We start from the raw sequence: 60,948 nt of genomic DNA, 5'->3' as shown, positions 1-60,948 counted from the left end.
CATTTAAGAATTCAGTCTATTAAACTCTGTCCGGGAGCACGTACCTACATGTACATGTAAGCATACATTTTTGACGACATGGATAGTTGGAAATTACCTTTTTACTATATTTTGGTGCGTAATCGAGTTGTTGGATTGTTATGTCACCCTGGATTTGACGTCAAGGATTGCGGAATAGGCCCTGTTATTATATTTGGGTACGTACTTATTATTTGGTGATCATATCACTCTGTAGCGAGAGGGGGCACGGACAAAAGCCCCCGTGGACATTAGCCTCTAGGACATAAGCCCCTTCACACTAATCAAAAAGTAGACAAAAGCCCCTTTATAAAAATAAATATTTTTTATTGATTTGAAAAAAAAATTCAATGTCTGTTTTTAGCAATGGTTATATTGAGTTAAATTAAATGCTATATATACAAATATGTAAAAGTGACTTCAGTCACCAGTGGCTTCTGCAATATAAACAACCGCTTCAAACAACAACTTATTGAACTGTTGTATTAATTTATTTTTATATTATTTCTATGATTTCCTAAAATTACAATAATTATATTATAATTTGAGACACAGATACTGAAAAAGGAGATGTTTTAGGAACCTGCTGGCACCATGTAATCGGCGATTATTGATGAAATACTACTTGTATTATAACATCACTATTTACTATTAAAAATACAGATTTACTAATAGTATATAAAGTATACCAACTAAATTTATATAGACGGGGCTTTTGTCCGTGGGTGGGGGGCTAAAGTCCGGTGGTTGGGGTCGGGGTGTTTTGTCCTACACTGTAGCACGGCTTCGGGGTTGATAATAATATTTGTGCAAAGTGAGAATGTTTAGAATTGGCTAATCGGGAAAGGGGGAATATCACAGTCATATCATAGCCTAATACGCGTTAGTTTCGCGTAATTACGCGAAAGTTTCGCGATATAACGCGTTAGTTTCGCGTAATTACGCGAAAGTTTCGCGATATATCGCGTTAGTTTCGCGTAATAACGCGTTAGTTTCGCGTTATTACGCGATAGTTTCGCGTTATTACGCGATAGTTTCGCGATATAACGCGTTAGTTTCGCGTAATAACGCGTTAGTTTCGCGTAATTTCGCAAAAGTTTCGCGATATAACGCGTTAGTTACGCGTAATAACGCGAATTTTTTTTTATTTTCTTCTACGAAAATGGTCCCAACCGGCTTTCGTACTATATGTCACGTGGTTTGGTAGTCCTATACACAGAAGTCTAGGCTAATCGAATGTATACTATATGTCACGTGGTTTGGTAGTCCTATACGGAAGTCTAGACTATTCGAATATATACTATATGTCACGTGGTTTGGTAGTCCTATACAAGGAAGTCTAGACTATTCGAATATATACTATATGTCACGTGGTTTGGTAGTCCTATACACGGAAGTCTAGACTATTCTAATGTATACTATATGTCACGTGGTTTGGTAGTCCTATACACAGAAGTCGAATGCATACTATATGTCACGTGGTTTGGTAATCCTATACACGGAAGTCTAGACTAATCGAATGTATACTATATGTCACGTGGTTTGGTAGTCCTATACACGGAAGTCTAGACTATTCTAATGCATACTATATGTCACGTGGTTTGGTAGGCCTATACACGGAAGTCTAGGCTAATCGAATGTATACTATATGTCACGTGGTTTGGTAGTCCTATACACGGAAGTCTAGACTAATCGAATGTATACTATATGTCACGTGGTTTCGTAGTCCTATGTATACTATATGTCACGTGGTTTGGTAGTCCTATACACAGAAGTCTAGGCTATTCGAATGTATACTATATGTCACGTGGTTTGGTAGTCCTATACACGGAAGTCTAGACTATTCTGATGTATACTATATGTCACGTGGTTTGGTAGGCCTATACACAGAAGTCTAGGCTATTCGAATGTATACTTTATGTCACGTGGTTTGGTAGTCCTATACACGGAAGTCTAGGCTATTCGAATGTATACTATATGTCACGTGGTTTGGTAGTCCTATACACGGACGTCTAGGCAATTCGAATGTATAATTTATGTCACGTGGTTTGGTAGTCCTATACACAGAAGTCTAGGCTATTCGAATGTATACTTTATGTCACGTGGTTTGGTAGTCCTATACACAGAAGTCTAGACTATTCGAATGTAAACTATATGTCACGTGGTTTGGTAGTCCTATACACGGAAGTCTAGGCTATTCGAATATATACTTTATGTCACGTGGTTTGGTAGTCCTATACACAGAAGTCTGACTATTCGAATGTATACTATATGTCACGTGGTTTGGTAGTCCTATACACAGAAGTCTAGGCTATTCGAATATATACTATATGTCACGTGGTTTGGTAGTCCTATACACGGAAGTCTAGGCTATTCGAATGTATACTATATGTCACGTGGTTTGGTAGTCCTATACACGGAAGTCTAGACTATTCTGATGTATACTATATGTCACGTGGTTTGGTAGGCCTATACACAGAAGTCTAGGCTATTCGAATGTATACTTTATGTCACATGGTTTGGTAGTCCTATACACGGAAGTCTAGGCTATTCGAATGTATACTATATGTCACGTGGTTTGGTAGTCCTATACACGGACGTCTAGGCAATTCGAATATATACTTTATGTCACGTGGTTTGGTAGGCCTATACACGGAAGTCTAGACTATTCGAATGTATACTATATGTCACGTGGTTTGGTAGGCCTATAAAGGAAGTCTAGGCTATTCGAATGTATACTTTATGTCACGTGGTTTGGTAGTCCTATACACAGAAGTCTAGGCTATTCAAATGTATACTTTATGTCACGTGGTTTGGTAGTCCTATACACAGAAGTCTAGACTATTCGAATGTAAACTATATGTCACGTGGTTTGGTAGTCCTATACACGGAAGTCTAGGCTATTCTATTATATACTTTATGTCACGTGGTTTGGTAGTCCTATACACAGAAGTCTGACTATTCGAATGTATACTATATGTCACGTGGTTTGGTTGTCCTACACACAGAAGTCTAGACTATTCGAATATATACTATATGTCACGTGGTTTAGTAGGCCTATAAACGGAAGTCTAGGCTATTCAAAGTTTTACTTCACGCAAGCATCAGCAAAGGTAATTCACCAAAATCAAGTTGTCTATATGCCTCAATATTATAATCACTTGACCATTTATATTCATGATTTATTCCAAATATAAAGAATGAGGTAGAAAGTAAACCTATATCGGAAAGAACCTGGCGCAGATTTTAATAGGGATCTCAAACCGGTCGTTTTTTTTTTTTTTGATAACCTGTCGGTCGGAAATCATTTCGGTGAGTAACCGGTTATCGGTTAGTCTCACAATAGGCTGTTAGTCTAAATATAGGCTGTTAGTCTAATAATAGGTTGTTAGTCTAACAATAGGCTGTTAGTCTCAAATAGACTGATAGTCTACAATAGGCTCTTAGTCTCGAAATAGGCTGGTAGCCTAGCAACAGGCTGTTAGTCTAACAATAGGCTGGTAGCCTAGCAACATGCTGTTAGTCTCAAAATAGGCTAGTAGTCTATAACAGGCTGGATGTCTCGAAATAGGCTGGTAGCCTAACAATAGGCTGGGCTCCAGTGTACATGTAGCTGGTAAAACCTATAACAATCAAGTAACAATAAAACACAGTTTATTTATTGTATTTGTAAGCCATATACAGGTATATACAATAATGTACATGTCATTATATACAACGCTCGGACTTGGTGTAAGTAAGTATGATCAACATATTAACGGGGACTGAAGTTAAAACCAGTGATCACTTTCCTGTTCAGGAAGACAGTCTGTTTGGGAGTTTTTAAATGTGACTGTTGAAAAAATTAATTCCAAGTAAATAATGGGGAAAAATAAGTATGGAATTCTATATTCTCTCTGCGTATGTACTTCCGCGTGTTCTGTATCTATATATACACTGTTTGTAAACGTGTTTCTACCCGGCTGAGTGAGTATTCATTCATTCCGTTAACAATATGCATGTTGCTTTACAGATCAGGGACGATTTGCCAAAGGATGGCTGTTTTGGAAAAGAAAGGAATAGAAAGCGTTTACTAATTGAATGCCAACTTGCTTTATACAGAAATGTCTTATAAAAGAGGTATGTATATTATGTATATTTACACGTTTAACAAAAACATTGACCCTTGACCTGCTTTGATGACAACATAATAGTTTCAGAACTGACATGACAAGAATTCACTGTCCATAAACTACTGTATGACTGTAAAGTTGAATACAATCCTTTCTATCTAGAGTTAGCCCTATCACATTTTGGTTTGCATATTAATCTAGATACTGTTTTTTTTATTTTATAACCAGATCATTTATTATGTACACTCTGATAGATAATATAAGTGAGCTAATATTTTCAATACGCTTAAAATATGTTTATCTTTTTCACTTATACTTTTATCAGTATTAATTGTCAAGATCCCAATGGCGGGGGTTGTGTGATCTGTCGGTGGGGATTGGCCCAGCCACTCTCGTATCTCTCCCGCCGTTGGGTCTAAGTATATTCTGATTACATAATAATGTGTACTCTACCTTATTACAGTCAAACTTGTAATAGCGGACACCTTTATATAGCGGACACCTGTCCATAACGGACACTTCCAGGAATCCCCAATAAAAAATCACTATATAAATATCATGTATATAGCGGACACCTTCCTAATGCGGACAGCGGACACTTATTTTTGTCCGTAAAGTTGTTAAAAATTCCGTATAACGGACACGTGAAACCATAGCCGTGTTGATATTTGTGTGTAAAACGTTTCTAAATAACAAGCAAAGCCTTAATTACTCAACTCCCCTGGCAGCAATGCTACCTTAGGAAGCCACTTCATCAGTCACTAATTGTCCTGTTACCGGTAAGTTGCTGTAACAATGGGCAGTAATTACAAGAGAGTGACCGATCGCCATCGGCAGAGGTGTTTGTTTACTCAACCGGTGACAGCTAAGCTTAGCCATTCAACCATAGCCTAGACAACAAGAATGGTCAGGGGGTAATTAATTCATTATCAAGACCAACAAAAGAGGGACAAAGCAATAGTTATGTCTGTCATAATTGTTTTACTTACAAAATACACCGTATGCTAATCTGACAGGGCAGGCACATGGTTGTCAGCCGCCATTTTCTCACACTCGGAACTCCTCGGAATATGACTACTTAACCTATCAAGAACAGCCGAAGAGTTCCGAGTGTCTTTGTATACACTATACTAATTTACTGAACCAGAAAACGGTATTTATTAAATTAAATCCCTAACGTGGATTTCAGAAAATATGTCTCAAAATAAATGCTTAGGGATTATAATTATCAGAGGAAAATGCACTTTCATTTATGAAGAGTTAATGTTGTAATAGAAAAGATATTTCAAACATATTTATTTTCCAAAATATTGAGGATTAATGAAAATTGTTTTACTATGATAAGAATTACCTTTACATTTTTGACTATGTTGAGTATTTGTCTGAATAGATATTCAGTATAGTGTGATATTGTGAAGATTGGTTTAAAAACTATAGGCTTAATATAAATTATTAAAAATATCAACTTCAATTTTTGTGTCAGATGAATGATTGAAAATTAATTAAGCATTTATCTTTAATTATTTGTCTTTTATTCATTTGTTTAAGTGTTTAAATATAATAAATCAGGAGACATATAGTGTACTATAAACAGACTTTGGTTTGTTTCTTCGTTTATAAGGGACATAACTCGTTGAACCTCTATATAAAGGACACCTCTCTATAAAGGACACTTTTGTCTTGTCCCTTAGGTGTCCTTTATAGACAGGTTCGACTGTATACTGTTTGTAGAAGTTGGAACACATGTACATGATCTATATAGCGTGTATATCGGCGTTAAAACTGGTTTACATCAAACTGAATGTTTGGTTCTGTCCCTTTATATCGAATTAACTTGGGCATTTAATACCATAGAATCGGAAAAGAGGAATGCTACTACAAAATAATGGAAACTGAACCACACCCGAATGTAACGAGTGTGATGATTCAACTTCCCTGTTGTAACTTTTCCATTTCAAGATACATATACTCCCAGTTTATTTAATTTCTGATGCCGATCACTGACGGAAAAAAACTAGCAGCATAGGGTTTAGAGAGTTGGATGTCTATAAAAGTCATGGGAAAAAATTATGGTCTGATCTCATCTGGAATCACTTTATGTCCTTGTGCAATATAAAGTCAGACGTGTTCGACGGTTTATATCCCTGGTAGTTCAGTTGTCACTATCTAAGGCCTTATTTTAATTAAAACTTGCGGATATCGTGGATGAAGAAGACGCTTACCTTACGCTTATACTTAACGTTCAATCAACAACAATTTGATTGATTCGACTTATGTTTACTTATGCGTGACCTTTGTACAGTTTGATCGAAATATCTTAAGAACTGAAGTTGCTAGAATAATATGTCTAAGCTGGTGTATAAGTTTTTATAAATAGCAATACTGAATTGTGCTTCGGTACCTGGCAACACCGAGTTATACAGGCTATTGACAAGTTTTTCTTTTTCTAAACATCTTTTTTTTTCAAAATCTCTGAAATCATGAAGATGGGACTAAACGGGACAGGAACGACACGGGAAGGAGTAACAACATTTCCCAGTGTCCGGGTACATCAAAAATAGTAAAGGCATAGGCTTATGTATACACGCAACAATATAATGATCGAAGTGATAAATAATATTTGTTGTCACGAATGTATACTATTTGTCACGTGGGCTGGTAGTCCTATACACAGAAGTCTAGGCTAATCGAATGTATACTATATGTCACGTGGTTTGGTAGTCCTATACACGGAAGTCTAGACTATTCGAATGTATACTATATGTCACGTGGTTTGGTAGTCCTATACAAGGAAGTCTAGACTATTCGAATGTATACTATATGTCACGTGGTTTAGTAGTCCTATGTATACTATATGTCACGTGGTTTGGTAATCATATACACGGAAGTCTAGGCTATTCGAATGTATACTATATGTCACGTGGTTTAGTAGTCCTATGTATACTATATGTCACGTGGTTTGGTTGTCCTATACACGGGAGTCTAGGCTATTCGAATATATGTAGCGTTCCACTCGGGTATACACGAGACGCTATTAATAAAAGTTCGAGAGGGAAGCTGACTACGGCAAGGACAACTATGACACCAGACTAAAGTTCACATAATTTTATTTACACATCTATGAAGTTTAACATATCATACATTAGGTTCACATAAATCCCATTCAGACGTACACATGTACACACTTCGCATCGAATATACACTGTTTCACATAATATCCACGGGTGATAACTTCCAGTAGTATTATGTATTCCATAGTGAGAATAACACACTTAGTAAATCCCATAAAAATGTAAGTTAAATCCAAGTATCAATATCTTATCACAAGTTGCGTGGAGTATTTCCCAAAGCAAAACTTTATCTCCTTGTTTTCGTCACTTTCACCCCTTATATACCACTTTCATACTGCATTTTCATTGGCTAACATCTGTCCTCCGACCTAGATTTGGCTCCTCTGTCGCTCCTCACTCACGCTGATTGGTTAAGACCTGCTCCTCTCGCTCCTCCGACCTACTTACAGCTCGCTCCTCATTCTCTCTGATTGGTTAAACACTAGTTATAAATAGGACCTGTTACTAAATTTACACGGGCCTTATGCAACCTGTCAATCAGGTTGGGCCCTAATACACAGCTCCACGATGCTATAGAACGTAAACAACTCCTTATAATGAAAACTAGCTCCCTGCTGCCCCGTATATACACACACATATATAGACCCTATACACACCCTATACGAATATATGTAGCGTTCCACTCGGGTATACACGAGACGCTATTAATAAAAGTTCGAGATGGAAGCTGACTACGGCAGGGACAACTATGACACCAGACTAAAGTTCACATAATTTTATTTACACATCTATGAAGTTCAACATATCATACATTAGGTTCACATAAATACCATTCAGACGTACACATGTACACACTTCGCATCGAATATACACTGTTTCACATAATATCCACGGGTGATAACTTCCAGTAGTATTATGTATTCTAGAAAACAACATACTTGCATGCTAGATAATAAACATAAGCGTGAAATATATTTCCACGCTACATATATACTATATGTCATGTGGTTTGGTAGGCCTATACACGGAAGTCTAGGCTATTCGAATGTATACTATATGTCACGTGGTTTGGTAGGCCTATACACGGAAGTCTAGACTAATCGAATGTATACTATATGTCACGTGGTTTGGTTGTCCTATACACGGAAGTCTAGGCTAATCGAATGTATACTTTATGTCACGTGGTTTGGTAGTCCTATACACGGAAGTCTAGACTAATCGGATGTATACTATATGTCACGTGGTTTAGTAGTCCTATGTATACTATATGTCACGTGGTTTGGTAATCCTATACACGGAAGTCTAGGCTATTCGAATGTATACTTTATGTCACCTGGTTTAATAGTCCTATGTATACTATAAGTCACTTGGTTTGGTAGTCCTTTACACGGAAGTCTAGGCTATTCGAATGTATACTTTATGTCACGTGGTTTGGTTGTCCTATACACGGAAGTCTAGGCTATTCGAAGTTAGTTACACTTCACGCAAGCACCAGCAAAGGTACATGTAAGTCACCAATCTATATATGCCTCAATATTATAATCACTTGACAATTTGTATTCATGTTTTATTCCAAATGTAAAGAATGACGTAGAAAGTTCACCCATATCGGAAGAAACCTGGCGTAGATTTTACTAGGGATCTCAAACCGGTCGTTTTTATCTTTGATAACCTGTCGGTCGGAAATCATTTCGGTGAGTAACCGGTTATTGGTTAGTCTCACAATAGGCTGTTAGTCTAAATATAGGCTGTCAGACTCAGTCTAACAATAGGTCAATCAATCAAGTAACAATAAAACATACAGTGGAACTTAGTTAATTCGAACTCGACGGGACCACGAGAAAACTTCGAGTTATCCGAGTGTTCCGAATTAAGCGAGTTGTCATTTTTGGTGCAAAATTTGATCAATATTTGTCAACATTTCATAATCATTATAACTCCGCTTTGTCGCTCATCAGTTAAGTGTACTTCGAGTTAAGCTGGGTATTCGAGCTTTCCGAGTTCGAGTTAACGAAGTTCCACTGTACTGTATTTATTATATTTGTAATATTCCAACGTACAATGTATATATTTTCATTTTTACACTACGTTCATTACTGGTATGATAGCCATATATACATGTCATTATATACAACGCTCAGACTTGGTGTAAGTTAGTATAATCAACATGTTAACGAGAACTCAAGTCAAAACCAGTGATCACTTTCCTGTTCAGGAAGATAGTCTGTTTGGGAGTTTTAAAGCGTGACTGTTGAAAAAATTAATTCCAAGTAAATAATGGGGGAAAATAATTATGTAATTCGATATTCTTTCTGCGTGTGTACTTCCGCGTGTTCTGTATCTATATATATACTGTTTGTAAACGTGTTTCTACCCGGCTGAGTGAGGATATAAACTTATAACTACATGTATATATTAATTCATTCCGTTAACAATATGCATGTCATAGGCTTTACAGATCTGGGGACAAGATGGCGGACACAGGTAAACGTTGTGTTTGCATATGTCTGTGTTTATCGACGACATTTATTGTGTTCCTCCTGCAGTAATGACATGGAACGAGGTATGGTGACCATTTTATCAACACAGAGTACTTATATGATTTCAAATATGGACTTGATATCGTAATTACTGTATTTTGTCTGCATGTTGATGAAGTTTGATTGTGTCTCTATATAGTATATGCTATATATATACGGTGGTTCACTTTTTGTCAGTTGCGCGTTACAAAGTGCGAGTTTTGTTTCGCAACTCGCATTTTGTAACTCGCAACTCGCATTTTGCAACTCGCAACTCGAAGAAAAGAAACCCTCATATAGGCCTATAGCCCGCCAATATATTCCACGATACAAGATGGCCGCGCCCTATGCATACCGCTTACGGTGAACTCCAACATTTTGGTCATTTTAGTTCTTTTTACTATGAATTCTGTGATGAACTTCTGGCGTCATAAAGAGCCCTCTTCCATCGATGTCAGATACTTTCTGTTTGGCCAAGTAGTGTTGTATTTTATTGACTTTTTGATATCGAATTTTCGAATGCATTGTGTTTGAGGAATCCGGTAATGCAGATATCAGTAGTCGACCGCCTCCTATGCCGGATAACAATTCTGACAGATTGCAACCAGACTTTTCCGACAGGCGGTCGTCTCGCGTTTCGAGTTTCAACAGTGGACGCTGGAAATCCCGCGGTCCAAACTTGTTTTGAATTTTAAATTGTGTTCATCAGACAGAACGGAGTCTGCATGTAAGAGAATGAAAAGTGGAACTATGGCTCTTATACGATCTGGTGCCTATCCTAGGACACTTAATCCTTTAACAATTTCCTAGGTGATCCAGACTAAAGATTTCCCGTCTGCCCTGTATGGGTGTGAACTATGGACATTATCGAGAACCGAATTAATCAAATTAGAGTGCGCTCAAAATTGTATCGTAAAATCCATTAACCCCTTAACTCCCAGGATTTTTTAATAGAACTGAAAAAAATCCGACATTTTGGTTCATCATGATTTTTCATCCTTTTGCGTCAACATTTTTGGTAAACAACCCATATATATTTAGAAACTTGAGAATATAAGCTTTTCAAATCAAATAACAAAATTGGTGTTTTTGCATTATTGACGTTACCATGGTTACCAAAATTTATGATTTTATGACAAAAATTACTTATTTCATATGTTTATACATTTTAAGCTGATGAGAGTGAAATAAGTGCTGATATATAAAATTAATGATATATCAGACGTTTGAGGAATGAGGATAAACACAAATAAATGTAGCATTTTCTATTTTTTGCAGTTGTTGTCATGGTTACTCACTGAAAATAAAAGCAGTGATTTTTGTAAAAGTTTTTATTTCCGTTTTCTTTGCCTAGCCTTCATTGTAAGAAATTTGGTTTTGTATTACAGGTATAATTGCATGTTTAGTCAGCAGTCTATATATATATATTGAAACTTGTAAAGAGGACTTATCCAGATTTTATGACAAAACTTTTATTTTTTGGATTTAAAACGTTACCATGGCAACCAGAAGTGAAAATACGTAAAAATGCAATATTTTTTCTTAGAAAAACATCCACATATGCTCCCATCTGATTAAAAATGTAAAATGTAAAACTGTTTGTAGCTTAGACTGCTGTACAAAATGTATTAGGATTATAAATGTTAATCATAAACCATACTTTATAATTAGGTTGTTGTTTTCATGGTTTTAACGTTAATAATTAATCTTTCAAAAGTTATATTTAGTTATATTTATTCCTTTCCTATTTTATAATTTTTGTCGACAGCTACCATGTGTAGCCAAATCATGATATTGAAGCTGATTTTATCAATGCGAATTTTACCATTATGTAGAAAATGTAAAATTGTAATTTCTCTCTTCAACTGTATGTACATACTGTATCCATTTTTAGTTGCCATGGCTACCAATTTAGCAACTGACCATTTTGATGTTTCATATCTACTTCACTTGTTGTATTTGTTCTAGTTTTTCAATACCTATCATAATTAGACACTTGTTCACAGAGATAGTATGAAGGTCATAATAACTAGCATCTGGTATAACTAGTATACCAAAAACAGATTATACTAATAAAAATTAAAATTATTGAAGGCATGCAAATCAAATGGTTATAACCATCTTTGCCCATATCATTCTGTGTGTGAATGTCTTCCTGGTAGAGAAGTCCTAGACTTTATTCACAGACAAAAGACAGGTAGAAATATATAGACAAGTGAATAAAGTCCAAATTCAACAAAGGAACATATGTTATTGATGAAATTTTCAGTTTGAATAATCCAGTTTGGCAGACAAACAAGTTGATTGATATAAACACTTAAACCTTGGCTACATGTTGGTTATGGATTATAAAGAATTCTGAACTTTATTTAATATGATTGGCCAGGCAAGCCATATTTGGTATAAATGATATATATATATATTAATGTACCATGTTTTTGAAAATGATAATTTACTTAAGATCAGAATTGCATGATTCAGCTTGTTAGCAGCTGAAAAACAACACCAACACAAATATTAAGTTATATCATTTTAATCAATGACAGAATAGTGGGAGGGGTAGCTATAGGGAAAAGATGCCTAAATCTGCTGTCTCTGGTGGCAGGGGATGGCATTTATCTTCTAGTATTGGTCACACCACAAATATCCATATAAATAAAAGTCCTAAAGCTGATGTACCTGAAATTTGAAATTGGAGAAAATCAATATCATAAGCATCCAGATATATATACACTAATAAAAAAAAATTATTTTCAAGGCATTACAGATTTATTCTTAAGAACACTTCAAAATTTCAAATGAAACTTAAACAGTCAATAATGAAGTATAGGAAATGAGCTCACATATTTGGATAGGAAAGCAGAAAGTTATGATCAATTCAAACAAAACTATAAGATAATGAACATTTTAATTGTAGTGCATTTATAATTAATAAGATAAATCTATTAGCTTACCTTTGATGTCATATATTAGGCAGAATCATCCATAAGCCAATGCTCTCATTATTTGTGTACACCAGGCTTGCTAGTAAAATTGAGACAGCTCCAGACCTTACAAGTAATTGGGCAATATCTGAAATACAAATAAACTATATTCACATACCATTGATTGCTTGTTTCACTTTAAAAAATCCTATTTCCCATTGTCCTTTTAAAAAATCCAAGAACAAATTAACTTGAGATTATTAATGTGGAATATTTCAAGAAGCCTTGAAATGAACTTTTAGAAACTAGAAAGTTAAACAAACTCGCCCATCCCATCACCAAGTCTGAGTTTCAAATACTCATACATGTAACAATGTTCTGAAAATCCATATAAGCACACCAGTAAGTTTCTTCTTGCCCTATTACCAGACGAAGATATTTTGATGGTAAGATCATTATATGTCTCATAAAGGACAACTTTCTATCAGTGTCTTATGTTTGGTGTTAAGGTCAGAGGAAACTCTGAAAAATACATGTTTATAATCCTGCTTCAGTGCCATCCTCCTCACTAATAATAACTCTGAAAACTTGTAATTACTTATTATTTCTGTCTTGTGTGCATCAATCCCTAAAGGATGAATCATAATGGAGCATAAAATGATAATTACTAGCCAACCAGCACCATATCTGCCAACACAGTATCTGTCTATGTTTGATTTATTCAAATTATTTTCTTTCAACAATGTTTCTAGCCTTTACTGGCATAGAATACTTACTGGTACATGAACATCTATCTATATCTCTATATCTGTATAAATTTATACATGTGTATCAGCCTATTTCACATAAAAAAAGTCCGGCAGTAAATACTTAACTCATACTATATTTCTCAAACGTCTATTCATGTAACTTTTACACGGAAGAAATGATTTATTGCAAGATGAAAATTTAAGAATTTGTCAAGTCACTCAGATATACATCGCTAACTCAAATAGATTCTGATTTCTCTCCTACACCCATTGTAGATTTATATTTCATGTATATATTTACATATGGTATGTTGTGTTTTTGTGTATGTATACATAAGTATGTGTATATATATATTATCACTTGATTATACTTATTCTTTTCCGTTGCCGACAACAAAAGAGAAACGGATATTCAAGGAAGTAAGGAGTGAAAGGAGAACGAAACAATGGGAAGTGATGAACATTAGTACCAGCAGCAAGCTGTGAAAAGTGCTTTGTGTATACTTCTGTTGTCGGCATCGGTGAAGATTAGCTCTTATCTAAATTGCTTGGGTGGATATATATAGATATGTAACTCTCTCTTTCTCTCTCAATTTAAATATGTAAATATGCCATCTTGTTGTAATGATTATGTATAATTATATCGGGAAAGGGCTTTATATAAGTTGTATAACTTGTGCCCAATCCCTTTGTAAAGTTCAGTTACAAATAAAAATATGTTTAAATCAAAATCAAAATGTATCTTTTGAAGAAATCCGGTCAAAATGTTTTTTTTCCTGATATCGTGAGAATACTTCGCTAGTATGATTTGTTTAATGAGTTGTTGCAGTATACTTCAGATACAGTTTTCCCAAGTAGTTCAAAATGGAAGTAAATCGTCCATTATAAAGGTGTTTTGAATTGGGAAAAATTAATGATGTACAATAGAATGAATAACGATTCAGATTTCATTAGGTTTTTGCTCATTCAATATGTAATTTCTCCACATATTTTATGGACAGCAGTACTAAACTTCCCTGAACATCAAAGCAAGTTAAGTAATATAGTTCGATTATGTACTGATTTAAGATCAACAAACATTATAGATTGTGTCATTTCTGTGGTATTTTACATAATGACCATATATCATATATAGTACTCCATTGTACAAAAACTGAAAGTCTTAGGGACGATCTATGGTGTCTTATTAGTGCTGTTTTTGATATAGAATTAAGCGTGTTCTTACATTACTTATCAGAATATAACTTAATTCATGTGCTACTTGGAGGAAGCCTTCCCTACAGATTAAGTCGATCTGATCATGTGATATTTGAACTGCATAGTGCTATTTTTGTTGACAAAATGTCGCTGTTGTATCAGCATTAATATTGTAATACACGTATGACATCAGATGGGTTTTTTTTAATGGAGTAGTACCGAATTAATAACTGTTTAATTAATTATTTTTATTATTATTATATCCCCCCTTACTTCGTGTGTGTTAATGCGTGTGAAAGCCTGAGAGGGCTCTCCCCAACCCCTGGAAACCTCAGGCTTCACACGCATTGTAATAATTTTGTATTATTTGCTACTTACGTAACCTTTCTTTCTGTAGTTATTTAACTATTTCTGTTTATGTTCATTCAATTACCAATTGATGATACTTTAAATGTATTTTGACAACAATGTATACATGTATTTCTTTTTGTAACTCTTCAATTTGGAGGAAATAAAGAATTATATTAATAAGCTTATACCTACATATATATATATTTATTCATTCCGTTAACAATATGCATGTTGCTTTACAGATCAGGGACGATTTGCCAAAGGATGACTGTTTTGGAAAAGAAAGAAATATAAAGCGTTAACTAATTGAATGTCAACTTGCTTTATGCAGAAATGTCTTATAAAAGAGGTATACATATTATGTTTATTTACACGTTTAACAAAAACATTGACCCTTGACCTGCTTTGATGACAACATAATAGTTTCAGAACTGACATGACAAGAATTCACTGTTCATAAACTGCTGCATGACTGTATATGTGAATAAAATCCTTTCGATCTAGAGTTAGCCCTATCACATTTTGGTTTGCAAATTAATTCAGAAACTGTTCCTTTTGATAATTGTAATACTGTTTTTTTTATCTTATAACCAGATCATTTATTATGTACAGTCCGACAGAAAATATGTGAGCTAATATTTTCAATCCGCTTAAAATATGTTTATCTTTTTCACTTTAACTTTATCACTTTATCAGTATTAATTGTCAAGATCCCAATGGCGGGGGTTGTGTGATCTGTCGGTAGGGATTGGCCCAACCACTCTCGTATCTCTCCCGCTGTTGGGTCTAAGTATATTCTGATTACATAATAATTTTTACTCTTCCTTATTATACTGTTTGTAGAAGTTGGAACACATTTATATTCGGACTTGATACATACCTAACAGATTATCGTGAATCAAAAACTGAAAGAAAATGAGTATTTATGAAAGTATACGGGGAATTCCCAAAAATAATAACTGGCTGCCGGAGTCGGACCAAGTTTCTCTGAAAATTAGTCCCACAATGCAAAGGCGGGTTTTAAGTCCATACAAAATGGCGGAACGCCGCAAGCGTGGAACTGCGAAAACGCAGACGGATTCTGCCAAAAAAAGATACAAAAGTGAGTGGAATCGGCAAAACCCGAGTATGTCCTTAGGAAAAGAATTGATTCGTTGGAACTTAACGAATGAAGAAAAGGGAATAGACTATAGGATTGCTGGTTAGCTTTTGAACATTGTCAACTTCACCGATCTAAAATTTTATCGATGTTTTGTTGTATGCATATTGCTACGTTGTAAAATTAAGTGTTTAAATGTAAACTATGTTTGTTTGTTTTGTTCAGTAACCTGGGTCTTATGCGAATATTCTGTTAATATGTTTAATTAAAAGCATTTTAGCAAAGTTCACGTATGCTCGATATGTAAACCACGGCCATGGTATAGCCTGGTTCTCGGCTCCGTGACAAATCTCGAGATAAATATAAATGCGGCGAGTTATTCAGCATACCCGCATAATATTCCTTTGGCCCCGGATATGACGTGAAAGGTGGCGTTAACGTTACTGGTCAAGATGGAGTATGTGATTGGTCAATGTAGCGGTAAATGCAAAATGCAGATATGCAGTTAAAAACGAAACAAAGTTAAGATTGAATGCAAGCTGAATAAGTGGATGTATCTATTCAAATGACACATTAATAACATTATATTCCTGATTCAAATGCAGCCATATTATCACCAAAAATGACTCAAACTGATATAACGTTGTTTTCCGTGCTTAAACGCATTAGTTCGTTAATTTATTTCACCAGCATTTTTGCATTATAACCACCAGCATTAAAACTATGCCTTTTATCTTTTTAAAAGATATTTCTTGTCTTTATACACTGATGTCTCAGGATTGCCATTAATACATGTGTGCAACTAGAATTTTAGGTTGTTTGGGAGTATGTGGCTTTAACATCATGACAATTAGATAGACTATGATTGATTGATTGATTGATTGATTGATTGATTGATTGATTGATTGATTGGTTGATTGATTGATTGATTGATTGAGTAGATATAGCAGGGATGAAATTTGGATCTTTAAATGCTTGATATCGTTTTTACTTCTAGCAAAGTTTGATTTGGTTTAGGATTTTTTTCGTTCTAATTACACAACTCCTCCCAACCTCTCCGACACAGATCAATTGTTTTGTTCATTCCACGACATCTTTCAATGTTTTTTCCCATGAAATGTACTTAAATATTTCGAAGAACATTTTGGTATTTCTATTCGGATGCGTTGACTCGATATATCTCTTGATAGCTTCATTTTAAGGAGTGACTGCTTGTCCTTTCATCTTGTTCTTGTTCATGGCGCTCCTTCTCTCGTATTTTCATCCACGTGCATTCTGTGTGCTTGATTTACTCTTTTAAGTGATCAGCCTAGATATCTGTATGTCTTAAAAGCACAACGAACATGATTTTCCTCGAATTCTTCTTTGACATTAACACTGCATATCATCGTTTTTCATTATTCTTTTTACTTTATCACTGTATTTTTTTCATTTACATGTTTTGTTAGAATATGTTTTTTTCCTCTTTTTGTGTGCTTGTTTTTCTCATTTATTTTAAGGTACTTTAGCAGACCTTATAGGATAGGTAGATGTATTTTGTGTTCTAGAAGTGCGATCGTGTTTGCATGATCACTTAAAATCTAGAAGAGTTGGTGAAATTTGGGTGAATGGCCGATGTCATCGTGAAAAGAACACTGATAAAATTTGTTGATCATAGATTTTGGTGATATTGACAAATAGATTCAATGTCCCTTTATAATGTATGTGTCTTCCTCGCTGCGAGATCTATTATTAAATTGAGTAAAAGAACAAGTCACTGATGTATGTATTGTCAGATTAACTCGATGAACTACAACATTTTAAATATTGTATGCGATATGAGATGTATTATATTGACATTATTAACGATATGAAAATATGATCGGTCTTCTCAAATGATAGAAATCAAGTTGCCAAAGACCTACGAGGCCATTGTTTGATATACTGGAAGTTTCCCTTGTGCTCTTTATGCGAAACTTGTTGTCGCTAATTAGAATACATCTCAATGGACTTTACGGCCTTTACTTCATCATTCACAGTGTATGATGGTTATCAGAACAAGGTTCGCTCCGGTGGTGATCGTGATAGGACTGACCAAGTGAAAGCTGTTGTCTTACATTAAACGTACTCTGCTTCGGAAACCTATATAAATCTGGTATCGTTGGATACTATTTTGCATTATCTCATGAAGTTTAACTTGATTAATGATATCACGATAAACGTGGAAAGACACAAAATACGGGTTTTCATGAGCAGCCGGAGAAGACACACCTTGGCTCTGTAAACATTGTAACGTAATCAAGAAATATAAACTTTCATTGAATGCGCAAAAGAGTGAAACGCGAAAGAACACCTATCGACCAACTTACACAAAACTAAATCAAATAAAAAAAATGACCTTACCGATTTGCCATCTGTATATTTATCAGAACCCCGTTTTTCAGGTGCTGCTCATGCTGCTGCTATCCAGGGCAACATTGACAAAGTTAGCAGACTGGATGAATCCGGTTATCCATTGGACAGACAAGATGAACTGGGAGAAACTCCACTAATGAAGAGCATTTTACACGATCAAAAAAATATAGCAAAATATCTATTGGGCAAGATACCACATGCTTCCCTTAGGGTAAGCAATCATAAATATGTATGGAATGCTCTGCATTTCATGGCATATTATGCACGCCCATGGCCAGACATTTGGAACACTATTATTGAAAGAGCGCCCGAATGTTTAAATCAGATTGACGTAGAGAACCGCACGCCGAAACAGCTCCTTCAGCATATGACTACAAACAGTGAGGGCCATGCAACACTTACTAAGCTGTTAAAGGAAGGTCTGTATCCATTATTATTCTATCAAATAAAAATAATTACTGTCATTTTCGAAGGGACACACTTCCCTTGTATGAACGGTTCAGGTTCTTAAAAACAACGTACGAATAAGATCTGTATCAAAGAGACGTGACAACAATAATAAACCATATTCATGTATACATCATTCAAAATAAAAGTTACAAATCTGAATATTATTGTCTGTCTGTAAGTGATGACTGTTCTGTAGTATTGACATTTCCTTGTATATATGTATAAGTTCTTTAAACATGTCTTATCTATATCAGTTATACTCTTTCATTATAGATGCTGTCCATATAGCTGCTGTGGAAGGCAACCTGAATATTATAAAGAAGCTGAGTGAGTGTAATTTCCAGTTGGACGGAGTTGATAATTTCGGAGAAACGCCATTGATGGAGGCTATAATGTATGGTCATCGAAATGTGGCCGGGTTTCTGATAGACAAGATATCACCTGCTTCTGTGCAGGTGAAGAATGTTAAAAATAACTGGAACGCTCTTCATCTCATGGCAAAATATGGACGTACTTGGCCAGGTATATGGGATAGGATTGTAAAGTATGCTCCACAGTGTTTAGATGAGGAAGACCTGGAAGGTCGAACACCTCAAGAGTTGTCTACGAAAACTGAAGAGGACAAAGGTAATTTGTTCAATTTTCGTGCGGAATTTTTACATCAAATCTGTTCGAATCCTATATACTGTATACCTGGTATTTTTCGCCCCAGCTTATTTCGCCCTTGAGCAACACAAAAGATATTCGCCCCGTTTTAATTTCGCCCTAAACTCCTTTGAAGAAATGTATTTTTCTCGTTCACAATCGGAAAATTCCGTTCGGAATTCTCGATACAATTGCACTCGGTACACTCGGGATTTATCGAGTTCCCCAATTTTCTTTTCTTTGCATATCCCGCTGAGGAGTGAAATGTAATCAGGTGTGAAATATACAACGTTTACCTGTGTTCAGATTTACTTTTAGCCTATATTGATTCAAATAGTATCAGGTATGCATGGTCGATTTTAAGCAAACACGATGCCGTGACTAATTAGAAATCTACTGACCAGTGTTTTCTTTTGTTCATTTGTCATCGATTGAAGCCAAAAGCGACGGTGAAGTCATAAAATCAGTCTTCACAATGGCAAGAAATAAATGCTAATTTGTGTGCATCATTTTAAAAGATTGTTGGATTTTTAAAGTTACTTAGTATTTATAGTTTTTTTTAAATCAAATATACTAAACCTAGTACGCTGTCTTAGCCCTTATTCTCGATTAACTCCACGTGATATCGCAAATTTACTAGGCCTAAATTAATATCTAGATTGTATTTCACATGCATAGATGGGATTAAAACAATAACTTATTTTATAAACTTAGTGTAAATATATAACACGTGTTGCTTGTAAGTGTATAGGATAAAATACACTTGAAAAGTACGAGGCTATGTTTTGGATCCGACTACAAGTAGCCTATGTACGATAACTTGTAAATCCTGCAATTGAGCTTGAAATTTTCGCCGTCATCTTAAATTCGCCCTATCATCAAAGGGCGAAAATGGCGAAAATTAAACGGGGGCGAAAATTACCAGGTATACAGTATTATGATCAAAAGTAATCACTTAATATGAAAAATACTGCAAAGGGCTTATTTACGCTTAACACATACAATCAACACATTGAAACATCCAAGTCATATTTTCCTTGGACCTTATGCCAACGACTTTATTTTTGTGATATTTCTAAGGTATCGATCATTTGCGAATTTAGCCACTCCCCGACATAGCGAAAAATATATTAAAAGAAAACAGACCCTTTACGGTATTCAATGGCTGAAGTTTGACGATCTTATCAAGTTTATTTCACGAAAATGTGAGAAATACATGTAGTCAGTTTCGAAAATAAATATCGGCGTTAAACCTGGTTTACATAAAAACGGAATTTTTGGTTCTGTCCCTTCATATTGAATTAACTTGGGCATTTAATACCATAGAATCGGAAAAGAGGAATGTTACTACATAAAAATGGAAAATGAACCACACCCGAATTTAATGAGTGTGATGACTCAACTTCCCTGTTGTAACTTTTCCATTTCAAGATACATATAATCCCAGTTTATTTAATTTCTGATGCCGATCACTGACGGAAAACAACTAGAAGCATAGGGTTTAGAGAGTTGGATGTCTATAAAAGTCCTTGTGCAATATAAAGTCAGACGTGTTCGACGGTTTTTATCCCTGGTAGTTCCGCTTGCGGATATCGTGGATGAAGAAGAAGACGCTTACCTTACGCTTATACTTAACATTCAATCAACAACGATTTTGATTGATTCGACTTATGTTTACTTATGCGTGACCTTTGTACAGTTTGATCGAAATATCTTAAGAACTGAAGTTGCTAGAATAATATGTCTAAGCTGGTGTATAAGTTTTTATAAATAGCAATAGTGAATTGTGCTTCGGTACCTGGCAACATGGAGTTATACGGGCTATAGACAAGTTTGTCTTTTTCTAAACATCTTTTTTTTCAAAATCTCTGAAGACATGAAGATGGGACTAGACGGGACGGGAAGGAAGGAATAACAACATTTCCCAGTGTCCGGGTACATCAAAAATAGTACCTGTCTTTAAAGTTGATAATTTATCATTGTTTATTTATTTATTTATTTATTTTTAGATTACAACCTTGTCAACAAATGTTTAGCAATCGATAACGTAGAAGAGCTGAAAAGGTTTTACAGAGAAGGAGGGTCACGCCTAAAAAACCTCATCACCGAAGGGACACGTCTCATTCATGCAGTCAATCATGATCAGGAAGATGTTGCTATGTACTTAGCAAATATCGTGCCTGCTACCACTCTCACCGAAAAAGACTCCGACCAAAACAATGTGCTACATTGTATGGCTTTACGGGGGCGTCCTTGGAATGACGTTTGGCGGACGATTTCTCGAAAATGTCCAACACACTTGTATAAAAAAAACGTCAATGATATGACACCATTGGATTTGTTGATAAGGAATAGAGACAAAAGCCGGGAACACAAGCGCCTATTCGATTGTATTATAATGAAAGGTACGAGTTAATCAACATTCAGTCATGATTTTAAGCACTTATTTAACGGTAATTGAATCCCCTCTCACCATTTGTCAGATTGACAACGTTCTTTATTTTATATAATTTAAGTGTGTTCGGGTTTATATACTATTATCCTTAGAGAAATAGACCGATGTTTCGATGTCTGAACACAAACCCTTTTAAAATATTTTGAAAAAGATCAGAAGTTACAATAACACTAGCACTTTAATTCTAAGGAGAAAAACTTATCCAGAACATTATCTATTTGTATTTATTTTGCCAAATAATTAGCTACTGTAATAACTAAAATTAAAAGCACCATATATGAAAAGGGAAACCTCAATTATGATCGGGCTAATTACACGTTGAATGTATCATTTTTGGATGCATTAATTCTTTATGGCGCTAATATGTTAAAATTTGGTATTGCGCTCTCAAATTTGAATGCACCAAAGTTGAACACTTAGTGTAGTTTGTACCAGGGAATATGAAAATGTCAATAACGTTGTATACATTATTGTTTGCTGTTATAGGTGATATGACAGACCAGGTCAACGATTATGCTAGAGATGGAGATCTAGACAACCTGAAAAAGCTCTTCATAAAGGGACACCCACTGGAGACACGAAGCAGATTTGGACAGACTTCTCTCATGTTTGCAATTCTACATGACAAAGAAAGTGTTGCATTATACCTAACAGAAATCACATCTGTTTATCAATCCTGCCAAAGTGATGATTTAGAAAATAACGCTTCTCATTACCTAGCGACCTTTGGGCGTCCTTGGAAAGAAGTCTGGCAGATGCTTTCTAAGAAATGTCCAGGTATTTTGGACCAAAAGGACGAGGATGGGATGACTCCGATAAATTTGGTGATAAAGAACCGAGACAAAAGCAGTGAACACAGGCGCTTGTACGAGTTAGTCATAAAGAATGGTATATATGACTTTATTTTATATTTTAAAATGTTTTAATCTGACGCATGCTGTGCATCGAATATTTGATAATAAACAATATAATGTATACTTATTCTTATTGATTTGAAAACAGGTCACTGGCAGATCTGAAAATATTTTTAACGCTTGATTTACAGAGCTTCCGTCCTTCTTCAATGAATTGGAAAGTGAGGTCGTGGTAAGGTATGTCCGTGGATTATACGAGCATGCAGAGGAAACCAGAAACATCAAAATTTTATTCGTAGGTCAGAAAATGGTGGGGAAAACGTGTCTAGTGAAACAGCTTTTCGGAGAATACATTGATCGTCACAACCACCATTCAACCAATGTTGCGGAACTTCATATCCGAAGACTTTTGCTTGACTTGCAGACATCGCAAAGGATATCCGGCACGTCAGCCAAGGACATTTTGCTTGAAAGACTTCGTATGGTTGTGAATAAAATTAAGGAACACAATCGACCGAATGACAGGGTGGAAACAAAGCTGAAAAGTAAGAACGATTACTGATATTAAATATCACAACAGAAAAAAAACTTACGAAACAAACAAATCATTGTTTAATATCACTTTTTTTCAATTATTTCTTCCTTTCTGCTAAAATAATTTCAAAATAAATTTATACAATAATATACTGTTAGAGGGGATATGGTAGAACGTAGGTAATGTTGCATATTTATTACGTTACGACATTTGACCTACATCAAATAAAGATTATATTTTTTCCTTAACAATGGCACTTCATATTTGAGGCATGGCTTCGTTAAATGAGGCGATGTGTAGCGTACTCAAAGTAGGTCACTCTGACCTACATTTTGACCTTTGATCTACATGAAAGAGAAAGTGTTTTCCGGGCTCTGTCTCCTACACATGGATAACAAATCTTTCTAATCTAGGACGCGAATACGTTTAAATTCACACTCGGTGGTAATTTGCTGAATTGTCTTGTTTTTATTTCACTAACATAAAAAATAAACGTACATGGGTTTACCTCACACAGGAGGTTTTCCGTTCAACACACATCTATGTACGTACTTAGGTATTCATTATACAAGTTGTATGCAGTATGTTGTGCTACCTCGATAAAGGACTTATACCGGGAGCGGAGTACGTATATCTCGATTGTAAACACCGGTACAGATTGTTTGTTTTTCAGCTGCAAATTTTATTATAATGTTTATCAACGAAAGTTTCATATTATACAATATTTCTTTCTCATGGAAATGTTCTTATAAATGAAGTGCTTATAAAGCGCGGACAGATGCTTATAAGAAATCCATTTACAGGTAGCAGTGTTTTGGAATTTAACAAAGGCAAAGAAATAGAAAAACGCAATTTGGATAAAGAGTCTTGCCCAAGATAATTACCATTACAACATACGATGGTCACAGTTCCTGAGAAACACACATAGCGCCGGGAAGGGATCGAAGGTGAAGTTTCGGTCTATTAGAGTATTATTTTGTGATTGTAAAAATTAAATTGAAATTGCTTCCTTTCAGGTTATAATGCTGAAAAATACACCAAAAGCACAGACAATGGAAACGCAGGTAAGATCCGTAATTAAAAAACCTCCTAATCTTACACTAAATGGTCAAGTGTACATATTAATCAACACACTGGTGGAAGCATGTACAAAAGATACACAGTTACTAAAACTAGGATATAATCACATTTCAAAAAAAATTTAGAGTTTAATACAGTAGTGCAAAATTGGATTAGACTATATCACACAGTTGTTACTTACTTCTAAGACCCGTCAGTATTGCTACGGACCCAAAGCATTGATGAGGATCGTAACAACAAAACCCGAAATAGATGAAATAAAGGACTAAAATCTGGATGGGTAGGGGCATCAGATCCTTCAATCAATAAATTTGATAATTTCGATAAATTTTGTAGCTTTCATAATGCATTTCAAAAGAACATTTAGTACATGTGAACATTCATGTGTGTCACTATTCGAAATATTATGATAAACCTCGGGACTGAAAAGTCCACCAGCAGTGTCTACCACCTGTACGATAAACTTCGGGATTAATGTCCACCAGCAGTGTCTACCACCTGTATGATAAATCTAGGGACTGTAAAATCCACCAGCAGTGTCTACCACCTGTATGATAAACCTCGGGATTAATGTCCACCAGCAGTGTTTACCACCTGTACGATAAACCCCGGGACTGAAAAGTCCACCAGCAGTGTCTACCACCTGTACGATAAACCTTTGGACTGAAAAGTCCACCATAAGTGTTTACCACCTGTACGATAAATCTAGGGACTGAAAAATCCACCAGCAGTGTTTACCACCTGTATGATAAATCTAGGGACTGTAAAATCCACCAGCAGTGTCTAACACCTGTACGATAAACTTCGGGATTAATGTCCACCAGCAGTGTCTAACACCTGTACGATAAACCTCGGGACTGTAAAATCCACCAGCAGTGTCTACCACCTGTATGATAAACCTCGGGATTAATGTCCACCAGCAGTGTTTACCACCTGTACGATAAACCTCGGGACTGAAAAGTCCACCATAAGTGTTTACCACCTGTACGATAAACCTCGGGACTGTAAAGTCCACCAGCAGTGTCTAACACCTACCATCTCATTAGACTGTACGAAAGACACAAAGTGCATTGAGAAAACTGTTCTGGTATTAACGTGGTGTCATACATATGGCATAATATACTGAAACGAAAAAGAAACGCAACATGGAAAATTGTGATTAATTTTGTATTAAATATACATATCTGTATAAAAATCGCGGAAATAAACATGCACCCTGCCTAACACCCATACCAATCTTCAAAATCACCCAAGTGTGACTAGAGACCTATGCACTTCCGGCGCGGTAAAAACATCAAAAACCATGCCTGTACAAACATATGCGTTCTTTTTTCATTCAAACCAGTATCAATTCATCACTAACATTGAGCCACATCATCGCCAATACTTTTGCAAACAATAATTCCTTTTACAATTATGCCACGGTTATCAAAGGTTGATAGAGGACGTGCTATAGCGATGCTTCTGGCAGGGAACACGCAACTTCACGTCGCTCGACAATTCAGAGTTCACAAATCGACTATTAGTCGATTAGTTTCACGTCTTAACGCAACAGGAAGAGTCGATGACCAGCCGAGATCAGGACGTCCACGCGTAACGTCGCGACGTCAAGACCGGGTTCTTAGGTTGGCACACCTGCGTAACAGGAGATTAACGGCCGCTGAAACGGCAAGGAATACGATTGGTAATCATAACCGTCGAATTCATCCCCAAACAGTGATCAACAGACTGCGTGAGGCTAATTTGCGTGCAAGGCGACAGTACGTTGGTTTACCACTAACACCGCAACGTCGAGCACGTCGTATGCAATGGGCAACGGCACATATGCCCAGACGTTTTCCTATGAGACGTTGGAGGTCTATGCTCTTCACCGATGAATCTCGATTCACGTTATTACGAGCAGATGGCCGTCAACGTGTGTACCGGCGTCGAGGCGAACGTTTTGCTGACGCCTGTGTTTTGGAACACGACCGATTTGGGGGTGGATCAGTTATGGTTTGGGCGGGAATCTCCCATGGTTTGAAGACGCCTTTGGTGATAGTCAATGGGAATTTAACGGCCGTACGCTATCGGGATGAGATCCTTAGGCCCCATGTTGTGCCGTTTGTTAGGCAGCATCATCTAACCTTTCAGCAAGATAACGCGAGACCACACGTTGCAAGAGTCTGTAGAGACTTTCTTGCGACACAGAACATTGTTCCTATAGATTGGCCTCCATATAGCCCCGACCTGTCCCCAATCGAGCATTTGTGGGATGAATTAGACAGAAGAATTCGAAATCGCCGTAACCCCCCCAAATACCCTCCCTCAGTTAGCAAATGCACTCGTCCAAGAATGGAATAACATTCCAATACGGAAAGTCAATGCCCTGATGAACTCAATGCAACAAAGAATTAGAGATGTGATAACTGTTCGAGGAGGACACACACGATATTAGGGCACGGTTTCAAAACTGCTGCCATTTCAACTTGGATTCACGTAGGGTACTACCAATCATGACCTTCTAGCAAAGTGACCTGTTCTTAAAAATCTCTAAACATTTAAAGGATGTTACATCAATATTCAATATTAACTATTACATATGAAATTTAAACATAATGCTCACAAGTATTATTTTATTAAACCTACAATTTGAAGTTGCGTTTCTTTTTCGTTTCAGTATATATATGACGAGATGAGATTTAGTAATGCATTTGTTATATTTATCTATCATTTAAACGTGCATATCCTTAAGCTCACTCAGGATTTAGACTTTAGCCTTGTTATTACATGTCTAATTACGTTTCTACAAACAACAAGTTGTTGCATGATCTAGGTAATAACGGCTGTTATTTTTCGAGGAGGACGATAACCTCAGATCACTCGGACGATAAAGAGTGTTAGAAAAGCAGTGTTGTCTCAGTTCTCACCTCGACAAAAGTTTACTCACGTCCCATGTTACATACGGCCTTCTATCGACATGTAAAAACGGAAATGTTACAGGAACAACTAGAATAAAAACAATAGCTAAAGGAATTAACAATGCAGGAAACATTTTCAAGTTCAAAAACGTATTATTGGCTGTTATTTGAAAGTTTCAGTGCCTTTTCTATATACTGTTTCAATAACTTCCTGTTTATTTTAAAATATTGTTCAACAATAAAGAAGGTCCAAGACCGAGATATTGGCTAGATTAGGATAAAATAAGTTACGAAGAAGTAATGTGATGGATTTGGCTATTTCCTGCTCATAGAATCGAGAAAAACTTGTTACATGACACCCAATGTTTAAAATTTAAAAGAAGGATATAATCTTGTTAGGATTCCGTTTGTTTTGTTTGTATCTTTATGCTGGACAAGGAAATAAGTCGTCCTTTAAGTTATATACGGTTAAAATATTATCTACATTTACGGTTATAATTCCGATCTACCTCGGACATTATGTATCATAATGTATCATAAACGGTCATATGGCAGATCTATCGTACACGATTAGAATCCCAATCTATCATACACTGTTATAATCCCAATCTATCATACACTGTTATAATCCCGATCTGTCATACACTGTTATAATCCCGATCTGTCATACACTGTTATAATCCCAATCTGTCATACACTGTTATAATCCCAATCTGTCATACACTGTTATAATCCCAATCTGTCATACACTGTTATAATCCCAATCTGTCATACACGATTATAATCCCAATCTATCATTCACTGGTATAATCCCAATCTATCATACACTGTTATAATCCCAATCTAACATACACTGTTAGAATCCCAATCTGTCATACACTGTTATAATCCCAATCTGTCATACACTGTTATAATCCCAATCTGTCATACACTGTCATAATCCCAATCTAATATTCACTGGTATAATCCCAGTCTATCATACACTGTTATAATCCCAATCTAACATACACTGTTATAATCCCAATCTGTCATACACTGTTATAATCCCAATCTGTCACACACCGTTATAATCCCAATCTGTCATACACTGTTATAATCCCAATCTGTCACACACCGTTATAATCCCAATCTAACATACACTGTTATAATCCCAATCTGTCATACACTGTTATAATCCCAATCTGTCATTCACTGTTATAATCCCAATCTGTCACACACCGTTATAATCCCAATCTGTCATTCACTGTTATAATCCCAATCTGTCACACACCGTTATAATCCCAATCTAACATACACTGTTATAATCCCAATCTGTCACACACCGTTATAATCCCAATCTGTCATACACTGTTATAATCCCAATCTAACATACAATGTTATAATCCCAATCTAACATACACTGTTATAATCCCAAACTTACATACACTGTTATAATCCCGATCTGTCATACACTGTTATAATCCCAATCTGTCATTCACTGTTATAATCCCAATCTAACATACACTTTTATAATCCCAATCTGTCATACACTGTTATAATCCCAATCTAACATACACTGTTATAATCCCAATCTGTCATACACTGTTATAATCCCAATCTGTCATTCACTGTTATAATCCCAATCTGTCATTCACTGTTATAATCCCAATCTGTCATACATTGTTTATAATCCCAATCTAACATACACTTTTATGATCCCAGTCTATCATACACTGTTATAATCCCAATCTGTCATACACTGTTATAAATCCAATCTAACATACACTTTTATAATCCCAATCTGTCATACACTGTTATAATCCCAATCTTTCAGACACTGTTATAATCCCAATCTATCATACACTGTTATAATCCCAATCTAACATACACTGTTATAATCCCAATCTGTAATTAACTGTTATAATCCCAATCTGTCATACACTGTTATAATCCCGATCTGTCATGCAATGTTATAATCCCGATCTGTCATACACTGTTATAATCCCGATCTGTCATACAATGTTATAATCCCAATCTGTCATACACTTTCATAATCCCAATCTGTCATACACTGTTATAATCCCAATCTGTCATACACTGTTATAATCCCAATCTAACATACACTGTTATAATCCCAATCTGTCATACACTGTTATAATCCCAATCTGTCATACACTGTTATAATCCCAATCTAACATACACTGTTATAATCCCAATCTGTAATTAACTGTTATAATCCCAATCTGTCATACACTGTTATAATCCCAATCTGTCATACACTGTTATAATCCCAATCTGTCATACACTGTTATAATCCCAATCTGTCATACACGATTATAATCCCAATCTATCATTCACTGGTATAATCCCAATCTATAATTAACTGTTATAATCCCAATCTAACATACACTGTTAGAATCCCAATCTGTCATGCAATGTTATAATCCCGATCTGTCATACACTGTTATAATCCCGATCTGTCATACAATGTTATAATCCCAATCTGTCATACACTGTTAGAATCCCAATCTAACATACACTGTTATAATCCCAATCTAACATACACTGTTATAATCCCAATCTGTCATACACTGTTATAATCCCAATCTGTCATACACTGTTATAATCCCAATCTAACATACACTGTTATAATCCCAATCTAACATACACTGTTATAATCCCAATCTAACATACACTGTTATAATCCCAATCTATCATACACTGTTATAATCCCAATCTATCATACACTGTTATAATCCCAACTATCATACACTGTTATAATCCCAATCTAACATACACTGTTATAATCCCAATCTGTCATACACTGTTATAATCCTGATTTAACATACACTGTTATAATCCCGATCTGTCAAACACTGTTATAATCCCAATCTAACATACACTGTTATAATCCCAATCTGTCATACAATGTTTTAATCCCAATCTATCATACACTGTTATAATCCAAATCTGTCATACACTTTTAGAATCCCAATCTGTCATACACTGTTATAATCCCAATCTATCATACACTGTTATAATCCCAATCTGTCATACACTGTTATAATCCCAATCTGTCATACACTGTTATAATCCCAATCTGTCATACACTGTTATAATCCCAATCTGTCATACACTGTTATAATCCCAATCTGTCATACACTGTTATAATCCCAGTCTGTCATACACTGTTATAATCCCAATCTGTCATTCACTGTTATAATCCCAATCTGTCATACACTGTTATAATCCCAATCTGTCATACACTGTTATAATCCCAATCTGTCATACACTGTTATAATCCCAATCTGTCATACACTGTTATAATCCCAATCTGTCATACACTGTTATAATCCCAATCTATCATACACTGTTATAATCCCAATCTAACACACACTGTTATAATCCCAATCTATCAATCACTGTTAAAATCCCAATTTGTCATACACTTTTATAATCCCAATCTAACATACACTGTTATAATCCCGATCTAACATACACGGTTATAATCCCAATCTGTCACACACTGTTATAATCCCAATCTGTCATACACTGTTATAATCCCAATCTGTCATACACTGTTATAATCCCAATCTAACATACAATGTTATAATCCAAATCTGTCATGCACGATTAGAATCCCAATCTAACATACACTGTTAAAATCCCAATCTATGATTCACTGTTAGAATCCCGATCTATCATACACGGTAAGAATTCCGATCTATCATACACCGTTAAGTTAGAATCACAATTTGTCATTTAGGGGAAAATCCCGATATATTTAAAACGGTAAAAATCATGAAAAAAAAGTCAAAACATTTACTTTCAGACCCTGGTGAGGCACCTGACGCACCCGATAAACATGACCCACCTAACGCACATGACACATTGTCCTGGGGAAATGACAAGGAAAGACCCCAGGCAGAATCCGAATTACCAACAGTAAATATCACCTCAAAACAGAAAGAGGTGATTGATTTGGTGCTGCGTAAGAAGGCCAGTTCCCTGTATAAGTCAAAGGCATTCGTCACAATGTATGACTTCGGAGGAGAGGAAGTCTTCTACAATACCCATCACTCCCTCATGACAAGTGACAGCATCTACCTACTGGTGTTCAACGCTGCGATGTGTCTCAATGACAAGGAAAAGAAGGAAGGTCTAGGTACGTAACGTATATTCAGAGACTTTTGTATATGCCTAGTGTGTCTACATACAGCGTGTATGTTAAAAATTGTGTAATTTGTGCTTATTGCAAAAATGTTTTATACTAAGTCATCTTCATAGCCTGAACACCCTAAGCAGTTTTGATTTTTCGGCTCACTTTTGTTTCTTAACAGCAACTCTAAACAATAACTCACGTGCTTTAACTTTATAATGATCCATGATAGACCCGACACATAACTGGTCGTACGATATCTTGAAGAAAATGATGATATATTGTATCTTTGTTTACAGAAAGTATAGTTAAGTGGTTGCAGTCGATAGCGACATACGCAGTGGATATCGAAGAGAGCAGGAAAGGGACGCCACCAGTGTTGTTGATCGGTTCCCATATGGATCTTGTAGGAGGATCAGTAAGTTATTTTCTTCTTAAATGCTGCATAAATTGTCTGTTATAAATCAACGATAGTATATCAGAGCATATTAATTACAAAAACGGGCCTGAATATAGCGTTTGATGTGATGATAAATGTATAATTGATATCATTATATCATATGAGCATTTGTTGACAGGAGGCGATGAAAAAAGAAGCACTAGCTAATATATTAGGCGAGCTCAGATCTGTCCCGGGAATACCGGAAATAATGGAAACTCATATCAAGGGTATCTTTCCGATCCCTCACTTGAATGACAGCAGTACATGTAAAGATGTCTTCCTGAAGATATGGAGAAAAATAGCGGAGATTGCGCCACTGCAGTCACAGTGGAGAAAGAGAATCCCAGGGAAATGGATTGCCCTTGAATTCGAATTGTTACAAAAGAAAGATTCGAGGGTGAAAGTCATTACAATTGAGGAGTTGGCGGAGTTAAACAGAGAGATGACACTGCCACTGGATGGCATGGCTAGCTTGAAGTTATTTCTGAGGTAAGTAATTTCTTCGGCCGAAAATGTTGGTATTTCTTCAGTTTTATAAACATGCATCAAGCAATTTTCCATCGAAACATGAACTGAAAATGGGGACGAATGTACAGTGAGTGTCTGCATAAGCTGACAAGTCTACAGATGTATTGGTTATCTATGTATTTATCCCATACCTACGCTTGATTCACAACTGATATGGCACGTGATAAAAATCAAAACAGTTTTTTTGTTTACACATCTTATAACGGGGATTCCTCCAACTTACCCCTAACCAGGTTTGATCAATATATATATATGAAATGATGATCATAATAGGCCCTCGGCCAATTAATTATCGGCCGAGGGGGATCGTTTTTACAACATAACGATATTTATTGTTGCTTATACTCACTATATTTGTGTAACTGTTCCATCTTCTATGTCTATATGTGATCGTATGTAATTTACCTGTGTCTTGATAAGGGGGCAGATTGCCTCGAAAATTCGACAATTTACTTTTCTGTATTGTCGTTATTACTACTTGACAATTATCTATTTCTAAAAATACGCATCCAACATTTGTTTGTTAGGATCCAGTACCTATATTGGTGTATACCGTCGTTATTACTTACTAGACCCTATATGAAATGATAGATGTATATAAAGGTCATTGGTAATTTACATGCTCATAGACAGCAACGGTCTTTTCGACACTTCAATTACAGTAAGGTCCAATATTCTAATGATTGTTCCTATGCAATTAGACATGTTGGAATGTTATTACTTAACCTCACGCAAATACAAATTACTACAACAAATCAATATGAAGTTGGCTTAACGCTTGGTAAATCACTCCCTTGAAAGATATGCTGAAGTAGCTGAAAGATTTATACATTCACCATTCAGGAATGTTCTTTACCACATTAATCAGTTAACATTTATGTACAGCATTAGGGCCGCGATGACACTTTATTAGCCCTCCACCTCAAGGTTGCGGGTTTAAAACCCACTTGGGGCAGTTGATGGATACCGACCGTGGGTCGGTGATTTTTCTCCGGTTACTCAGGCTTTCCTTCGACTCAAAAACCTGATTGTCCTTAAATGACGATAAACAAAATAAACCAAATCATAAAAAGTACAGCATTGTGCTCTGTTGCCTGTAACTCAAGGAAGTAATGTATGAACAATCATCACAAAATATGCATATATGGAACATACCTTAATTAATATATTGTCATATTAACATATCATATACGACAATAACATTATTACAATAAGTCTTAATTATATCTGGAAGGATATCTCAACACAACTAAGCCTTATTACTGTAATCTTCTAATGAATTATGTATAATTGTCGATGTATGTTCTAAATTATGTATATTATCCGCTACATGGATGCTAAACAAAAACTTTGTTATCAGTGTATATGTTTCTTACGAGAAGACTTAGATAGGCGTCGCCTGATGTCCGATCCTCGTGTTGCATTCATGAAATTGTGCTCAAGAAGGCGACATCTAAGCGTGAAAAATAAAGTTCGTTACACGATATTGTTCATTAAGATAATATATCATAATTAATCTCAACATATATGCGCTTGTTTCTTCAATACAGGTATCTCCATCTGACTGGATTCATGCTTTGCTTTGATCTGGAAAGTGACAATCCTATCATTGTTTTGGAACCTCAGTGGGTGATTGACGCCTTTAAGTGCCTGATAACTGCAATCAAGTTTGTTAGTGGACTAACCTGTTCTGAAAGGAAACTTTGGGAAGAGTTTGAAGAGACGGGACGACTGCCGAAAGAAGTTTTGAAAATACTATGGGGGAAACATCCTGAACACAAATTCCTTGACCATTTCCATGTTCTTGTAGCAGCCATGGAGCGACTCGGACTTCTTGTGAAGCCGCTGCCGAAAGACAAAGACGAACAGGTGAACAACTACGTTGTCCCAAGCATGTTGAAGACAGCTGGAGACGCGGAGATAGAGATTGCAGAACAGATACTGTTCAAATCTACAACAGTCAAATCTTGCACACTTTGTGTTCAATTTAAAAAACGGTTCATTCCACAGGCGATCTGGGATAAATTCATTGCAGCCTGTATCCAGAGATTCCAGCCTTTTGTAATTCCCGATAAGCCATGTTTCCGTTACTGTCACAGAGGTTTCGTCGCCTTAGCGATTGACCGACTCTGGAATATAATGATTCATTGTAGTGGCAATGTGATGAAACTCACACTGTTCAAGATCAATGGTGATAGTGCAGTTGCCCCGGGAAGAGGTAATGCTATCCGGCTCGTGTTAGTTGATGTCCTGCAACAAATACTGATCATGAACCAACAGGGCCACCTGAAGTTCGACTACTACCTACACTCCCACCCGATAGTGAGGCCAAGTGATGAGGCAGTGGAGGCGGACCGACTTCTTCAGACCTCACCACTGGATTGTTTACAAACTGATCATGGTGTCGGGGTCCAGAAGACGGAACCCATACACAGACAACACTATGATGTATGGTTTGATGTCTTTACAGAGGTAAGTTTTAAGAATAACGCCATTGCAAATTATTTATATTTCTAATTCGACAGATACTTATATATATTGATAACTTTAACGCAGATTTGGATTTTAGTTGAACACTTCCGTTGAGCTCCTCTTATGATATATCGTATTGAAATTGAAATTGAACTATCGAAATATTTACTGTTATTCATGTTTTAGAATCATGGACAAGAAGTATCCGGTGAGTTGAAGTTTGTTTATTTAATATTTATTTAGACCAGAACGAAGGTATGTGAATTCTTTAAAATGTAAGCTTTTTTAATGTTCTGCGAAGGCAAGTTGTAGTTTTGTGGGTAATATGCATACCTTATATGATTATATAAATAGGTGTGGATTTACAAAGACGTCCGACCTACAGAGAGATGGGCCGTATCGCGAAGTTCATCTACGAAGCTCATCATATGTTCTTCATTGAACTTGGACTTCGGGATGCAGAGATCAGCCAGATCCGACAAACATGTGGTCATCTGTCCTTCAGGTCACAGGTGACCAAGATCTTCCTCTCCTGGAGTAATCCCCGTCTGGACGTTAGTTTACAGCAGATTGTCACGGCAATGGAAACACATGGGCTGGATAGCACTGCTATGATGACAGAACTTGAACACATCAAAGATACAAATCTCATTCAAGGTAGCTAACATGTAACTACTCTCAATATTTGTAAGGATTATTTATTGATTGAGATATCTAGAGTTAATATCTACGGCAATATGAATCGCATTTTGCCTGCATCGCTTTCCTTGGACTTGTTTTTTTCAGACGCGACAAAATTTCTTAAAAAAAACAAATTATCAGTGCAATTCGATTTCTTTGTGTTGGATATCATTCAAAGCATACTTTATTCAGCTTGAAAACAATATATATTTACTACTTCCATAACCAACTTGTATATACAGTATATACAACATCAAGTTACCGTCAACTAAGTATTTCCCTAATCTCCCCCAAATTGTCTTATGTCCATGGTCAGTCGTCTGTCAATCATAGGTCCGTAAACACTTATTCGCAATTTTCTGCAAAATGACCGACAGTTGAGGATTGTTCTCGCTATTTCTTGAGAAGTAATGGAAAGGTATTTCCCCCTCTTTCCGTTGTAATGTCGAGTTCTTCGTGGAATTTTGTCAGGTTACGTACATGTATGTAGGTCCCATTTCCTTTCAAGTGATCACGAGGAATAGAGAAAAGATGAGAAAAGTAGAGAACATAGACCAAATCTAAATCATACAATGTTGGAGGCCAAGATCCCCTGTGCTCTGCTCTTGACATGTGTTATGCTATAAGGGGTGTAAGGAGGGTATATCGACGGATGGTAAACTCTCACCTTTATTCACTCGTGCTCCTTTAATTCTTAATATCCAAACTAGCCAATTGTTGATAGAAAAATAAATAAATTGTTACTGTAGACTAAGCCTGGATAAAATCTGACGTTTTAAAAGAAAACAATGGCCGATTAAAACGCCAAACGAATGCATCAGTTAATTGGCCAATGAATCAACTGTCTTAAAGCAGTATAAGATTTCTGAAAATTTTCTTCTCGGATGTTTCTCAATATTAAATCAGGAGAGGAGAAATCGAGTTTTGCTCTATTTATGATTCTAGGATCCCGGATACCTGAGTGCCATCTAAGAAGAATACCACAGCAAGAGGAAGTTGAAACCATCGCAGCATTTGTAGATACATCGTATTTCAACTTATTTCTCGAACTTGGATTGCAGCCAGAGACAATCGCAAGGTTTGAAATGGAACACAAACTTTCAAGTGTTAAAACCTTATTCATAGAACTATTGAATGTCTGGGCAAAGGAATCCGGAGACAAAGCGACGCTCAACAGCGTATTGGTGGCAATGAAAGAGTGCAATATGAATGTATACGCTGTAACACAGGAATTGTCAGATAATTTATGAGTGGGCATTCATTACGACGAAAACACGTGGTTATAAAAGCTCACTATAAACCATGGCGTTGATTACATACCTCATATCCTTCGTTTCAAGTCCTTTATCATGCCTAAAGTTCATATGTGAAGTGTTAACACTCAGCAACCATAATTAACACTTATTTTGATATAATGTAACGATAATGGTTTCTGTGTTTCAAATCTACCAATCTTAGTGGAAACATTGCTTATGGGATGAACATCTTAACAGATTAGGTATGTAAATTTTAAATATTGTGTGTTAAAATTGTAGTAGAGTTGCATGTTTGTATACAAATAACGTACACTCTGGGTGAGGTCTCTGTCATTTATTCGAGAATGTACCAGGGTACATGTATAACCCTGTAACAAAATAACAATCGATATAACATACATACTATACACTGACACTGATTAAACATACATTTAGAGCACAACGCTTACTAAAGATTTTTTATATTACAGCGATCCGCTATAAATACAATTGTTGCTTAATGATACATACATTACTATAAATACTAATACCATTACTTTCACATATTAATTACTCAGGTAATTCAAATAACAGATATTCATTACTAAAAAAATAACACATAGCTACCTGCGTGTGGCGCAGAGCCGTATCTACACAGACCTTGTGAAACTCCCAATACTATGAGAAATTCAAACTGTAAACAAAATATAAATGATTAAGTATCACTATCTTAATCTAAAGACTAGAACATTAATTTACAAAGAATACATGAAACTATTATGACCTTGAAAAGATTCATCGTCACGTACATTATGACATACAAATCAGTGCTCTTTACGGCGGGCGCGGACATACAAATACGATAACAGCTTGACCCTGCTACAAAATCAATTTAGAACTTTTCCAAAGTTTCCTATTTAACGTAGCAAGGTCAAAGGTAACACTTGAGCCTTCTTGAGGTAACTTACTAAATTACGTGTGTGCAAGGGTTCCGCGATGGGGTTTTAGTTTCAATTTACACGATTGTTTGGTGTTAAAAAATGTTATACAACTGGTTAAATCTGGTTGTTCAATGGTCGAGAATGAGGAATTTAAAGTCACGTCTGTTTCGTTCCCAGTATGATTGTCACTTCTAGTCCTTAATATCTATTAACAATCTTTTAAACAAGTACATGTATACAGGAGATGAAGATTCAAATCTGAAGTATTATCTAGTGAAATAAACAGAAAAACACAGATTACCGACATCAACTGAAATCATTATTCTCAAGTCAATCACAACAAAATCCATGAATTGTGTTTAAAGCGTTTAGAAGTAAGTATCTGAATGTTATAAAATACATGTCATCTTCTTACTCAGTAAATGTGTTGAAAATATCATACTCATTTCCACAACAATTAATACCAGTGATCAGCCATGGATTACGTTTATCAGACCCTATTGTCTTCTAATTTCGGACTGCTATCGTGACCTCAAGCTGGTAAACATGGCGATATCAAAATAGAATTGTTTGATTTATATTCAAATATGGGCATTTTGTATATTGTATATGTATATATTTATTCGTGATGTATTGAATTTGGTCGAAGATTACAATTGTTCACTGGGACAGTGATCGAAGATAAAGACATATTCTGCACGTACTTAAAATATAAAAAAACAATTAATCTCATAAGTGATTCATTAGATAAGTTTGCCTTTTGTTTTTAATTGGAAAGTATCTTCTCGTGTGTTTCTTAATCACTGCATAAAATGTGATTTTCAGAATCGTATTTCAACAAATTTTGTGGTATATAAGTATGATAATATATCATGTGGCCGACTTAATCTATAAATAGATGAATATAAATTTAAATAAATAGAACAAATTGATGCAGATAAATATATACATATGATCACAGGTGTCTCCTTCTGGACCTACTCATACTTTATTCACGTAAATCTCAGTGACGTTCTTTGGTTTCTAATCCTTAAATATCAATACCTGTTATTCGTATGTCGTATGATAATGATTTGTAGAGAAGATGGATCAAAAGTGATTGTGGAACGGAAATAGTCTGTATATGTTAGAGTGGTATGAACAGGGGGGTAATCATATTAGTTAACAAATCTAAAACATTCTTTAGTATAATTGTCGCATATATTGTATATAGTGAGGCCTTTTTCAGAAATAGGCATATTTTGCTCAAAACTCAGCCGTTGGACTTTTCTAACAGCAGTCTTCTTGCCATTTCAAGAGTTCTTTATAATGTCTAATAAGACAATTATAGACAAACTTGAAAATCTTAATAACGTTTAATTTCAATCACTATTATTCTTCAATCAGACGCCTGTGATACGATGTAGATTTGTCAATAAGCTGTTACTGGTTAAAGGGAGGTAATACATTTATTTTAGTTTGTTGCAGTTTCAAAGAAATATTACATTTAGCTTTTGTTGGGGTGTTGGAATGGCAGCAAGTCCTGAATATATCAACCCAAGGGTGTCCAACATAAATATCCATTATCTCCTCCTGATCTAGCCTTCCAACCAGCTACCGATATAATAACGAAACCACAAGTCCAACTTAAAATAGGAACTAGAGTAGTGGCAACGAACCACTAGACATATCAACATTTAAAAATCAGTTTCTGGTTGAATTAAATATATATAATAATGGAACCACAAGTCCAACTCAAAATAGGAACTAGAGTAGTGGCAACGAACCACTAGGCATATCAACATGTAAAAATCAGTTTGTGGTTGAATTAAATATGTGTTTAATTATGCATTTCCTTAAATGCTTTACAAGAGTTGAATTTATTCTAGGCGATGTGTACGAAATATTATATAAGCACCTTTAAAACCAATTGATAGTTAGATACATTAGAGCCAAAATGAATTAGAAATAGATCAAAACCGGGTTTGTTTTTTTTTCAGAGATTTCTCATTCAAAGAAATTATAGTTGATGAACTTTGTTTTTTAATAAATCTTAACGAATGTATCGGGCAAATTATACAAGCCAATGTCAGGTTAATTTGTTAACATATCCATGACGTCTTAGTAGTAAAGGAGAAAATTAACGTCATTAAAGGCTATACACTTTCAGGGTGTTCCTGTAGAAAAACTTTCTGATGGGTTGACAATGACATACAATACGTTGTTAACGAAAGCCTACTGTAATATGTAATATACGTGTATGTCAGTTAAATTAGGTCTAACACAGATATCAGCACTAATATCTAGCGATAGAGTTCTTCGACACCATTAATATTTCACATCGCTAATTAGGGCACCTATAGATATTGATTTGACCATACACGTAGCTAATCAATGAAGTATGTCCCTTACCAGACCTGCCGACTTCTTTCAATATCTGTGTTTTAATGTTTTATTGATAATATTTAGACTTGAGAAGTTTCATCATTCATGAACCTTAACACAATGTAGTTGGAAGTACAATTTAATAAATAATGTTCACACGTAAATAAAAGGGAAATAATTTAATACAAGTAATTTAATTATTCAGCACAATTTTAATTGATTATTTTATTCTCTTTTAATCAGTAAATATCTTAAAAATACGACACCAGTACAGTTTTCTTCAATATATACATTTGTATATTTGCATGTATATACACACGTAGAGTTGGTAACATTGTAAACATCTGGTCTGTGGTAGAGGACTCCCTGTCTTATGTGACCAAAATCTATATGTGCCTTTGAAAGTTGCCCGGGACATTATTGACTGTACAATAAATCGTCACAGTCAACAGGTACCACATCATAGACGCCTACTGAAAATAAGACAATGTCGAAAATAATCCACAATTTCTTGCAATGATAAGTATCCTAATATAGGATCGTCAATAAAAAGTCTTAGCCTTGATTACCATTGTTTATGATAGGATGCACAGTTAACTTTAACAGACAAATGTCTGCAAAACTAAAATGCTCAGAAAACGAAAATATCAACAAATGTATCGATCAACTGTTTCCAAGGGTTTGGAAGGGAAACTGGTAAACTTTGAATCGTATCAGTTGAGCGACTTGAATCACAGGGGTTTGTAATAAAATAGTTCATCTCTTGAATTTGTATCATCATTTTTATTACTTTTTCGGAATAATAAATAACCTATTGTCCTGGTTTCACGGTAATATGAAGGTTTATTTACCCTGTAAATGCATCATGTTTGTCTATTACATTTTTAAATATTTTATCTAACTTCATACATATATCTTTATACTGGAAAGTTAGGCAAAGGAAAATCAGACGTACACAGGGACCTATACTTCTTGGGGGGTCAGCGTTACATACTAATGAAAAGGAAAAACTTACCTGAGTAATTATATTTGTCGCTGGAAGCATTGTTTGTCCTCAGCTTCCATGAGCCGGTCCCAGTTCCTTCCTTATAGTTAGATGTTCTGTGAAGTTGAAAATGTACACATTTTAAAACCATATCGCCCTTAAGTATCTTTAAATGAATTATGTATATATTGATTTGACTGGAAAAATCGTTATTGTTTTTGCACTGAAATGCGAGAGTATATCCTGTCTTATACAAATAAGTAATATAGAAAACAGTCAACTATGAGACTGCTTCAATTGAACGCCGAAACAGTCAGAAACTGGTTATAAGTTTGAAATGTACAATATTACAATTTAATAAAGTTTATTATCACCAGAGGGCGCACTATTTATCTCTTTTTTTGTATTATCGCTATGTTTGGCAGGGTTTCTCCTAAAACTTAAACTGGCCATGCTTATCATTGACCACGTGGTAAATATCTAGTAAGTGTATGTACAGATATTTTTACCTGGGTATATTTTTGTCGATTCTACCTTAATTCATAAGACGCTGATTGATTTAATACCCCTTGAATAATTAAGGAACGACGTGTATACATCATGTGTCATAATAATAAAAAAAATCCTCTTACTGTTACGATGTATTAAACCAATGTAAATGTGTACCAGTTGTTGTCCGGGTTTGCACTCCAATCCTGGCAGTGTGTTGTACCATGTGTTTTTGTATACAAATTATAGATGTTTGATTTGTAATTAACAGTATACATCAATGCAGATACAAGGACAATTACTATGATTGCAATTTATTTACCTACATGTATATTATCAAATACTATAAAAGAAATATGATATCATTTGATTTGTTTTTCACTTTCAATAAGATATACACATGTACGCACATATAGATATGTTTCACTTATATCAGCATGAGAATTTGAATACAGCATGTAAAGTTATGAATTAGTTATCAGAGATCAAATGTAAATAATCGAGATTTGAAAACATTATCGTATATTATTATCATTATTTTGTATATATATATGTATTTACCAATACTTAACATACACATATGTAGTAATTCAATAAAATAACGAAGTAATATACAATAAAAACTGAATACATCAAATAGTAACAATTTAATTCATACAATGTCAGATTTGTGCAATAAACATTAATAAATTTTATAATGTATAGCTTTATTACATACACAAAAATAAAATTAAAATTAATACTGATTAAGAATAACAAATATATATCATACTTATTCATATGAAGCTTAGCCATAAATATTTAGGAGCAAAATAACTGAAGCTTACCTTGTTTGTTGTAAAATTAATAAGCGTTAGATATTAGCCATTGGCAACATGTCATACAAATAATGGTGAATATAAAACAAATAAATCATTTTCAGTTTCCACAAATAAAGGTAAATTAAGCAACCAATTATCAATTTCATATCTGACTGTACATAAGGCTTATCTACCAATCAAAAATATATATCATATATAGCACCATCATTATGTCAACAAATATAATATACATATTATCTTTTTGCCTGTGAAATATAGAAAATTATCAAACTGATAAAACATATTTTCCTTTGATCGAACTCCCCCATTACCCCCTTTTCCTTGTTAGAAAACAAATCAATAGAAGCATTTAAAGGCCTCATTCGAAATGTAATAAAAAGAAATTTCAATTGTTTGCCGATTAATATCAAAAATATTTCACTCGTATGTCAGGTATTTCCATTATTCGTGAAATATTTTTGATATTAAACGGCAAACTATTAAATAACCTCTATGTATAAGTAACAAATGAGTGTTGTTTTTATTTAATTAATCAATTAACACAAATGTATAGGTGGTTTTCTTCTCTGGTTCAAATTTTTGTGTTTTTACAAAATATGTATTTTTTCACAAAAACCGCGAACTGGTTGAAATTTTGTCTGTTTTCTTTCAAGGTTTTAAAATTAACTTATTTTCCATGGATAAAAAAATTGTTGAAAACTGTTGAAAGATTGAGTCAATGAATTTGTATGGAAAACAAATAAATTCAAATACTTTGTAAATGAAATTACTATACAGAAACAAGTATCATATATCTATTTAAAGTATCTGAACAAATTTATCGTGACAATAGCATACTGATTTACGTACCGATTAGTATATCATCACCAGCCTCTAATATTGCTGTTCCCGTCAACTCGGAAGATGAACTTTCCAGGAACACCAATGTTAGATCTGTATTCAAGGTTGATGATGTCATCGTAATTAGAATTGTTCAAGGTGTAGCTAGTTACATTGTCTCCAGCATTAAATCCAACCTAAGGTGAAATAGAGGAAAACATACATAATTATTATTACAAGCGCAATCATTATTCTATATTTTTACTCTATCCGATGATACCATCATACCATGCATAATAACTTCCTTAGCATAACAACTTGCTTTTCATGACGTAAGCTATTAACTGTCTTGTAGAAGACAAGAGAACAAATATCAAATTCTGCAAGTGATTCTCATATTAGTCGACTCTAACATGTAGTATATAGCGGTAGTTATATTCGCTGATTTCTTAACATGCATGCGTGGTTATAAAAACAAACGAATATCAATATACAACAAAACCGACAAAACGAGTACAAAATATGAAACCAAACAGTGGTCTCCGTGGAGACTATTAAACAATTGTCAGGATAATACGACCAGTGTTCAGGAAGAGAAAGCATCTTCTACTTCGTCGATGACATAAGCCAGATAATGCAGGTAATGTTACGTCAATATGAAAATTGTACACGGTAATATGATAATCCTCTATGCGGTCCTTATATTGACCACATAATTTTAACATGGTCTTTATACATTTGCATTTCTCGAAACCTTCTCTTCAATGTTTTCTTTTCGTTAGTAATCGATATCTGTCACGTGTGCAATATGAACAACCTCGTGAATGTTGAATCAATTGGGAGATGTTAACATCAAATGTAGGAAAGCAAGAATGTTCCTATCTAGAAATGGAAAATTCATAATAGAAAATTAGGAAGTTGAAGTCATTACGATCATCATAAAGTTTTCCACTAACTCCAGTGTTTACATTGTAAGTAAAGATCGAGGTAAGAGGTTGCTGTTAAAGAGAAGTATCCTAAGACCTCCATTTCTAGTTCTACACGAGTACACTTGACCGACATGATCAACACAGTCGACTTTGATACATTATTTAAAGATAACACATCTCTATAGGTGGAATAGGTCTTAAACATAACCAGGATCGTACTAAATGAAAAGCATGTAGGCCAAATCAGTAAAATAAAAAATAATAATAAGTAGTTACGATAAAAAAAGCAATCCTAAAGATGCTACAAAGCGCGCAGCATATCAACTTTCGTTCTCTTCTGTGTCTTCTAATTAGACGACAGGAGGAACGGTGATTAATCGAGGGATGATACATCATGCATACACCTTGGGTGTAATGTTGGTATAGTTGATATAGGCTTATCATTATTACAAATATTAGAGTGAAAATATTATTTACTGTATTATTGTTGAACTTACCATAGCTTTTGTACTGCCATTCGCATACCCGGCCCATTCTATGGTCTGGTAATGGAACATTGCAAAGGATTTGATTCCATCCGACACTAGTATTACCTGGAAAGTATTCCTCTACAAAACGAAAATATTGATATCATTTATTAAAATCATGGTATAATGAAAACGCATGGATAGCAGAAAAATATGAAACTTTCTTCATAGCAAACATTATTAAAACAAACAAACTGGTAAACCTGAAGACTAACCTCCATATTTACAGATATTTTGTTGCCAATAACGTAATCGTATGATCAGGTAACATATATACAGGTCTTCTAGCGACACCACAAAAAAAATCTTTATCTGCATATATATAGGGATATAACAAGTGAAGATCAACAATTAACATCACTATAGATATAATTGGACAATATGACTAATAAACACGACCAATTCGTTAGTTATGAATCTTTTTTTTCGAGAAGTTTGATTAACACTGTATCTCTCTTATTTCAAAATGATTTAATGTTTTCTAGGCCGTAATATGCAAAAGAAAGACATGACATACGAGGTGACAATAGAAACAATCAGCTTAGGTGTGTCCTACCTTCGTCGCATCGTCTCCAGCTGCCAACCAGTATGGAACGTCTAGCCATGTTGCTGTAAAAACGTCGGTCGGTTGGAAAGTAGTTTGATTGTCATAGTAGTTTGCAATGTCAGCTTTGGCGCGAGTGAGGAGAGCAGAGTCATTTGTGAGCTTGTACCAAACCTCGCCGGTTGTGCCAGTGTCGACATCCATCCAAAACAGCGCGATCAATGGAACAGTGTTTGGAAACGGTTGGGGAATGTATTGGCCATATTGTCCAGTGAAAGAAAGATGTCCGTTATTATTAACCTGCAATAGAACACCAATAATATATTAGCTAACAGGAGTTGGATAGAACAACATTTACACAAAACCAGAAAATGTACAAACTAACAAGCCCAATGACAAACAGAAGCGTCGATCAGACGCTCGGATAACAACAATATGCTAGTGTCCAATTTTTACAGGTATTAGCATTACGGAAGAGTATTAGGCTCATATAGTGATTCAAGTGCTTACGTAAATCGTGTCATAAGAACTGTTGAAAAACGTAAAGTTGAAATCGATGACAGGAGAACTTCCATCAAGTGTTGGCCCTAACAGCTGATCCTCAGCTCCTGCTATTCCGTTGTGTGGGTAGGGGTACATATCCTCTAAAAAGATTCCACTAACTACAGAAATCAACAACAAAGCCACTAGACGTGTAGCAGTGAAATTAACCATCCTCCAGATGTGTACAGGTTGTCTTTTACATAGTAAATTACAAATAGCGGTACTACTGAAACTGTAACGCTATGTCTTACACTACCGCGTCCATAGGAACTACACTGTACTATCGTTAAAGAAGATAGAATGTGCCCGTCACCTTTGCCAGTGTGCGACCTGCTATGTAATGAAATGTTAATCATAAAAAAGTGAGAGGCATTACGAGTGCGTGGAAGTATTTGATTGGCTGCTCTTATACGATTGTTTACCCAACCAGGAAGTTTGGCAGTTTTCCCATTTCATACATACATTGTATACATTAGATAAAAAGATTTCTTGCAATGAAATACATTTTGAAAATATATAACACCATTTGCTGGGCATACATGAATATTACCAGATACGTCCATGTACAATGTACTGAATTTAGTGATTAGTTTGTAACGGATTGTAATCAAATGAAATATATATTGATTGCAAGTTATTTTAGAAATATACATTTTTTTTCTAAAATTCATACAAAGAAAGATATTCATTCCTTTGTATACAGAAAAGCCTTTAAAACATGCTTGTTACTAGGTATTCTTATACAAGACACATAACATTAATCATATTATTATAACTTTTTTTTATTTTTTTTTTATTTTCAAAGACATTTCATTTTGGATTACAAGGCAATAAACATCACATTCACACACTTCACATTCACACACATATATATTGAAGAAAACCAAACTGTCAATTAATGGGTTTTTTTCATTACTGTATTATTGAATATATATGAAATTGTCAAAAGTCAACTGATCTATAATATTGAGTATAGTTAATTAATTAAACGACATAATAGTCACTATATTGCTTAAGAACTTTTAAGTACATATAAGTTGTCCAAAATATTAATGCTATATATAAAGTTATATGTATATCCAAATTGCTATATAATATCAACAGTAACATGTAACATAAACACTGTACGTAATATTACATAATCAAGAAACATACACATCTCTTTCATATATACAGTTTTCCTTTTTTAAATTATAACTTTTTATGTGTGTGCATACATATCTCACAAACATACACACCTTTACATCCATTTACCATGCATACCAGGATAGTACAGTAGACAAACATTGAAGAGATAAACATTAACTGTATTAAATTGAAATAGTAACACTAAATATTGTAGGAGACAGAGACACACACAACATAGAAAGAGAGAAATAAAGAGAGAAAGAGAGAGAAAGGGTGTAGGTAGGAAAGAAAAGGAACTTAGAGGTCCCATAGCTAAAATATCCAAATATATTCAAAATTCCTTGTATAATTTGAGTATTAAAACATTACATTTTCGAACAACAGGCAAAAGTCAGAGCTTGCGATAGCATTAACAATAAAAAAAACATGTAAGATGGGCATACAGTATTAATAATATTATTTGTACTACTGTTACATTTCAAAAATGGCTTTCCATTTCCTCCAATTAATTTCAAATTTCCTTTTAATGTATTCATTTTTGCTGCTGATGATATATTTCTGAACAATGAAGTGGTCTTTAATGACATTGATAAGAGCATTCAGACTCAAAGATTTATGTAGACATCTACTTTTATAGATGTAGTGTTTTATAATTACTAAAATTTCGTTATCAACCATATTTGCTTGAGGTGATAGTATACCAAAAAGAAAAGATTCTTTATTTATAAAAATAGGAATGAGGAAAATGTCACATAAAGTTTCAAATCGCTGTAGTAGTTCCTACACTTCTGTGCATTCCCATAGACAATGGACAATAGTTTCTCTTTCCATATTACAGAGTGTACATAAAGGACTAGGGTATATGTTTATTTTAAAAGAAAAGTGTTAGTTACTAGAATATGATGTAAAGTTCTAACTTGAAACCATTGCAATTTAGAACTTTTCGTGATAGTAAATGGAAGTTTAAGTATTTTAACCCATTTTTCATGATTAAACTCAAAGTCAAATTCTTCATTCCATTTTCTTACCCCATTTGGTGTTGAACGTGCTGTAATGATTCAGTTATAAAAGTCTTTAGATCCCTTTTTACTCTTATAAAATATTTCTATGTTTGATGGTAAAAATAGTAAGACTGGTCTTTCTATCATAAACTCAAATCTTCTAAGAAAATGCTTTACAGCTGTGACTAGACCATGATGTTGTAGATATGACTTTTTATTCTATAGTTTTGACGGAATTCATTAAGGGAATAAAAAGTCATATCACAAATACTTTTGACGAAGGTCATTTATAGTATAAACAGTGGCTTTAAACCAGTGTGGATAGAAAACAAATTTATTCCCTACTTGTATGTCATTGTTATACCAAAGTGGTGTTTTTAATATAGAATCTTGGCGTATCACCCTCATATAATTTGAGTTATTCAATCTAACCCAACATTTGAAGATTTCCTTCCAAAATTTATTTTTACAATTAGAAACACATGTACTAATATATTCCTTGCCACAATTTTGTAATTTCTTTTATATCAACAGTCAAATTTAAAAGTACATTCCATTTCCCTGATGACTGAAAAACTCTCCTGACCCAACTTAGCTTAAGAGAATCAATAAATGCATGCAGATCAACCATTTCCAACCCTCCATCTACATAATCTTGAATAACAACATCCTTTTTTATTTGATGAGGTTTGCCACCCCACAAAAAGTTGAATAATATAGAATTCAGTTTAGTAATTTATTTTTCAGGTGGACTTGGTAGGGTAATAAATAGATAATTAAATTGAGAGATTAGTAAGGATTTGATTATGTTAATTTTACCAAGAGGTGTAAAGTTCCTCCTACTCCATATATTGATTAGAGATTTAAGTTTCACCAACTTTTTGTCAAAATTCATTCTAGGGATTTCACCAAGATCCACAGAAAAGTCTATTCCTAAAAAAGTGAATTTGTCTTTTCCCCAAATCAGATTCAGTTCGGGTAAAAACGTTTCCTGACTGTATTTTTTACTGCCAATCCATATCACCTGAGTTTTATTAGTATTAATATTAAGCCCTGAAATATTGACAAAACTATTTAATTCAGTAATTGATTCTTTTAAAGACATCTCTGAACCATCTAGAATTAATCCTGTGTCTTCTGCATATTGTACATTCAGAATATCTATATTTTGGAGTTGTATTCCCTTGATGTTTCTATTGTTTCTTATTTTTGCTGCTAAAACCTCAACACAAATGATGAAGATATATGGGGCAATGGGATCCCCTTGACGACAACCACGCTGTATGCTAATTGATGAAGAAATATTACCACCCTGATTAATTGAAGAAAAAAACATTATGAAGAATATTAACCCAATTCCTTATATCTGTCCCAAAGTTAAAATATTCTAATACGTTATTGATAAAACTTCATGAAACTGAATCGAATGGTTTTTTTCAAAATCTATCATAAGTAACATACCTGGGATGTTGAGATCCTCTGCATAGTGCATTATATCATATACTGTACGAATGTTTCCCCCAATGTAGCGCCCCGCTAAAAATCCTGTCTGATCTTCATTAATCAATAAACTGATTTTATTCGATGGGATATAATTCCAGAAGCTATTTATTTTATAAGTGATATTTAGGAGTGAAATGGGTCTCCAGTTTTTCAAAAAATGACGTGATTTATCTCCCTTAGGAATACAAGTTATAACTCCTTGTCTTTGTGTAATGGACAATTGACCTACTGAAAAACTATAATTAATTGAACGAACAACAAAATCACCCAGGTAATACCAGAATACCTTAAAAAATTCTGCTGTAAAACCGTCAGATCCTGGAGTCTTTTTATTTTTCATAATTTTTAAAACATGGCCAGCTTCATTCAAAGATATTTTACCTTCCAAACCATTTGCATCATACTCGCTTAGCTTTGGAACATACATTGTATACATTAGATAAAAAGATTTCTTGCAATGAAATATATTTTGAAAATATATAACACAATTTGCTGGGCATACGTGAATATTACCAGATATGTCCATGTACAATGTACTCAATTTTTTGTTTAGTTTGTAACGGATTGAAATCAAATGAAATATATATTGATTGCAAGTTATTTTAGAAATATACATTTTTTTTCTAAAATTCATACAAAGAAAGATATTCATTCCTTTGTATACAGAAAAGCCTTTAAAACATGCTTGTTACTAGATATTCTTATACAAGACACATAACATTAATCATATTAGTATAACTTGGTTATATGAAGTTACCCGCTATATATTCATAATTCTGAGGCAAATTAAACCACAAACTGGTAAATACCGTTAAAAAAGTGAATCAATACTAAAGGTCATTGACTATAAAATGTATGGAACCAAATTTCATCAAAACCTATTAAGCACCCCTCTTAAATCAATGTCACACAAACAATAATCTCCCTCTTCCCCTTCACTTGTCACACCACGAAAGCTCATGAATATCCACCACCCCCCTCCCCCCTACCCTTCAATCGATGTAATCAGGGAACAATGACAGTATCTCATTTATAACATCTAGGTATATATACAGTCTATGTAATATCTTACCAGTCAGGCATGACGGCGATACCATCCGATTTGTTTTACGAATGTTTGGTAGTCTCCCAAACTTCGTTGTGCATGTGTTTTATGCACACTTATACATTATATAATCGATATGATAACCAGTGGTCACGACGACAGGTCATGTTCGTATAATTACACTAATAGATTGACATGTATGGCTGTGTCTATGATTAAATTAAAAGAATAAAGCATGGTTATATCATGTGACGTGTTTTTTCTCATGACCGCCTTTAAACTATCGAATATTACACAACAATGTAGGCCTTGTAAGTCTGTTTATAGGAAACAAATGGAGGTTTTTTTCGACCTGTATAGATCCAGTCAATTCTGGATGACGAAAGGGGTCAATGTTGTAAATGATTTTGGGTAATTAAGAATAGTCCTGACGACTTGTATGTACTATTTGTAACAATATAGTGTTATTCATTAGTGATCTTTTTACCAATGAAAGGGTTCGAAAATAAGACAGCCATCTTATATAAAATCAATTTAACACGGGCTGTGTTATATAATGTCAATCTAGCACAGACTGTTTTATATGCTTAGTCGAAACCGTGACTATGTTCAAACATGGGAATCCGAGTACAATGCAAAAATGAAAAAGTTTTTAAAATAACGTTTCAATACCTTTTACAAAAGAACTAGAGTCATACTATCATGTTGGATTTTGTTATGTTTTGTAAAACAGCTCTAAAACGTTTGTTGGTGTAAAACTCCATTGAAGTACAATGCAAAACAAAAAATGGGTAAATAATACGATTGAAATCCTATGCATTTACATTATATTTCGGTGTCAGATAACCAGATTAGAGATTCTTTCATCGGTGACTCAAGATGTGAAATGACACCGTCACAACAATGGACGTTAAACAAAATACGTCAAACTAAACCAAACCACGCATGTTTAGCATCATGCTAGCCAGTAATATATCATTATAATTGTACAGAATGTACTTCAGATAAACGCCCTATCGAGGAAAAAACAGGATGGAATAGGTAAAAACAGGATAGCAAAAAAGGAAACCGTGATTTGAACTCGAAATCGGCAAATCGCGTGATATATATGTATAAAATATAGAAGTTCAAGGATAATATAACTATGTGTCCCTGTAGGGTGAACGTCTTCACTTTCATCGACGACATCCGCCAAGCAAATCTAGGTCCAATCTGGTTTAAATAGCGTCCACATATGCAACGCCTTTGTCAATTCCATCAAATTTGTTACATCCAGTCCTAATTAGGTTATTTAATACTGAAACGGATTAAACAGTCCTAACCAGGTCACTTAATACAGACACGTGCTAACCAGTCCTAACTAGGTCACTTAATACTGACACGGGCTAACCAGTCTTAACAAGGTCACTGTATACAGCCACGGGCTAACCAGTCCTAACCAGGTCACTTAATACTGACACGGGCTAACGAGTACTAACTAGGTCATTTAATACTGACACGGGCTAACCAGTCTTAACCAGGTCACTGTATACAGCCACGGGCTAACCAGTCCTAACTAGTTCACCTAATACTGACACGGGCTAACTAGTCCTAACTAGGTCACTTAATACTGACACGGGCTAACCAGTCCTAACTAGGTCACTTAATACTGACACGGGCTAACGAGTACTAACTAGGTCATTTAATACTGACACGGGCTAACCAGTCTTAACCAGGTCACTGTATACAGCCACGGGCTAACCAGTCCTAACTAGGTCACTTAATACTGACACGGGCTAACGAGTCCTAACTAGGTCACTTAATACTGACACGGGCCAACCAGTCCTAAGTAGGTCACTTAATACTGACACGGGCTAACCAGTCTTAACCAGGTCACTTAATACTGACACGGGCTAACCAGTCTTAACCAGGTCACTGTATACTGACACGGGCTAACCAGTCCTAACTATGTCACTTAATACTGACACGGGCCAACCAGTCCTAACTAGGTCACTTAATACTGACACGGGCTAACCAGTCCTAACTTGGTTACTTAATACTGACACGGACTAACGAGTCCTAATTAGGTTACTTAATACTGACACGGGCTAACCAGTCCTAACCAGGCCAGTTTATACTGACACGGACTAACCAGTCCTAACCAGGTCACTTAATACTGACACGAACTAACAAGTCCTAACTACGCCACTTAATACTGACACGGGCTAACCAGTCCTAACCAGGTCACTTAATACTGACACGGACTAACAAGTCCTAACCAGGTTACTTAATACTGACACGGGCTATCCAGTCCTAACTTGGTTACTTAATACTGACACGGACTAACAAGTCCTAACTACGCCACTTAATACTGACACGGGCTAACAAGTCCTAACTACGCCACTTAATACTGACACGGGCTAACCAGTCCTAACCAGGTCACTTAATACTGACACGGACTAACAAGTCCTAACTACGCCACTTAATACTGACACGGGCTAACCAGTCCTAACTAGGTCACTTAATACTGACACAGGCTAACCAGTCCTAACTAGGTTACTTAATACTGGCACGGGCTATCCAGTCCTAACTAGGTTACTTAATACTGACACGGACTAACCAGTCCTTACTAGGTTACTTAATACTGGCACGGGTTAAAAAGTCCTAATTAGGTTACTTAATACTGACACCGACTAACCAGTCCTAACCAGGTCACTTAATACTGACACGGGCTAACCAGTCCTAACCAGGTCACTTAATACTGACACGGACTTACCAGTCCTAATTAGGTTACTTAATACTGACACGGACTAACCAGTCCTAACCAGGTCACTTAATACTGACACGGGCTAACGAGTACTAACTAGGTTACTTAATACTGATACGGGCTAACTAGTCCTAACCAGGTCACTTAATACTGACACGGACTAACCAGTCCTAACCAGGTCACTTAATACTGACACGGGCTAACCAGTCCTAACCAGGTCACTTAATACTGACACAGGCTAACCAGTCTTAGCGAGGTTACTTAATACTGACACGGGCTAACAAGTCCTAACCAGGTCACTTAATACTGACACAGGCTAACCAGTCCTAACTAGGTTACTTAATACTGGCACGGGCTATCCAGTCCTAACTAGTTTACTTCATACTGACACGGACTAACCAGTCCTTACTAGGTTACTTAATACTGGCACGGGTTAACAAGTCATAATTAGGTTACTTAATACTGACACCGACTAACCAGTCCTAACCAGGTCACTTAATACTGACACGGGCTAACCAGTCCTAATTAGGTTACTTAATACTGACACGGGCTAACCAGTCCTAACCAGGTCACTTAATACTGACACGGACTTACCAGTCCTAATTAGGTTACTTAATACTGACACGGACTAACCAGTCCTAACTAGGTCACTTAATACTGACACGGACTAACCAGTCCTAACCAGGTCACTTAATACTGACACGGGCTAACGAGTACTAACTAGGTTACTTAATACTGACACGGGCTAACCAGTCCTAACCAGGTCACTTAATACTGACACGGACTAACCAGTCCTAACCAGGTCACTTAATACTGACACGGGCTAACCAGTCCTAACTATGTCACTTAATACTGACACGGGCTAACAAGTCCTAACTATGTCACTTAATACTGACACGGGCTAACAAGTCCTAACTATGTCACTTAATACTGACACGGGCCAACCAGTCCTAACTAGGTCACTTAATACTGACACGGGCTAACCAGTCTTAACCAGGTCACTTAATACTGACAAGGACTAACTAGTCCTAACTACGCCACTTAATACTGACACGGGCTAACCAGTCCTAACCAGGCCAGTTTATACTGACACGGACTAACCAGTCCTAACCAGGTCACTTAATACTGACACGGACTAACAAGTCCTAACTACGCCACTTAATACTGACACGGGCTAACAAGTCCTAACTAGGTTACTTAATACTGGCACGGGTTAACCAGTCCTAACCAGGCCAGTTAATACTGACACGGGCTAACCCGTCCTAACCGTCACCCTATACAATACTCCCTGCTGCACTCCACATATGGAGGCTCTATATCAATACATGTGGCAAAGAGATTACTTAAATCCACATCACCACGTCCACAATTTTGGGGACCCTAATTACTGTGTGTCACAGCACAAGACAGCGTGCCAAAGCAGGGGTAATCTTCTATCATATCTTCTAACATTGGGATTTCATTAGGATATTTACTTTTTTTCCTTTCTTCAACTGACATTACTTCCTATCAGCGTTTTATTTTCTTCTGTACATGCGGCAATACACAGAATGTCGTCACATGAATATTCTGTACGTAGTTTGCTCCTGTATATCAAGTTTTTGTTGTAGACACTAAAACATGATTTATTAACAAATGTGTACAACAAACACCTTCCTGGGAGTCGTACTTTTTTCATAATCAGCTTGAGTTTTTCGAGTGATCCGCGAATGCCGTAACAACTGTATTGGGTGTCATGAAAAAAGCCAACAACATCATTCAAATATAATTCAGTTATTTAATGAATAAACTTAAAATAGCATCAATAATTGAGATTACTTTAAAATGCGCCCCCCTTTTAGATCTTCGGGAAGTCTTACCCCCATGGCCAACAGCAAACAGACCTCTATCCTTCCGGAAAGAATGCATGTTGTCGTCTGCGTCTGACAGCTGCATTATCCAGATGACAGCTTAGGACTGAGACCACAATTAAGTACTTCCGGGTTCAGGCCCCACGAATGAAGTCCCCTCAAAAATGTATGTATTTCAGGAAAACAAATCAAATGCCTCTTTGAACTTGATTTCTGTTGATGAATTTAATGTGGATTTATAGTAGAGATGTCAATCTAGATTTTGTGATGTAAAATAATAACATTGATCTTTTATTATGTGCTCCAGGACCCTGTGTGATGAGTCCTGATTTGACCTCTACCCCTGACCCGGATGTATATTATCCACGTTGGTGACACATTTTGACAGCTATCTCCAGAAAATGTCGAACATGCTGGGTTGAAACTTTTATATTTTGCTGCTCAGATGTTGGTCTTGGCCAGGTGAGATGGAAAGTTGCATATCTGATTTTGGGAATTTATAATGAATTTTAATGTTACAATGAAACAACGAAGCTAATTGTGGTCTCGGTGTATGTTATTGTCTACATTATAAATACGCTTGACATCGAAGCGAATTTAAGCGTTTAGATGACCCCACAAAAGAAATAATCTAGAGGAGTTCCGAATGTAATGAGTTATCGTTCCTGATTCTCGGATACTAGCTACAACGTCCTTAAATCAGTTCTAACACAGATATCAGTACTAATATCTAGCGATAGAGTTCTTCGACACCATTGATATTTCACATCGCTAATTAAGGCACCTATAGATATTGATTTGACCATACACGTAGCTAATCAATGAAGTATGTCCCTTACCAGATCTATCGACTTCTTTCATTATCTGTCTTTTAATGTTTTATTGATGATATTTAGACTTGAGAAGATTCATCATTCATGAACCTTAGCACAATGTAGTTGAAAGTACAATTTAATAAATAATGTTCACACGTAAATAAAAGGGAAATATTTTAATACATATAATTTAATTATTCAGCACAATTTTAATTGATTATTTTTTTCTCTTTTAATCAGTAAATATACGACACCAGTACAGTTTTCTTCAATATATACATTTGTACATTTGCATGTATATACACACGTAGAGTTGGTAACATTGTAAACATCTGGTCTGTGGTAGAGGACTCCCGTCTTATGTGACCAAAATCTATATGTGCCTTTGAAAGTTGCCCGTGACATTATTGACTGTACAATAAATCGTCACAGTCAACAGGTACCACATCATAGACGCCTTCTGAAAATAAGACAATATCGAAAATATTCCACAATTTCTTGCAATGATAAGTATCCTAATATAGGATCGTCAATAAAAAGTCTTAGCCTTGAATACCATTGTGTATGATAGGATGCACAGTTAACTTTAACAGACAAATGTCTGCAAAACTAAAATGCTCAGAAAACGAAAATATCAACAAATGTATCGATCAACTTTTTCCAAGGGTTTTGAAAGGAAACTGGTAAACTTTGAATCGTATCAGTTGAGCGACTTGAATCACAGGGGTTTGTAATAAAATGATATTTCATCTCTTGAATTTGCATCATCATTTTTATTATTTTTACGGTACAATGAATAACGTATGGCCCTGGTTGTATGGTAATATAGATGGTTTGGTTACCCTATACATGCATCATGTTTGTCTATTACATGTTTCAAGATTTTATCTAACTTCATACATATATCTTTATACAGGAAAGTTAGGCAAAGGAAAATCAGACGTACACAGGGACCTATACTTCTTGGGGGGTCAGCGTTACATACTAATGAAAAGGAAAAACTTACCTGAGTAATTATATTTGTCGCTGGAAGCATTGTTTGTCCTCAGCTTCCATGAGCCGGTCCCAGTTCCTTCCTTATAGTTAGATGTTCTGTGAAGTTGAAAAACTGTGTGTATTTAAACAGCTGTTTTGTTTATGATCATATACACATTTTAAAACCATATCGCTCTTAAGTATCTTTAAATGAATTATGTATATATTGATTTGACTGGAAAAATCGTTATTGTTTTTGCACTGAAATGCGAGAGTATATCCTGTCTTATACAAATAAGTAATATAGAAAACATGAGATTGCTTAAATTGAACGCCGAAACAGTCAGAAACTGGTTATAAGTTTGAAATGTACAATATTACAATTCAATAAAGTTTATTATCACCAGAGGGCGCACTATTTATCTCCTTTTTTTTGCATTATCGCTATGTTTGGCAGGGTTTCTCCTAAAACTTAAACTGGCCATGCTTATCATTGACCACGTGGTAAATATCTAATAAGTGTATGTACAGATATTTTTACCTGAGTATTTTTTTGTCGATTCTACCTTAATTCATAAGACGCTGATTGATTTAATACCCCTTGAATAATTAAGGAACGACGTGTATACATCATGTGTCATAATAATAATAATAATCCTCTTACTGTTACGATGTATCAAACCAATGTAAATGTGTACCAGTTGTTGTCCGGGTTTGCACTCCAATCCTGGCAGTGTGTTGTACCATGTGTTTTTGTATACAAATTATAGATGTTTGATTTGTAATTAACAGTATACATCAATGCAGATACAAGGACAATTACTATGATTGCAATTTATTTACCTACATGTATATTATCAAATACTATAAAAGAAATATGATATCATTTGATTTGTTTTTCACTTTCAATAAGATATACACATGTACGCACATATAGATATGTTCACTTATATCAGCATGAGAATTTGAATACAGCACGTAAAGTTATGAATTCGTTATCAGAGATCAAATGTAAATAATCGAGATTTGAAAACATTATCGTATATTATTATTATTATTTTGTATATATATGATATGTATTTACAAATACTTAACATACACATATGTAGTAATTCAATAAAATAACGAAGTAATATACAATAAAAACTGAATACATCAAAGAGTAACAATTTAATTCATACAATGTCAGATTTGTGCAATAAACATCAATCAATTTTATAATGTATAGCTTTATTACAAAAATAAGATTAAAATTAATACTGATTAAGAATAAAAAATATATATCATACTTATTCATATGAAGCTTAGCCATAAATATTTAGGAGCAAAATAACTGAAACTTACCTTTGAGTTTGTTGTAAAATTAATAAGCGTTAGATATTAGCCATTGGCAACATGTCATACAAACAATGGTGAAAATAAAAACAAATAAAGCATTTTCAGTTTCTACAAATAAAGGTCAATTAAGCAACCAATTATCAATTTCATATCTGACTGTACATAAGGCTTATCTACCAATCAAAAATATATATCATATATAGCACCATCATTATGTCAACAAATATAATATACATATTATCTTTTTGCCTGTGAAATATAGAAAATTATCAAATTGATAAAACATATATCACTGCAGTGAAAATAAAAAGTTTTGCCGGAACTGCTTTCCCGTTGTAAGAGTTGTTCCTTTGATCGAACTCCCCCATTACCCCCTTTTCCTTGTTAGGAAACAAATTAATAGAAGCATTTAAAGGCCTCATTTGAAATGTAATAAAAATAAATTTTAATTGTTTGCCGTTTAATATCAAACATATTTCACTCGTATGTCAGGTATTTCCATTACTCGTGAAAATGTTATTGATATTAAACGGCAAACTATTAAATAACCTCTATGTATAAGTAACAAATGAGTGTTGTTTTTATTTAATTAATCAATTAACGCAAATGTAAAGGTGGTTTTCTTCTCTGGTTCAAATTTTGGTGTTTTTACAAAATATGTATTTTTTCATAAAAACCGCGAACTGGTTGAAATTTTGTATGTTTTCTTTCAATGTTTTGAAATTAACTTATTTTCCATGGATAAAAGAATTGTTGAAAACTGTTGAAAGATTGAGTCAATGAATTTGTATGGAAAACAAATAAATTCAGAAACTTTGTAAATGAAACTACTATACAGAAACAAGTATCATATATCTATTTAAAGTATCTGAACAAATTTATCGTGACAGTATTCTACTCATTTACGTACCCATTAGTATAGCATCACCAGCCGCTAATATTGCTGTCCCGTCAACTCGGAAGATGAACTTTCCAGGAACACCAATGTTAGATCTGTATTCAAGGTTGGTGATGTCATCGTAATTATAATTGTTCAAGGTGTAGCTATTTACATTGTCTCCAGCATTAAATCCAACCTAAGGTGAAATAGAGGAAAACATACATAACTATTATTACAAACGCAATCATTATTCTATATTTTTACTCTATCCGATGATACCATCATACCATGCATAATAACTTCCTTAGCATAACAACTTGCTTTTCATGACGTAAGCTATTAACTGTCTTGTAGAAGACAAGAGAACAAATATCAAATTCTGCAAGTGATTCTCATATTAGTCGACTCTAACATGTAGTATATAGCGGTAGTTATATTCGCAGATTTCTTAACATGCAGGCGTGGTTATAAAAACAAACGAATATCAATATACAACAAAAATCGACAAAACGAGTACAAAATATGTAACCAAACAGTGGTCTCCGTGGAGACTATTAAACAATTGTCAGGATAATAGGTTTGGTTTGTTTTTGTTTAACGTCCTATTAACACACAGGGTCATTTAAGGATATGCAAGGTTTTAAAGGTGGAGGAAAGCCCGAGTACCCGGAGAAAAACCAACGACCTACGGTCAGTACCTGGCAACTTCCCCCCGTAGGTTTCGAACTCGCAACCCAGAGGTGGAGGGCTAGTGATTGGACACCTTAACCACTCAGGATAATAAGACCAGTGTTCAGGAAGAGTAAGCATCTTCTACTCGATGACATCAGCCAAATAATGCAGGTAATGTTACGTCAATATGAACATTGTACACGGAAATATGATAATCCTCTATGCGGTCCTTATATTGACCACATAATCTTAACATGGTCTTTATACATTTGCATTTCTCGAAACCTTCTCTTCAATGTTTTTTTTCGTTAGTAATCGATATCTGTCACGTAAATCGTGTACAATATGAACAACCTCTTGAATGTTGAATCAATTGGGAGATGTTAACATCAAATGTAGGAAAGCAAGGCTGTACCTATCTAGAAATGGAAAATTCATAATCGAAAATTAGGGAGTTGAAGTCATTACAATTATCATAAAGTTGTTCACTAACCCAAGTGGTTCCATTGTAAGTAAAGATCGAGGTTAGAGGCTGCTGTTAAAAAAGTATCCTAAGACCTCCATTTCAAGTTCTGCAGAGTACACCCGACCGACATGATCAACCCAGTCTTTGCTACATTATTTAAAGATAACACATCTCTATAGGTGGAATAGGTCTTTAAACATAACCAGGATCGTACTAAATCAGAAAAATAAAAAATAAAAATAAAGTAGTTACGATAAAAAAAATCAATCGTAAAGATGCTACAAAGCGCGCAGCATATCAACTTCCGTTGTCTTCTGTGTCTTCTAATTAGACGACAGGAGGGACAGTGATTAATCGAGGGATGATACATCATGCATACACCTTGGGTGTAATGTTGGTATAGTTGATATAGGCTTATCATTATTACAAAATATTAAAGTGAAAATATTATTTACTGTATTATTGTTGAACTTACCATAGCGTGTGTATTACCATTCGCATACCCGGCCCATTCTATGGTCTGGTAATGGAACATTGCAAAGGATTTGACTCCATCCGTCACTAGAACTACCTGGAAAGTATTCCTCTGCAAAAAGGAAATATTGATATCATTTATTAAAATCATGGTGTAATGCAAACGCATGGATAGCAGACAAATATGAAACTTTCTTCATAGCAAACATTATTAGAACAGACAAACTGGCAAACCTGAAGACAT

The 60,948-nt window shown here is 35.1% G+C and overlaps 3 protein-coding genes across 8 annotated transcripts in view; 1 reads left to right on the top strand and 2 right to left on the bottom strand.

Moving 5' to 3' along the window:
• Positions 1-4,032: 4,032 nt before the first annotated feature.
• LOC117345046 lies at positions 4,033-37,141 on the top strand. 2 transcript variants are annotated; one of them, XM_033907985.1, is made up of 15 exons: positions 4,033-4,137; positions 15,184-15,290; positions 18,464-18,853; positions 19,158-19,511; positions 21,539-21,934; positions 22,471-22,872; positions 23,030-23,383; positions 24,390-24,437; positions 31,165-31,497; positions 31,791-31,909; positions 32,070-32,422; positions 34,012-34,933; positions 35,120-35,141; positions 35,288-35,590; positions 36,560-37,141. In XM_033907985.1, exons 2-15 carry the CDS (start codon positions 15,275-15,277, stop codon positions 36,862-36,864), a joined length of 4,317 nt encoding a protein of 1,438 aa, XP_033763876.1. In that variant the 5' UTR covers positions 4,033-4,137; positions 15,184-15,274; the 3' UTR covers positions 36,865-37,141. The 2 variants fall into 2 exon arrangements, with proteins under 2 accessions (XP_033763876.1, XP_033763877.1); XM_033907986.1 differs by lacking the exon at positions 15,184-15,290 and having other exon boundaries at positions 4,036-4,137.
• Positions 37,142-38,120: 979 nt separating this feature from the next.
• Positions 38,121-46,155, bottom strand: LOC117345049 (sushi, nidogen and EGF-like domain-containing protein 1). 4 transcript variants are annotated; one of them, XM_033907991.1, is made up of 7 exons: positions 45,779-46,155; positions 45,281-45,568; positions 44,695-44,805; positions 43,299-43,465; positions 41,772-42,455; positions 41,170-41,255; positions 38,121-40,627 (listed from the first exon to the last, which is right to left on the bottom strand). In XM_033907991.1, the coding sequence occupies exons 1-4, from the start codon at positions 45,980-45,982 to the stop codon at positions 43,313-43,315; spliced, it is 756 nt and encodes a 251-aa protein (XP_033763882.1). In that variant the 5' UTR covers positions 45,983-46,155; the 3' UTR covers positions 38,121-40,627; positions 41,170-41,255; positions 41,772-42,455; positions 43,299-43,312. The 4 variants fall into 4 exon arrangements, with proteins under 4 accessions (XP_033763882.1, XP_033763880.1, XP_033763884.1 ...); XM_033907989.1 differs by having other exon boundaries at positions 41,772-43,465; XM_033907993.1 differs by having other exon boundaries at positions 38,121-40,624; positions 41,772-43,465.
• A 9,905-nt stretch (positions 46,156-56,060) lies between these two features.
• Positions 56,061-60,948, bottom strand: part of LOC117345048 (sushi, nidogen and EGF-like domain-containing protein 1) — a 6,303-nt gene continuing 1,415 nt past the window's right edge. Inside the window, exons 3-7 of one of the 2 annotated variants that reach the window (XM_033907987.1) lie at positions 60,706-60,816; positions 59,123-59,288; positions 57,539-58,218; positions 56,906-56,991; positions 56,061-56,359 (exon numbers count right to left, since the gene is read on the bottom strand). In XM_033907987.1, coding sequence (XP_033763878.1) covers positions 58,193-58,218; positions 59,123-59,288; positions 60,706-60,816 — 303 coding nt within the window. In that variant the 3' untranslated portion in view covers positions 56,061-56,359; positions 56,906-56,991; positions 57,539-58,192. The remainder of the gene's footprint in view (positions 56,360-56,905; positions 56,992-57,538; positions 58,219-59,122; positions 59,289-60,705; positions 60,817-60,948) is intronic. The other variant, XM_033907988.1, reaches the window with a different exon arrangement.

Source organism: Pecten maximus, chromosome 16 (genome assembly GCF_902652985.1).
Source record: "Pecten maximus chromosome 16, xPecMax1.1, whole genome shotgun sequence".
Lineage (NCBI taxonomy): Eukaryota > Metazoa > Mollusca > Bivalvia > Pectinida > Pectinidae > Pecten > Pecten maximus.
Note: the sequence above shows the minus strand (reverse complement) of the source record. Positions and strands in the feature narration are given on the sequence as shown.

Bases quoted from the DNA above. Each gene is read 5' to 3' on its own strand.
- LOC117345046 (XM_033907985.1), top strand. The intron at 24,438-31,164 runs GTAAGATCCGTA...ATTTACTTTCAG, and splicing joins CACAGACAATGGAAACGCAG to ACCCTGGTGAGGCACCTGAC. The intron at 31,498-31,790 runs GTACGTAACGTA...CTTTGTTTACAG, and splicing joins GGAAAAGAAGGAAGGTCTAG to AAAGTATAGTTAAGTGGTTG.
- LOC117345049 (XM_033907989.1), bottom strand. From the start codon at position 45,982: ATGGTTAATTTCACTGCTACACGTCTAGTGGCTTTGTTGTTGATTTCT. The intron at 44,806-45,280 runs GTAGGACACACC...TTCGTTTTGTAG, and splicing joins CTGGAGACGATGCGACGAAG to AGGAATACTTTCCAGGTAAT. The intron at 43,466-44,694 runs GTAAGTTCAACA...ATTTCACCTTAG, and splicing joins ATGGCAGTACAAAAGCTATG to GTTGGATTTAATGCTGGAGA.